This window comes from Oreochromis aureus, linkage group 3 (assembly GCF_013358895.1).
Source record: "Oreochromis aureus strain Israel breed Guangdong linkage group 3, ZZ_aureus, whole genome shotgun sequence".
In the NCBI taxonomy this organism is placed as follows: Eukaryota; Metazoa; Chordata; class Actinopteri; order Cichliformes; family Cichlidae; genus Oreochromis; species Oreochromis aureus.
The window spans coordinates 5881122-5952670 of NC_052944.1; the positions used below are offsets into that span (position 1 = coordinate 5881122).

At 42.1% G+C, this 71549-nt stretch overlaps 3 protein-coding genes across 12 annotated transcripts in view; 2 read left to right on the forward strand and 1 right to left on the reverse strand.

Annotated features, from left to right (window-relative positions):
* The first annotated feature begins 473 nt into the window (after positions 1-473).
* mtm1 (myotubularin 1) lies at positions 474-31664 on the forward strand. Of its 3 annotated transcripts, XM_039609233.1 has the most exons (17): positions 474-549; positions 3759-3847; positions 12114-12189; positions 12990-13062; positions 13149-13243; positions 17508-17618; positions 17853-17954; positions 19161-19244; positions 19484-19633; positions 20056-20241; positions 22872-23054; positions 23149-23304; positions 23440-23487; positions 23621-23713; positions 25650-25763; positions 26914-27090; positions 27538-31664. In XM_039609233.1, the coding sequence occupies exons 3-17, from the start codon at positions 12139-12141 to the stop codon at positions 27730-27732; spliced, it is 1818 nt and encodes a 605-aa protein (XP_039465167.1). In that variant the 5' UTR covers positions 474-549; positions 3759-3847; positions 12114-12138; the 3' UTR covers positions 27733-31664. The 3 variants fall into 3 exon arrangements, with proteins under 3 accessions (XP_039465167.1, XP_031596775.1, XP_031596777.1); XM_031740915.2 differs by lacking the exons at positions 474-549; positions 3759-3847 and adding an exon at positions 4401-4519; XM_031740917.2 differs by lacking the exons at positions 474-549; positions 3759-3847 and adding an exon at positions 4401-4519 and having other exon boundaries at positions 27541-31664.
* Positions 31665-40750: 9086 nt separating this feature from the next.
* mtmr1a (myotubularin related protein 1a) lies at positions 40751-56921 on the forward strand. 7 transcript variants are annotated; one of them, XM_039609234.1, is made up of 21 exons: positions 40751-40881; positions 41018-41180; positions 42751-42856; positions 43020-43043; positions 44143-44166; positions 47169-47234; positions 48924-49011; positions 49102-49196; positions 49278-49385; positions 49546-49644; positions 49929-50012; positions 50251-50400; positions 51172-51360; positions 51512-51697; positions 51839-51997; positions 52079-52126; positions 53901-53993; positions 54111-54224; positions 54297-54340; positions 54428-54560; positions 56033-56194. In XM_039609234.1, exons 2-21 carry the CDS (start codon positions 41074-41076, stop codon positions 56192-56194), a joined length of 2079 nt encoding a protein of 692 aa, XP_039465168.1. In that variant the 5' UTR covers positions 40751-40881; positions 41018-41073. The 7 variants fall into 7 exon arrangements, with proteins under 7 accessions (XP_039465168.1, XP_039465170.1, XP_039465171.1 ...); XM_039609235.1 differs by having other exon boundaries at positions 40771-41180; positions 56033-56921; XM_031740928.2 differs by lacking the exon at positions 47169-47234 and having other exon boundaries at positions 40771-41180.
* Positions 56922-61899: 4978 nt separating this feature from the next.
* The window catches only part of cd99l2 (CD99 molecule-like 2), an 18254-nt gene continuing 8604 nt past the window's right edge, over positions 61900-71549 (reverse strand). Inside the window, exons 5-9 of one of the 2 annotated variants that reach the window (XM_039609238.1) lie at positions 70643-70723; positions 69530-69610; positions 69202-69321; positions 67560-67625; positions 61900-67110 (exon numbers count right to left, since the gene is read on the reverse strand). In XM_039609238.1, coding sequence (XP_039465172.1) covers positions 67049-67110; positions 67560-67625; positions 69202-69321; positions 69530-69610; positions 70643-70723 — 410 coding nt within the window. In that variant the 3' untranslated portion in view covers positions 61900-67048. The remainder of the gene's footprint in view (positions 67111-67559; positions 67626-69201; positions 69322-69529; positions 69611-70642; positions 70724-71549) is intronic. The other variant, XM_039609239.1, reaches the window with a different exon arrangement.

Sequence of the window (71549 nt, forward strand, 5' to 3'; positions counted from 1 at the left end):
TCTTCTTCAGGTTTGGGAGGCTAGATGCAACAATGCCGTATTGCTGCCATCTACTGTTTGTTACTTCCCAAGTTTTCTTCTGAATAAACAAGCTACACACAGGCTAGCCACGCACGATCTGATATCGTGGTGTTGGTGTTGTTCCCAGATCATCATACTAAATGTTGTTCCAGGATCAACATTGCAAGTGACCAATCAGAATGCTGTGACGTCATAGTTTTGCGGAAAAACCGCCGTAAAACAAAAAACTGTACTTAAGCTGCGAGAAACCGCCTCTGTCCGCCGATCAACGGACCCTGACCCTAACCCTAACCCTTTAATAAACGCTAAGCAGAACTGATATTGTCCTTGCAACATTTGAATTTCATAATTGCATGAATGGCTTGGCGCGCCAAAGAATAACGTCACAACATTCTGATTGGTCACTTGCAATGTTGATCCTGGAACAACATTTTCATGATGATCTGGGAACAACACCAACACGACGACATCAGATCATCCGGCTAGGCACACACTGTCAGTCGCAGGCCTCTATGTTCTCTTATACAGGTTAGTACTGCGTGAGTAATGTAACAGTTTTTATTCCTTTAATCCAGCAATCCAGAGTCCAGTGTGTGCATATTGAAAGTAGCTTGTCCAGCTGATCTCCGATCTGTGATGATGACCGTGCTTGCACTCCATTAAGACGTGTCTGACTGTTTCGGTGTTCCCACAGTCACATTTACCACCTGCATGTTTTCCAGTCAGAGTCAGCCCACAGTGACCAAATCTCAGGTCACTGTGGGCTCAGGTCTGGTGACAACTACTGAGTCTCTTCTCTTTTCAATAACCAATTGGGTTTTTTTCTTACCATGTTCTTTATTGAAAAGTAAACTTTTACCTTTTTATCATTAAACACATTAATGATCTTTTCACACTTTATGCAGATATTTTCAATTTGGGTTTTCCGACTCATTCTCTCATCCAACCACATTCCAAAAAATTGAACTGCTTGCCTCTCAAGGTACTTTCCTGATACTTGCAGATATTTAGTTGGTACTTTCATTTTATGTCCAAATATCATATACTTAGTTTTATCAATAGATATTTTAAAGCCTGAATCATTAGCCAGTGTAACCACATTCTCCAAAGCTTTCTGAGTCTGAGAGAGAATAAACGGAAGGTTTCTTCCCTGTTTCCAGATGGCACCATCATCTGCAAGCAGAGAGACACCAAACTCTTTTCCCAGCCTATTAAACATGTCATTCAGCAGAATGTTGAACAGAGAAGGACTAATGATACTTCCTTGAGCAGTACCATTTTCCACCTCCAGCTCCTCACACAGTTCACTGCCAACTCTCATTTGTGTTGCCCGGTTACATAAGAAATTCTGGATCCCATTTAGCATTCTTTCTCCTGCTCCAGCATCATGACATGTTGTTAGTAAGTCCTCCTTCCACAGCAGGTCATTTGCTTTTTCAGTATCTAAGAAGACTGCTACTTGCACCCATAGCCGAGTGACCCCACCCCAAACCACTCTGGTGCAGCACAAATACCCACTTTTCCAAATTCTTTACTAATCTGTTATCATTCAGTCTATTGTCTTGCATATTAAAGAGGTGAGGGCCATAGGCCAGTACGAGCTAGACTTAGGTTTTACAACAGGAATAATCATTGCACGTTTTCATTCTTTTGGAAGACCTCCATTTTCCCACACATTATTAAATACAGCTAACAACTTTTTAAAGAGTAGCTTTCCTGACTCTTTAAATAGCTGGAATCCTATTCCATCCCTGCATTATGGCTCTTTTTTTCTAACATTAAGATCACATTGATAGCATCCGAGTTGTCATCATTAGTTAATAATGTTGTTCAGCACCTTTTCTCTGCACTTACCTTTCTTTACTGTGTACCTTGTGAAACTGCTAAACTAACATGTTTACATTGTCTTTATTACTCACTGCTTCCTCATTACTACAGTAATTGTTGTCTGCTTAAAAATTCCAGTCATTTTGTGCACCAGGTTCCATGTTTCGTGCTTTCACAGCGAGATTACATTTCAGATCCTACGGCGGGATCATAATAGTGCTTTGGATGGTTTCTTCTCTGGTATAGCCTGAGCTGCAGCTCACCATACTGACATTTTTTAATTGAATCTTGTACTTTGATGCAGTACATCCCATTTACCAACAGTTCTGCTGATGCAAATGTCCGTCGGTAGATGACGATACTGTTTGATTTGTCCAGAACCATGTGGGCACGGGTTACCCATCATTTAAAACAACCAAGTTGTGTTTGTCTCTAAATTCCTCTACAACTCTACCATTTCTGTCCTCCTCGCACTCAGCTGCTGCATTCATTTCTAGTCTCCTGTATTGAAATCCATTCCTTCTAAAAGCTGCACAGCCTCCACCTGAAATTTTCTTTCACAATTGTATCTTGGAATCACAAAATCTGTCTCCCAGTATTCCATTGCATAACAAACAGCATTATGCAAACAATGCTAGATGTCATCATTAGAGCCTCTGTAGAACAAGTCCTCTGTGTCTGTGTCGTCCCATTCTAAATGGTGACTTTCATTCAAACCTTTGTGATTAATCTCCTTCAATCCTCGCAGCCTTTTGCAGCAGAAGCGATTTCCTGCACCACACCTGAATTATTATTATTTTTTAATTGGCTGCCATTTTTGATTTCCACATTGCTTCACCATAAACACCAGTAGTGACTTTCCACTTACCACCACTGAATCATCACTAGCAGTTTATATGTTGATATGTTCAGCATAAACTTGTCTGGCTCCACTCACACTTTCCACGGGTTTGATAACTCTGATAAGTCCAGTGATGCATTATTTATTACTCCTTTACCCACTAACTGGTTTGGACACTTCCACACTCTTCCCCAACAAATTATTAATCTTCAGTGCTTTAAACAAACACGTTAAATCTCTCCTCTTTATTTTGGTCCTGTCTCATCACTTTGATTTGAAGCAAAAGGAAAGCTCATCCATGTCACCATCTCAGGACATGGATGAGCTTTCCTTTTGCTTTTACTTTTGCCGGCTGTACTCCACCCTCCCCCATCACACTCTCCACCTGCAGGGATGGGTCTGGCTCCAACAGTACTCCCAGAATTTTGTGATTAACTAGCCTAACATGATGCTGGCAGTGGTGGCTGCTCTGTAGGGGGTTTTCAATGCTTCAACGAAGCTCTTGTGCAATACAGAAGGCCAGAGGTAGCCTGCAAGTTTTCAACTTACTGGGCCTGTACAGGCTGAAACCTGCACACCACTCCTCTTATCCTCCTACACAGTTTATCAAATACAATATCTGTTATCCAGATCAAGTCCACTTGCTATAGTTAATCAAAAACTAAAGATACACACGAGAGAGGAGACTTTCAAAATAAAACAGGAAACAACACACGCTGAGACCCGAATTCCAAAAGACTGAACCACAAAACCACAATAAACTCAAAACCTGGGCCAAAGACACAGGACCAAGATGGTTTTCCATCATTTATATTCACTCACAGTGTGCAAGTTTGCCTCACATTTTTTAAAAACCAAGTAAAGAAAAGTAAATCAATATTATATGAAAACTTTAATTATAGTCAATAGAACTTTTAGCTCTTTTTAAGTCACAGCAAAAAATTCAGGGAATTTTATGGTTAACAAGCTTAAGATAAGATACCGTGTGACAGTTACCATGGACTGTGGAGTATTTTGAGTTTTTGAAAGTAAACAGGGGATCTTTTTGTTTCTTTTTCTCCATATACAGGACTAGCCGGCTAAGCTGGAGAAGCAGGTTGGAGGGGTGCCCAGCCCGACTGAAGCAGCAATGTGACAGTTGCTGCTCATCCAAGTCCAGTATGTGGCTTCTCTGAGACAGGACTAATTAATACATGTTTTACTATACTGGCATATAAAAGGATACTGCTAATCACATGCGTACTATTGCCAAAATTAATTAACACATCTAATAAATTGTATATACACTGTGATCAGATTACAAGAACTGAACCATTTTCTCAAAATCTTATTTAGCTCAACATTTAGAACCACTGCATCTCACACAAGATAAAACTGAAAGCCAGTCAAAATAAATTTCTATTAAAGGGAGGAGATGGGAGCTGAGATGGCTGATTAATACTGGAAAAGTAGGTAAAATAAATAAGCAATAATGTGAAATAGAGCTACTCTAGTAGAGTCCAAGAAAACAAAGCAAAGAATTAGAAATCAGCATAACAGGTTAGCTTATAACATTTTGAAACTAACTGTGAAAAATGTTTTCAGCTGGAGTAACCATGTCTACATTAGTATAAAACATGTATGTACATGCCAACCAGGCACACCTGCTCCAAATGAGGCGTGTAGGCCAAGCCGTCTGAAAACTACATTTCCCTCGAGCCTTTGCGAGCTGTAGTTTGACAACCAGCCAATCTGTGCCATGACAGGGCGGCACGTGACGTAGAGTGAGTTCCTGTTGTAGCTTGAGGGAAACAGGCCGACTTTCAGCCACGGGAGAATCGCAATTTGCGGGTAAGTTGAGACATCTGGCCGGAACGAGGTCACCTGAGTATATATGAAGTGTTATTCGGAGGGCATTGTCGCAGGTTTCTGCGCTCTGTTAATCAGAAAGAGTGTGAATCTCGGGTGGAACAAGCTGTCTTCCCGTGTAGGCCTGCTCTATTTCCTGGTGCAAGTCCACATCTGTGTCTATTGGAATGGCTGAGTTAAAAAAGTTCATTTAAGGCGTTTCGGCGTAGCTTTGCCTGTTTTTCACTCCGCTTCCTGCAGTGCTCACATTTTTCCATCAACGCTTCCCAGTTTTGACGCTGAATTGTAAAAAGACTGGAAGCCGCACTTTGCCTGTGCTTGAAATATTTGAGCTGGCTTCGGGCGCCGAAAGCGGCTCCTTATGTTTTGTTGTGTGTGCTCCACCAGCAGCTGACTAAGGCAGGAGTGAAAACAGCTTTATTAACTCGTTATTACGCGATAATGTCGTTTCATGTCGCCGTGCGCCCAAATAAAATAAAATACTTGCAGATGCAGAGTAAAAATTTACTAAGTAAAAATGTTTCTGTTGGTTATATTAATCATCATTAGTTGCCGAGTTTCTAAAAAGTCAGAAGTAGCTTCAGTGTTGAAGGTGTTCAGACACATCACGCGTGGAATTAACAGCTTTGTGCACAGAAATCATTAGAGGAGAAACATGGCTGTAGATCTAAACGAGGAGCCATATTTAGACATAGAAACTTTGCTGTTATGACTGTGGCTCGACCTACTGCGCCAGCCTCTGTTTAGAGACATCAGCGAATCGTTTTAGGTTATTAAAAATCTTAAAAACAACAATATCGTCATGTTTTGTATTATAAAGTGTTATTTCTTTTGTTCTTTAAAAGGGGATATGAAACACTAAATGTATAAATTTACACCATTGAGCTCTGCTCTCAAAAACTGACACAGATATAACACCGTCGGTGTAGCTGGATTTAAGAAATAAGTGCGTAAAGTTTTAAAAGCATATTTAGCGCCATCTTCTGTCTGTACGGATCCTTCAGTCACCGTTGGTTGGTTTCCATCGGCAGACCAAAAGGTTGATTCTGTTCTTCTGGACGTTTTCAGTGGGAGAAACGTTTCGTCACTCGTCCTTCTTAAGTCTCAGCTGACTGCAGGTTTCCAACCTTATAAACAGGACATTTGCACAATGACTGAAACCAGCAGCACTGAATGCTGGGAGGTCAGTTCATTGATCATTAATATGCAAATTGTCACAACCATTGATCAACAACCACTGATCAAACATTTCTCCCACTGGAAACGTCCAGATGAACAGATGGGGTTTACTTACCTTGGTGATTGAGCGTGCACCTAGACCTAGACTTACATTAGTTTATGTTAGCTAACTAGTAATAGAACCAATAACTCAGGGGAATATACGGAGACTCAGTTCAAGGAGATTGCTTTTGTTCTTCCCCAAAGCTGCAACAGTGAGTTTTATATTAAAACAAAGGATACACTGTCCACTTCTACTCTCTATCTCTTGACCAGGGGTTCCTCGTTGTTTGGCTAGCTGCACTGACACGCTGTTAGCCGTAATGTTCAGGTTTATAAATGAGGACAGTGTGGAGGAGAAGAGCCTGTCTGAGTCACCAGACCAACAAGCTGGAGTCTAAAACTCGAGTTTTTCCATGATAGGCCGGATGCAGCGGTCATCCACCGGTCACCTGAGTCAAACAGGCTCTCCTCCGATCTGTTCTCATTTATAAAACCAAACATTGCAACTAACAGGTGGATTTTCTCCTGTCAGTGCAGCTAGCCAAACAACGACGAGTGAATTACTGATAAAGAGACACAGAGTGAAAGTGGATAGCATATATGTGGTTTTAACATACCATCCCAGTGAAGATGGAGCTCCACATGTTTCTAAAACGAACTTTAAGCTCTTATTTGTTAAATCCAGCTACACAAACAGTGTTATACCTGCATCAGTTTGTGAGAGCAGGGCTCCATTGTGTAAATTAGCCTATGCGTTTAGTATTTTCATGTCTCCTTTAAAAATGTTTCAGTTACACAGGTGTTGATCCTAAATGACGCTGCAGAGTTTATTATTACACTGCAAAAACTCCCTCTCAATACACAGTGATTTAGGAACTAAAGAGATTGTGTTTGTGGTTACAACTTTAAATATTGTTCATTGTATTAATATTAGAATCAAACATAAATATGGTGCTGTTTTAGTGTGTGACTGAGAAGATGCACACCCAAAATACCGACTTAAATCAGGGGCTGTTGAATCAAAGACTGACTAGCCAAATATGAAATTAATGCCAGTGTAGTATTAATACTTTCAGTCCTATACAGAGTGTTTCAAATGTATTGCTATAAAACACTGGCAGCATATCGTACCACAGCAGCTATTCTCATTTTCTCAAACCTACTGATTACACGCACTATATTTTTTCACATAGGTTTTTACTTGTTACTCCACCCTGCTGTCCTAGTGTTTCACAAAATGAGGAAGCATTCACTGCAGCTAGTTTCATGTACATTTGAGTCAGAATGTTTTCGAGTCCACTTACTTTTTTGCTTTAAAATCTGGTTTAGAATGGTTTAAAGACTTACCACAAAGTGTAAGTGAAACATGACTTTATCTTTGCTTTTTTCAGTTGCTGCGTCTCTGAAATGTTCTAAAAGAGTCCTAAAAGTTTTAGTATGTCCAGGAGCGCTGTGGCAGAGATCAGAGAGACATTCCTGTATTGTTGCTGCACTTGGGCAGTGTGCAGTGAAGGACCTTGTTTAGCACTTTCATCAAACTCCATTTCAAAGTCTGAGAGCAAGAGGGAAATTGTTCATTGTTTTGATGAGCTGGGCTGTTTTTGGCAGAGCTCCGACCATCAGGGCCTGCTCACTGCTTGTTAATACCAGGCAAAGCTGGGCTTGGTGGTGGCATCATCACGCTGTGAGGCTGCACACAGCAGAAAGGAGGAAGAGCGTACACAAACACACAGAGGGCTGTGAGGAAAAATAGCTCAGCAGTGCTGAGACTTGAGTCCGCGGCACGATTTCATCTCACCAAATAAAACAGCAACACTGAGTGTCCTGAGCACAGGCCTCTGTCTGTGCTTAAGTGCCCCGGCATAAGTCAGACTTACACTGATAGTTTTACAAAACAAACAAATAAACAACCCTGGACACACAGATGATGTCATCTCAATCCCCCTTACAGGAGATAGAGATGACACTTAATTCAGCATTTTGTACAATCTCCTGATGACACCAAGACGCAAACTCAATCTTGTATATGTAACACTCTGCTCTAAAGTATTAGTTGGAGACATTCTTCATTTTTTCTATTTTCTCATGTAATATGTCAGATGTAATATAATGATTTTCAGTAGAGTTTAGATAACTTACATTCTGTCTCTCTAACACAGCTGTCACTGACTCAGTGTCATAGAGACAGGCGGCATGTCTCTAAGAATATTGGGGTTTAAGATTTTAACTTCAAATCTTGTTGTTTTGTTTGAATGCTTTTGTTGAAACTTATTCACATGATTGGATTAAAAAGGGAGAGTTTTTTTACGATCTTGATTCACAATCAGTGTTATTATATTTTTCATTTTGTCTTTTGGTTTTTAGTTGAATTTCGTCTCAGTTGGTTTCCTGAGTCGATTTTCAGTTCAGTTTTTATCTAAAAAAAGAAAAAGAAAGAAGTTTCAGTGCTAGTTTTAGTCTTTCGGGTATGATTGTATCTAGTTTGAGTTTTTTCTTTAGTTTCAGTTGTAGTAAGGATAATAACCCTGCTCACGACACAGCCTGTTCGTCACTCAGTTTAATTCAGTTCAGTTCAGTTGTAATTATCTAGCGCCAAATCACAACAACTGTGTCCTCAAGGCTCTTTATGTTGTAGAGTAAAGACAGTAATAGAGACAATTCCAACAATTAAATGACCCCCTGTGAGCAAGCACTTGGCGACAGTTGGAAGGAAAAACTCCCACAGGAAGAAACCTCCAGCAGGACCAGTCTGCGACCAGTCAGGGTTGAGGGGAAGGAGCTGGGACAAAAGAGACACTTATGGTCCCAGTATGCCCACTGCAACAGTCTCTTTGCTTGCCGATGCAGACTCGTCTCGCAGTCAGTTGTATTTATACTCGCTGTTAAGGTGCATGAAGTCGCTGCAGTATATAGCCAGGTGGCCTGAAAGTCCCATTACATCATTTGTATGTGACACAAACACATACAAACACATGTGTCAGACTCAAGATGAAGGAAAGAGCCAGAGGAGGCAGCACGTACAAGATGAAACACAGTTTGTGAGGTCGTAGAACAGAATCATGCTAAGACTAGAGGTCATCAACTAGGCGACGCCAGTTATTTATATCTTGTGCTAGTTTGCTGTAATCGTTATTTATATCATAAGTCTTGTGCACAAAGTTTTAATGGTTGAAGGTTGTACTGCAAATTGTCAGTCTGGGTGTTAAACTAAGCCTCACAGCGGTGTGATGTCACTGTTTCCACCTCCATTAATGCACGTTGTTGCATCCTTAGATGCAACATCCTTGACTCTTGCAGGTCTGACGCTTGAAACCGTTCGATGACGCCTGACAGCAAAAAGGTGGTTTTGCCTTCTGAAAAGAAGTAACTGTGATGTACTCAAGGTCAAGTTTATTTATGTAGCACATTTAAAACAACAAAGTTGACCAAAGTGCTGTACACTGAAATTATGTCGTTCTTAAAAAGTCTGCACAAAAACATTCAGAAACATGTAACACAATACTTAACATTAACATAAAATAAGATAAAAGAAAAATAAGTAGGAAAAAAACAATTTAAAAATTTAATTTGGACAAAATGCAACCGTCTATGATGATGTCACAGAGGTGCCAAGGAGAATAAATGTTTCAATAAAGATTTACATGTGTGCAGTGTCTGAGCTGTGCAGCTATGGCGTGGTATTGGCGTGTTATTCTGTAGATCTGGTGCTGTAGATGCAGAAGCTCGACCACCTCCCTGTTTTAATCTGGTTTCAGGATCGCTTAAGATCATCTGGTTAGATGACCTCAGGGCCGTGGTAATGTGTTCATGCTTTTTAACGCCTATTAAGAGGCGAGCTGCCACATTCTGGACTAAAGATAAAGATAACTGTTCAACACCAAAGTTAAAGTAGTCCAGGCGGCAAGTGATAAAAGCATGAAGAACTTTTTTTTCAGTTCCTTCTGTAAGAGGTAAGGCTTTACTTCTTCAGTGACTCTGAGTTGATAAAAACAAACTGGTGTGATGACTGTTTTTTGTTGGTCCATTTTAAGAAACCTGTTAAAAATCACGCCCACATTTTTTACAGCAACATGACTGTAAGGAGCCAAAAGACTTAAAGTGTCACAAGAATCATATTTACCAAAGCGTATGAAATTGGTCCTTCTTTCATTAAAATGTAGGAAATTTATCCTCATGAAAGACTTAAAGTCACTAAGACAATTTCAGCTGAATGGGCATAAACACCTGGATGTCACGGCAAAGCAGTGGAAAGAAATTCGATCTTTTCTAAAGATAGAAATTAGGGGCAACACGTACAGAGAAGTGAAAAGAGAAGTGGGCCCAGAATGGACCCTTGAGGTACTCCACAAGTGAGCAATGCTCCCACCTGTACAAAACAACTTCTGCTTGTCATGTAGGATTCAAACCAGGTCAGAACTGTGCCTTTAATCCAGATTCATGTTGTAGCTGAGGTAGAAGGACCCTGTGGTCCACAGTGTCAGAGGCAGCAGGCAGATGTAGAAGCAGAGATTTTAGAATAGACTTTCTTCGTTTCTGTGTTTGCAGACGATCAGTCTGATTTGACTCATTTAACAACTGAAGTTTTATTTTAGGGGAAATTTGAAATAGATTTCTTTAACAGAGGTGATAAATAATGCTTACATTTTAAATGCTACATGAGATGCATTTATATGATTATAGTTCTGATTTGGGCAACTGACAGATTTCAAACCTGTGAACCAGCCTATAAGTAATTTATACTTATTTAATTACAAGTATTTTACTTGTATTTAATTAATTTCACACTATTGTTACATTTCAAGTAAAATAATAAAATCTTCCCTTGTGGGTTGTCGTGCAGTCCAGTGGATAGATGGTATCTTTGGTCACGCTTTTGTTTGGCGTCCCATAAATGTGCAACTTGTGTGACGACCAGTCCAATGCGTCTGAACACAGCGCTGAGAGAAATGTTGGTAGAGAGGGTCAGTTACTTTAATCAGCTGCTTAAATCTGACATTTGTTACTGTGCTTTCTGGCGTCATGTCTTCCTGCCTTTGTGGAAGCATGCTTCTGACGCAGGCTGATTGTTTGTTGGATGTTAAGTGAAGTAGCTCTACAGTACAAAGAGTTTAACAAAATGTTTTTTCTAATTGGATCAGTGAGTGACCTGATAACAGTAACTACTGCTGAGTGTCAAGACCCAGCAATATAGCTAATGCACTTTAGCTTACTACTTTGTAAATGGCACATGGACTGGTTCTGATATAGTGCTTTCCCACTCTGAGCACTCGAAGCACTTTACACAACTTCTTTCTGTGCTCTCTATCTTTCTATCTAACGTTCACACATTCCTGCTCTGATGGATGCATCGGAGAGCACCTGGGGGTTAGAATCTTGCCCAAGGAAATTTGGCAGACTGGAGCAGACAGCGGTTGAAACACCAGCCTTCCAGTTCGTAGGTGACCTGCTCTCATCCTAAGCTACATGCCTGTCTCTTAAACAACATATTATACAGGATATCACCTGAACATTAACATTTTAGTAGTTAGGGTTTACCCAATACGTTCACTGTACAATCTAGAATGTTCTCTTCATACAGTTAGGCTAAGCTTTTGGATGATGTTAAGCAGGGCTGCAGCTATCGACTGTTTTAGTGAGTTATTTAAATTTTCCTTATTAATGAGCAATAATAAATACTCAAAGGAGAGTAAAGGCTGGACTTTTAAAACAAACTGTTCAACAGACTGTTGCAATGTTTTTTTCATCATCTGTTTCATAAAACATTTTATTTTTTCATAAATGCAAAAATATATAAATAATCTCAAGTAGATTCAAAGCCAAATAAAAGAAGTTAAATATGCATCTTATCTAAGGCAAAACATTCATCTTTGCTTTGTCTTCTTGGAAGGTCTGTTTCTAGTTGCTCGCGTTGGCGTTTCCATGGTAACAGTGGCGCCACAGAGCCTTGTGTGAAAGCAAAGAATCTGTGTTGAATCATCTCAGCCCTTCAGTGTTTGGTTTCTCCTTCACTTCACCTGCTGCCCAGTGGTGGCAGGTTGCTGCCCCTCGCTCAGCCTGGCTCTGCTGCACATGTCTTTGTGTTTGGAGGGTTCGTCCTTTCCACTGTCACCAAGTCTGGTCGAGTCGTTGCCGTCCAATTACAAGTCTTGAGGCGATCGTTGTTGTAAATTGGTGTTATAAAAACAACATTTAATTTTATTGAACAGTTATTAGGATATATCCATTTTACTGCAAGAGCAGTATTTGTGAAAGTCCTGTTCAGGTCCTGGAGCTGCGATCAAGGTCGCTGTCATCTCATATTTAGTCATCATGAACAGTCTGAGACCCCTCACAGTCCTGTGTCTCTCTTCCTCAGCCTGTGGAAACTCCCTCCCTCAGCAATGGCCTCACCTGTTTCAGTGTACAACATCTTAGAGTCACACACGCCCCCTGTAAGTATGCGTTTGTCTGTTTGTGTTGTGCATTTGATTGACGTGTGGAAGGCCCATCTTAAAGGATGTTCAGTGTGACAGAGAAGAAGCCAAATCTCTGTTCCTGTTTTCATGTTTTTTCTGAGCTTCTATTATTGTGATAATGGGCTGTCAGTTAGACGAATAACACATTTAACTGTACCTACACTACCGCTCAAAGCTTTTAGAACAATTATTCCAGTTATTTAGTACAGTTGAAGTCATTCAAGTCACAGTTTGAAATGGTACAAAAGTATGGGTTGAACTGTCAGAGGTTTAAAAAAGGTAAGTTTATACAAACAGATTCATACAAGAAGGTCTTTTTCAGGGACAACACAGGTTAACAGTTTAAAGCTGCTCTGCAGCAGTGGAGGCTGATCAGCCTTGAAAGCCGCTGCTACTAATTCCTACAGGTGTTACTTCCAGCCCCCTCTGTCTGCATAAAGCAGTGTTGGACACACTGTGGTCCCATACCCTCGTCAGCATCAGCTGAACAGTACTGTACTGCAGGAAGTAGAGTGATGGTACAAACATGGCGAGAAAATCTGTGAAAAATCTGAAATGATCAAAAACATTTCACAATATTGTCAAATAGTGTTTGTATATAAACAATGAGCAAACTTACAAATTCATCAGGTGATTAACTGAATGTTAATAAGTGAGGGCGGGGTTAAATTGCAATAAAAGCTAAAAATCTTTTGTTATTTTAAACATTGCTTTTGGCCGATTTTACATCATTGCAGGTTCAAAACAGTCAAATATGTTGATATTGGTGTTTGCAGACCCCCAAAGAGTCTCTGAAGATGGAATTGTTATCTGACGTGTCCCTGCTGCCTGGAGAGGAAAGGATTACTGGTGAGTGCAGTCCTGTGGAGCTGATGAATAAGACTACGTTTGCTCCACAAGTTTCTCATATTCAGATTCTTCTCCTTTCTTTCCAGATAAAGACATAATCTACATCTGTCCATTCAGTGGAGCCGTGAAAGGCAAAGTGTTGATCACCAACTACAGACTTTACTTCAGGAGCTCAGATGCTGTAAGTCCCTGTGTGTGTGTGTGTGTGTGTGTGTGTGTGTGTGTGTGTGTGTGTGTGTGTGTGTGTGTGTGTGTGTGAGTGAGAGAGTGAGAGTGAGACAGACAGATGGAATCTACCAACAACTCTGAACTAGATCAGACACCGTATCTGACACCATCGCTGTGAAGCATCGCTTAGTTTTTTTCTGAGTTTTCGTTTTATTGCACTTTTGCTTTGCTCAGTTGTTACAGACTAAGTATAGCATTTACCACCTTTATTTATAAAGCACCTTAAAAAAAACAGGGTTCACAAAGTGCTGCACATATACAAAGAGCTTAAACAGAAAAAGAGAAGCGGCAACTTTGGAGCAGCTACAGCGAAGCACGGTCACGGGCAGGCCATCAAGAGGTTTAAAAACAAATAAAAGAAGTTTACAAAGGATGCTAAAATGTAAAAGGTAGCAGGTGGAGTGAAATGAAAATGGGCTGATGTGCTCAGACTGTTTTGTTCCAGTCAAAAGATGCGCTGCAGCTTTTGGACACAACCTGCAGACGCCTCATGGACGTGCCACTAACTCCATAATAAAGTGCGTTACTGTAATCCAGCCTAGATGTAACAAAGCTGTGCATTACTGTCTGAAAACGCTGCCTTGATAAAAAGGCTTTATTTTGGCTGACCGCCTTTAATTGGAAAAAAAGAAGCAACAGCTGTGACGTTGCTTTCAAGTTTAACATCTGCACCCGTGTTAACTCCCAGATTAGTGATGACATACTGTGACAGGGAACCAACATCATAGTAGTGGACTCGGAAATGCACCAAACCCGTCACTTCTGTTTTTAAAAAGTTAAAAATATAAAGGGTGGATAAAACCACCACAGTGTGTCGACGGTGCGGCACGAGGAAGCCTTATGAGACTCGCAACACGCCGGGCGGCTCATTTAAAATGACATCACCCTGATGTGACAGGAGCTAAGATGAAGGCTGCACAACAACCGCTGATATCTGCAGCATTTAAGCAGCCTATGCTGCCCAGTCCGAGCGGGCTAAAGCTGCAGACATGAGGCCGTATTCTGATGCATATGCTTGAGCCACGATTGGATATCCTGTCGCGCGCACACTTCAGTGACAATATCGTTCCAAGCATGTACGAGCAGGAAAAGTCTAAAGTTATGGCTGAGCTGTCCCAGCCATCCTCTGTAGCCCTGACTACAGGTGGGTGGACCTCCAGGGCAACGGGAAGCTACGTGACCGCGACCACTCGTTACATCACAGCGTGAGATACGAAGCCCTGCCTGACATCGCACCTTAATTTCTTTTTATATAAATGCGTGGAATGAGTCTTGAGTTGAATGTTATTTAATGGGCAAAAAATACTTAAATAAATAAATGGTGAGTTAAATTTTGTCTTTTTTCGTTTTTTGCTGATCTGAAAATTGATCCAATCCGAACCCTGAATTTTTTGATCCGTTGCAGCGCTACTCTGCCCGGCGGCGTTAACGAGTTTTGATTTTGGGACCAGTGTGGATGCTTTTTGTGGACGCTGTGAGTAGTGAGTGAGTGCGTTTAGTAGTTGTTTATGTTTTTGCTGGTTTTAGATGGTGAATTTGAACGTATGACATGTTACCAGGTAAATGTAGGCATCATTGTGTGTTGTTATTAAGTATATATTTATAACACGAGTGTCCATTGCTAATATTGTAATTGTATCTTTACAGTAGATATTTATTTTCCAGTTATCGTTGTGTTTCTACTGCTGAGCCAGTTTAGGGTCACACTGGAGCCTCTCCCAGCTGTGGAATAAAACACCAAATTAAAACTGAGTGATAATAAATATGAAGGGTGGGGGAGAGAGAGTTAATAGCTTTACAGTAAGAGTCTGAGCTGTGTAGATGAGGAACAATACAAACACTGTCTTTAGATTGTGCTGCATGGGTTTGGTGTTTTATGGGCAGTTATCAGGTAAAGACTTTGGGCCTCACTGACTAAGAATGATTTAGTGCATCTGTCCCTGTGTATGAACAAAATCTCGATGAAATGTTTAAAATGAATGCTACTACTGAGGTGGCTGTGGCTCAGGAGGTGGAGCAGGTCATCTACTAATCGCAAGGTTGGGCATTCGATGCCTGGCTGCTCCAGTCTGCATGACAAATATTCATGGCATTGAATGTTAGATTGAAACCACGTATACCAGCACTTTTTTCTATGTTTGAATCAGTGAATGCAGCATGTTGTATAATGAACTTTCAGAATCACTTTTATTCCCAAGTTTTTACACAGATTTCGTCACATTGTCAAAATAACAGTGGTACAGAATAGAGTATATGCATCTCTATTTAAATATTTAAAATATAAATAAATACGCACAAAAGGAATATAGACTAACTAGCTACAGATTGAGTACTCGGGTAAATCAGTCCATCCTACCTGCCAGTCGTAGGCTCAGTACTGCTGGAATATCAAACAAAGAAATTGTTGAGAGTCACTAATCTGGGGTGGATCGTCTATCTAACTAGTGAGGCTTAAAAGATATGTCGGACTCTGTTTTATCGAACCCAAACCACACAGTGATAGATGTGCAGAGAACAGACTGCTTTACTGCAGAGTACAGTTGGATCAACAGCTCTTGAGGTCAAGGCACCTCCTGATTTGGTGCAGGAAGGGCGTCCTCTGTTGGCTCTTTTGGATCATCATGTCTTTAATGGATGGCCAGTTCAGATCTTGGGAGTTTGGGGATCCCAGAAAGCTGAATGCTTCCACAGCAAACACAGTGCTGTTGAATAAGGTGAGAGAGATTATGGGATAATGGACAGTCCACTGTCACCTCCAGTTTTGTGTATTCAGCTCTTGGTTGTTGGTTGTTCTGAACACATAACAGGGACAGCTGTTCAGCCCCACGTCTGCATACTCATCGCTGTCCTTGATGAGTCCAGTGACCGTTATGTCGTCTGCAAACTTTAAGTTTCAACAGACAGACCTTTGCATGTGAGGTTATTTGTGCACAGGGAGAAGGGCAGACGATCGAGGACTGAGGGGTGCTAGTGCTCCCATTTAGATGTGATTCTTCCCAGACTTCAACTTTCTGTCTGTCAAAAAGTTTGTGAGGATATAACAGATGGAAGCTGAAACAGGGAGTGGAGTACTTTAGGGATGATGGCAATCGAGCTTAAGAAGGATTTAGTGCAGTTCTATGTCGACAGCATTGTCCCCGACCTGTCTGCACACAACCTACAGGTGATGTCCTGCAGGTATCACAGAGGGGTTTTTGGTTACTGGAGTGATTGTTGAATGTTTGAAGCAGGAAGGCTCCAATGATATGTTGAAGATCAGTGTGAAGACGGGGCCCATGATCTGAGAGTGATGGGTGTCAGCAAGGAGGGGTGAGAGGTGGTGAGGTAGCAGTACTGTCTGCTAAATCATCAGCATGAATGTTAGTCTTTGACAATGTTGATTACTACTTTATCCTTGGAGAAGATAAAGTCTTGAAACCCCAATAAAAAAGGTGCAGGAGACCCAGGTGCATGATGTATTAACGAACCATACAGGAGCTGAGTTCTTCTAATTTTGGTCATAATCATCTAGAAGAGCTTACAGAGATCATATGAAACACACAGCATTAGTACCAGGTACCATTCTGTGGTGGACAGAGAACTGAACAATTCCTACGACACAGTTTTAAACGATGTATGACGTCATCCTCACGCCGTCACATCTCAGAGATCATTATAAAGTCCAGTTTTACAGAACAAGTCATTTATAATAAATTACCTGTTGGCACTGGAGCATGCATTATTCACCATTAATTTAGCAGAGCAGGTATCATGTTTGGTGACACGATCACTCAAATTTTCATTAACATTTTCTGTTGTCTTTTTGTCTTTTATGGTAAGACTGGGAAAAACTGTGAGGCATGAATAAGATAAAAGTACTTGATACAATAAATCAGCCAAGTGGGTGATGTGACAAATGGGATCGCTACATTTTGCATTGCCGTGGTCATACCTGAGGTGGAGTATTTTTTTACCTCTGCTGAATGCTCATACCTGGAGCTTGTTTTCAGTATCCTAAAATGTCCATCTGTTTGACTGGGTGCCAAATGTTTCACTGCGCCAGTGTTTCTCTGCCTGTCAGGTCACATGGGACGACCTGAAGTTTATTCCACTGCATGCTCTCATTTAAGAGCTGTGGGTGTCATGCATTGTTTTTAATACACGCTGGACCTCGCGTAACAGAACAGTTTCCTGTTGCTGAGGTCACACGACTGTATTTGTCATACTTTGTGTTGCAGGATGTGACGGTGACGCTGGACGTTCCATTGGGTGCCATCAGTCGAGTGGAGAAGATGGGTGGGGCGTCAAGCAGAGGAGAAAACTCCTATGGCCTGGATATTACTTGCAAGGTGTGTGTTTAATATTCAGAAGGCATTTGCTTTTTTTACAGTTACTGGATTTTTATTTTAAAAGAAAATAAAGTCTCATCTCTGCCATCGCATACATGTGTTGGTAGCTTAAAGTGTCCTGAATCTGAATATGCACAGCAACATTTTCATAACACTTTCTTTTAGTTGTGTCTTTTTTGCAGGTCTTACATGTTGTGTGTTGATAGTGAAGTGTCTGATCTGTTCTGTCACCAGGACATGAGGAATTTGAGGTTTGCCCTGAAGCAGGAAGGCCACAGCAGAAGAGATATTTTTGAGGTTCTATTCAGATATGCCTTTCCTCTGTCACACGGTCTGGTAAGAAACCTAACGTCTACTGCTGCTTTGTATTAATTACCTGCTCTGTGGAAAAAGAAGAACAGATTATTTTGACAGAGCCTAATAAACATTATGGATTTTAAATAGAACGTATGTCTTCTGCTTGCCAGAGAAGCCTGTGCTTGAACATTGACCGTATGGGAAGCAGTCAGTGTATCACCCAAACCAGTTGTGTCTGCAAATGGAAATCCTCCATTTAATTTATTTCCAAGCATTCGTGCAAATGCTGAAATTTCGATATGCAGCCCCCTCACAGGCCATGGCACACAGTCCACCCACACCACAGCTACTTCTGCTTGGACAGTACTTACACATGCTAAAATGTAGTTCAAGACTTCCTGTTCTTTCCATGTAAGTCCATCAGCACTCAGACTCAGCTGACCATCTCAGATTTACCTGAATAAATTCCAGGTCCTTCTCTCACCTCACAGATGGCCCCGCCCCTCCCTGAGCCTGGTTCTGCCGGAGGTTTCTTCCTGTTAAAAGGGAGTTTTTCCTTCCCACTGTCGCCAAAGTGCTTGCTCATAGGGGTTCATATGATTGTTGGGTTTTTCTCTGTATGTATTATTGTAGGGTCTACCTTACAATGTAAAGCGCCTTGAGGCGACTGTTGTTGTGATTTGTTGCTGTATGAAATTAGGTCTGTTTTTAAAAATGTTGTTCTAGCATTTCTGAGGCTCTATTTTCAAATTCCATCATCTAGTAAAACTACAGCAGGTTCTTCTTTGGCACAAACACTTGTCCATTAGAATGATGACAGCTTTAAATCTGAGCTGACAGCAGATTTGGAGGCTGTTGGAAACCACAGTTTGTTAGGCGTCTGATAGCTTTTATACAAGCTTGTAATGTTCTTTAAAATATTCCAGATTAGGTGAATGGTTTCACAGATATTAAAGCTTGAACGTGAAAAAAACTGAATTTTCAATGAACTTTGGACTGACCTTTTATGTTTCTGGTAAAAACTCATTTGAGGCCAATAAAGCCCCTTCATCCATTCTAACTGCGTGCTGTCGAATGACATCCAAACAGAGTATTATAATATTGATGGGGGCTTAATATTTAAAAATGCTCCCTGCTCGTGCGCTTTACTGTTACAATGGCTGCTCTAATGGCTGTGCTGCTGTTTCTATAAGACCACCGTATACAGTAATGTCTTACACGTTTCTCTCTTTTGCTTCTGTCCAGCCTCTTTTTGCGTATTTGGGTCAAGAGAAGTATGCTGAGAATGGCTGGACCATCTACAAACCCATAGAGGAGTTCAGACGGCAGGTAAGAAGGAGAACGTGTGCAGTATTGGGGTCCCACGGTCCCAGTACTGCTCAGGACAATAGGACGTGTTATCTATAAAGAAGCACAGTAGGTTAACGCACCCTGGATTTAAAACCTGATGACCTGTGAGGGCTGATGGCTTCTGAACAGTCAGCGATTTAAAGATTTACTGTTAAACTGAGTTTGTTTCAAAGTAACGTTTTTAGAAATGAGCCAATAATGATCATTATCTCTTCCAGGGTTTACCTAATAACAAGTGGCGTATATCGTTCATCAATAAGAGCTATGATCTGTGTGACACCTACCCCACTGTGCTGGCTGTACCCTACAAAAGTAAAGAGGAGGACCTCCGAAAAGTGGCAGCCTTCCGGTCAAGAGCACGAATACCGGTGAGGGCAAGGCTAAGCTATAAAATCAGTTTTATAGCCACTCGAGAGACACACACACACACACACACACACACACACACACACACACACACACACACACACACACACACACACACACACACACACACACAATGGGTCACAATCAGCCATGGTTTCAGGTGGAGACCCTGCCGCACCCTATCATGTGGTTTCCTGAGGTCAAAGGTCCCAGGATGTGAGTGGGCTTTAAGGCGTCTGGGAAGGATCTCAGAAGTGGATTATAGATGGCAGACAGTCCAGATGCTTTTCTTTCCAAGCTCCATAGACTTCAATGACCTGGATGACTGAGAACCTTCACAGACACATTCAGATGTTCTTAACATTGACGCTGTATCATAAAGTGTTGTGTAAATTCTGAAAATGTGACTGTTGTTCTGTCTTAGGTTCTGTCATGGATCCACAGAGAGAACCAAGCGGTGATCGTCCGTTGCAGTCAGCCTCTCGTTGGCATGTCTGGTAAAAGGAACAAGGACGATGAACGCTACCTGGACCTGATTAGGGAGGCAAATGATACCACCAAGCTCACCATATATGATGCTCGTCCCAATGTCAACGCAGTTGCCAACAAGGTCAGAAGGAAACGAAAACATTACCGCAATCTACGGGCATTAGTTGCAACATTTATCTGTTAGCTATGAAACAGAAAACACTCAAACAGTTAAAGACAGTATACAGTGCATCCTAAAAGTATTTATACACTACCAGTCAAAGGTTTGCACACACCTTCCAATTTAATGGTTTTTCTTTATTCTTACTATTTTCTACATTGTAGATACAAACTGAAGACCTCACATATATGAATCAAGATATATGGAATTATGTAGTGAAGACAAAATTGATAAATATGTTTCATATTTTAGATTCCACCCTTTGCTTTGTTGACAGTGCTGCAAACCCTCGGCCTTCTCTCAGTGAGCTTCATGATGTAGTCACCTGACATGTTTCCCCTCACAGGTGAGCCTGTCAGGGCCTGTGCCTGTGTTGTGCAGCAGTCAGGCTGGTGCACAGCTGACAGCCGTGTTTGACGACTGTTAGAATTTATATTACGGCAAGAACCAATCAGCTCAGTAAAGAGCAACAACAGCCCATCATTACTTTAAGAACTGAAGCTCAGTCAGTCTGGAAAACTGCTACAACTTTGAATGTGTCCAAGTGCAGACACAAAAATCATCAAGACTACGATGAAACTGTCTCACATGAGGACCAAGAGTCCCCTCTGCTGCTGAGGATACATTCATCCGAGTCACCAGCCTCAGAAATCACAAGTTAACAGCAGCTCAGATCAGAGCCCAGATAGATGCCACACAGAGCTCCAGTAGCATCTCTGCATGTTCAGAGGAGACTGTGTGAATCAGGCCTTTATGGTCACATAGCTGCTGAGAAACCACGACTAAGGAAAAGCAACAAGCAGAAGAGATTTGTTTGGGCCAAGAAACACAAGGATGGACATTAGACCATCTGTGCTTTGGTCTGATGAGTCCACAACTGAGATCTTTGGCTCTACCTGCTGAGTTTTTGTGTGACGGAGAAAATGTGAACGATGGTCTCTACATGGTTCCCACTGTGAAGCATGGCACACTGAACCAGCATGGCTACTACAGCATCCTGCAGCATCATCCCATCCAGTTTGTGTTTAGTTGGACCATCATTTATTTTCCAACAGCACAATGACCCCAAACACACCTCCAGGCTGTGTGAGGGCTGTTTGACCAAGAAGGAGAGTGATGGAGTGCTGACCTGATGGCCTGGCCTCCACAGTCACCTGACCTAAACCCAATGGAGATGGTTTGGGATGAGATGGAGCGCAGAGTGAAGGCAAAGGACCAACAAGTGCTCAGCATCTCTGGGAACTCCTTCAAGACTGTTGGAAACCATTTCAGGTGACGACCTCATGAAGCTCATGGAGAGAAGGCCAAGAGTGAGCAAAGCAGGAATCAAAGCAAAGGATCTGAAATATAAAACATGTTTTGAGTTATTTCACACTTTTTTGTTTACTACAGAATTCCACATGTGTTCATTCATAGTTTTGATGCCTTCAGTGAGAATCTAACATTCATGAAAATAAACAATCAACTCGACAGCGACTGTGATAACTCGAGCAGTGGTGGAGAAATAGAGAAAGGTGGGCTGGGGGCGATAAAAGTGGAGACATTCTTGATCTCCATCTGCTGCATCTGTAACAAAACACTCACAAGACAAACATCAGTTGAAAGATTAAACAGAGGTCTGTAGTCTGCAACAACAAACTGCCACAGGTGAACAGAAAGACCCAGGAGACCTGGGCCAGTGCAGAGCTGCAGGGAGGAGAACTCCCACACCACCACCTCACCTCTCCCCTCACCCTCTACAAGTGTAAATGAGCACTGCAGGTCAACAGTGCTCATCTACACCTCAACCCCAAAGCCCTCAATGTCTAAGGTAAAATGGAGAGGCAGACAGCATTGAAGAGCTCCACCCACCAATCTGTGGGTCTTGGGTCAATCTGTGGGTGTGTCTGTCTCCCAGTGTCCTAGGACTAAGGACCCCAACACCAGTAAGCCATTCAGTCAGCAAATCTCAATTACTCTTGAACCTGCACCTGGATCTGCACAGAGGAGGTTGTAGCAAAGGCCTACACTGCACTGCTGACACTTGTGCTCACTTTTATGCTATTATGGCACACCAGCTCTGCTCTGCTTGTATATCTGCGAGTCCCACCTGCTTTTTCAGGTATTGGAAGAGAGATGAGCCACTGTATGTATGATGGTGGGTGATCGGTGATATAGTGGGGCAAAAAAACCACTCAGCAAAAATGAAACTAATTTAAAAAAAAACACACAGCAAAATAACCAAACGTCCTATGAAATGCCATTTTTCTGCAGACTTCCATCACACTCTCTCTTAACCTTTGTCTACCTGAAGCTGCTGTGACACGGTGCTTTGACTTACTGTAATGAGTCTAATATGACTCTACAGCACACAGTTATGGTACTTTTCTGCTAAAAATGTTGTAAAAACATGTAACCAGCGACAGGTTATTGGGATAATAAATATTTATTATGTTGAAGGATGAGCCCTAAAAGAGTTAAAGAGCACTGTCACCATTAGTCCCAAACATTTCCTGCATTAACAAAGTTCTCTTACCCAGTGAATTCCAGTGATGCTGTTACCAACATCTGAGTGTGTAGAGATGCATGCCCACTGTTTTTGCAATCCTCAGGCCACCGGAGGAGGCTATGAGGGTGATGAGTACCAAAATGCAGAGCTCATCTTCTTGGACATTCAGAATATCCACGTCATGAGGGAATCCCAGAAGAAACTCAAAGATATCGTCTACCCCAATGTGGAGGAATCTCACTGGTTGTCCAGCCTAGAGTCTACACACTGGTTGGAACATGTCAAGGTGAGAGGTTTCTATGTGCATTTGAAAACCGGTCAGCTCACATTACCGTGTTATAATAATGTATTTATTGCATTGTACCACTCCTTGTACTTAGCTGGTGTTGTCAGGAGCCATCCAAGTTGCAGACAAAGTCTCCAGTGGGAACTCAGTAGTGGTTCACTGTAGTGACGGCTGGGACCGAACTGCACAGCTCACCTCTCTGGCTATGCTGATGCTGGACAGCCACTATCGCACTCTCAGAGGATTCCAGGTCAGTCATTTCACACACATGAACATGAGCTGTAGACATTCACAGAGGATATGAGGAGCACAACGGGCTTTAATTTCATCAGAATGCCTGTTTGATATTTAAAAGTTATGTTTTTATCATCTGTGTCTTTTTTAGGTTTTAATTGAAAAGGAATGGATCAGCTTCGGCCACAAATTTGCCTCAGTAAGTTTTTCACCAGCTAGTCTCTGAAATATATTCAATTACATGACTTCAGATGACTGATTAGGAGGAAACGTTTCTGATCAGTGTGTGTGTGTGTGTGTGTGTGTGTGTGTGTGTGTGTGTGTGTGTTCAGAGGATAGGACATGGTGACAAAAACCATGCCGATCAGGACAGATCACCCATCTTTGTTCAGTTCATCGACTGTGTGTGGCAGATGACCAAACAGGTACGTGCAACACTTCAGTCGTCTCACTGCGTGAATGTAGGAACGTAACAATGTTGCAACTTGTAGTTAAAAAGCAGCTAGCAGTCCGGGTGTACGTGTCAGTCGTTTGTAGATATATGGGCTGGTTTCCTGTGACGATCGTAGCACTAAGGTCCAACACTGAGTTTGTCAACACATGCACAGGAGTAGGCTCCTGAATCAACACAGACTAAAGTAGGTAGGTACAAATGGAAAAGCAGAAGGGCTTAAACAGAGATGCCACAGCTTCCTTCTCCCCACCCACCTCTTCCAGCTCTTCTTTTGGGATAGCAAGACTTCTCAAGCTGGTCAAGAATCAAGTGTGTCCTGGGTCTAACTTGGGGCCTCGTCCCAGCTGGACATGCCGAAAATACCTCGGTTAGGAGGAGCCAAGAGTCGGTCTAATCTTCTGCCTCGAATTACTCCTTTTTATTTAGAATACTGGCTCTACCCAGAGCCCGACTGAGCTCCTAAACATATCGCTAAGAGAGATCCCAGATGCCCTCTGAAGAAGGGCATTTCAGGCACTCTTATCTGCCTCATTCATCATTCTCCTTCTCATTTCAGCACCTATCCATCGTTTGTAGCCACTGACAAGAACTTGAATATAAAAGTGCCTTTAGGCGACTGTTGTCGTGATTTGGCACTATATAAATAAAACTGAATTGAACTGAAATTCACTAAACTGACCACTTCACTTTCATGCTCGGTTCTCTTTTCACCACTGCAGACTGGTGTAGAGTATCACCATTACTGCAGACCCAGCAGACACTTTGTTAAGCTACCACTCCCTACTTCTATCACTCATCTACTTTTATCACTAATGAACAAGACCCACAAATACTTTAATGCCTCCATTTAGGCCAGCATGCATTCCCTTCCTCGTGTGGGCACACCACTCATTTCCAACTGAGAACTATGTCCCCAGACTGGAAGTTGTTAGTTGTAATCCCAGTCTGCATACTGGAGCTGGATGAAGCTAGCAGAACCATATTTGCAAAAATATAGACGAGACCCCCAGACCCCTGAACCAGACACCCTCCATGAAGGGCCGATAACTTGAGAACAGAGCGTATCAGTTAACACGGTTCATGGTTAGTTTGAAACTAGAGCCACCAGGAGGCTCGTCTGCACCAACGGTAATAACGGAAAAGACGGCATTTCTTGAAGAAGTTAAGTAAGTTTGACAAAACAAATATTTCAGACAAATTTCATTACAGATTGTTGTAAAGTTAAAATATGAATGAGAATAAACTAATAAAGAGTGCAACAAACAACATAACAGCTCGTTACAGAAGAAGAAGATTGTAACAAGTTCAAAATGAATTTTGGCTTCGTTGTGCTAAAATCATCATCGATCATCACTGAGAGCTTCTTCCTGTTGTAAACTGAATGTTTGTCTAAAGCAGGCCTCTCATGTCTCAGTGGGACTCTCTGTAAAAATAAAGGTTAAATAAAATAAACAAAGGTGGTAAACAGCACTGTGAAACACAGCCAACAGCTGATTGTCTACATTTTAAAACTGACTACAAAAACATGAGAAACACATTTGAAAGGATTATTGCCGTCTCACCCACGTCCATCTCCTCGGCTCTCCTCCTCAGGCCTGAAACTCTTTGGCTCCAACACTCTGGATTTCACTTTGATTATTTCACCACACTGTGAACTCTTCTCAGTCCAGCTGCACAGACCAACCAGCCACCGCCTGGTTCAGGCAAACGCTCCAACACTCTGAGCTGCTCTGCTTAGGCCCAAAAATACTCAAAATGCTGTTTGACTGTTTGACAAAAGGGAGAAGGAAACATCCCAACAAAAAGACATGAACACTGCTAAATGTTTGTTGTATGTTCACGAACTTTAGGATGACAAAGTCTCAGATTACTGACTCAGTCTTTGGATTGTAACTCTCTTCTCTTAGTTTCCTACGGCCTTCGAGTTTAATGAGCATCTCCTGCTGACGATCCTGGATCACCTCTACAGCTGTCGCTTTGGGACCTTCCTGTACAACTGCGAGAGCGTACGAGACCAGCATGTAAGAATACCTGCACATACAACATTGTGAAGTTGTCACAACACATGTACATACACGCAAATATGAGAAAATCGTGTCCTCGTAATATAGAGTTGGGTCCAATGAGAGTTTTTATTACCTCTCAGACTTACATGGATGTTACCATCAGCAAGTTTATGTATGTGATAATTCGAGAACAAGTATGTGCCGTCAGTTTTGTCTGCAGCAACTGAATCACATGTTTTGTTGTGTTCGGATCAGCTGACTGACTTGGCTGTTGTCAAATAAAGAATTTCTTTGCCTTGTGAAACTCTTGGGTTTCCTTTGACGAATGCTTTGGCTCATTATCCATTTGCATTGTGAAGCATCACCAATCAGTTTTTCAGTATTTGGCTGAATCAATCGTCCTGCTTCTGTCAGCATTCATGTCAGTGATTAACAGTAGTGACTTAGTTCTGCTGGCAGCCGTACGTTCCCAGGCATTACCATGTTTGACATGTAAAATCAATAACTTTCCTTTTCCTACTTTCCTCTTTCATTCATCCTAGTACAACTTCATTTTGGTTTCATTTCATTCAAAGATGTTTTCCCACAACTGAGTCTTTTAGTTCTTCTTGTTACATTGTACTGAATTTATATTTATAAAGGTGCCTCTTAACTGTTGACACCGACAATGATACGCTGATCAGCTCATAAGTGTTCTTGACCTGGCTAGATGTTGTGAATGAGGTTTTCTTAAATGGAGAGAGTTCTGCAGTCTTTCACTGTCATCCATGGTCTTCCAGGATATATAGTCCATGTGCAGGTCATGGATTTGGCAACTCCTAGAGTTTTTGCTGTCTGTCTGGTAGGTTAAGTTGAAAATAAGGAACTACATATAAAAATGTCTGCAGTTCCTGCAGTTAATGTGATAAGAAATTCTTTATTTATCCTCAAAGTTGGGAAGTTAGTGTACTACAAAGAATGGAAATCAATGCAACAAAATAAATACAGTGTTACGAGACAAAATCCGTAAGAAAGTTTCAAATTACACAGACAAAATGATCAAAACTGTGTCACTGTCCAGATACTTATGGACTTTACCTCCAACCTACACAAACATGCTCTGACTTTCACACTGTCATGTGCTTCAGCTGCAAATGTTTGACACTGAAACTCTTCTGTGGTGCAGGAGGTGAGGTCCAAGACTGTGTCTCTGTGGTCTCTGGTCAACAGCAAGGTGGATATGTATTTAAACCCCTTCTACACCCCAGAATCTGGCAGGGTTCTCTACCCTGTGGCCAGCATGCGCCACCTAGAGCTCTGGGTAGCATACTACATCCGCTGGAACCCACGCATACGACAGCAGGTAGGACTGCTCTTGTGTTTGCTATAATATGCTGTAACCTTGAATAGATAAACATGTGGCCGGCTGCACTGGACTCCGAATACAGTATTACTCTTATCTGGATTCACTTACCAGATAACGGATATCTGGATATGTCAATCTCAGAATTATGGAGTTCCACAGGGTTCAGTGCTAGGACCAATTCAGTTTACATTATACATGCTTAGGCAGAATCATCAGAAGCCATAGCATACATTTTAAAGACATAAAGACCTGACGAATGATTCTTTTTTCAATGTGGTTCATTATACTAACTGTCCTGTGTGTGTGTGCGTGTGTGTGTGTGTGTGTGTGTGTGTGTGTGTGTGTGCCTGTGTGTGTGTGCGTGCGTTGTGTGTGTGTGTGTGTGTGTGTGTGTGTGCCTGTGTGTGTGTGCGTGCGTTGTGTGTGTGTGTGTGTGTGTTTCAGCAGCAGAGTCCAGTGGAGCAGCGCTACAAGGAGCTGCTGGCCCTCAGAGACGAATACTTGAAGAAGCTGGAGCAGCTGCAGCTGTCCGACTCGTCCACGTCCTCTCACCTGGCTAACAGCCCCACCCCCAACACCACCTCCTCCTCCACCTCCACCCCATCACAGCAATATACACACCTACAGACTCCTCTCTGAGGGCTGGTGACGCACTCGCGCATACACAGATATCGGAAATACTTGCTAACTTGCACTTACGCCTTCTTCAGTTTGATTTGTGTCTTGCACATGCAGGGAATTAATTAGTTTTGTGCAGCCCTAACTGTTGAACAACAGAAAATTGCGAATAGGTTTTAGGTTTGATGGCTCTAGTGTTGTCTAACTCTAATACCACGTGATGGTGATTTATGCAATATGTCACAGTACAGCCTTGTCTCAAGACTTTTCTAAACACACTTTTCAGACAGTGAAGCCTTAAACACACTGAGCAGCTTTCAGTCCAAGGGCTTGAACACACACACACACACACACGCAGGACACACACCGTTGTGTTCATTCAGGCAGATGAGCAGAGCTGAAGTTCAGTTTTATCCTGTCGTGATTACACATTAGTTGTAGTTTAAGCATCTGTTCGTTCTTCATCTTGTAACCATAAACTGACAAGAAATTTTACCTCAGGTCTTCTTAGGAGAGTTCAATGAGCTCCATCCACCCCCAGTTTACAGAGGTCGGCATGCAGGGCAAATTATTTGGTTAAATGAGTCAAAGTAAAGACAGGTTACAGGTTGCAGGCGTAGCCAAAGACTAAGCTGTCACGAGTCAAGGTCGGTTGAGCAAAGTCAAGACTTCCTGTTTGTTCGATTCTGATTTAGCGCCAGAAATAAAGTGATGTTCATTTCACAGTGAGATGTGAGAAAGCTGCTGTCTGTCAGCTGGCTCCTGCCTGCGTCACAGCCGTTTGTGTCCTGTACCAACAAACAACAAATGTTACAATTCTCACTTTTTACACTTCCTGCTGCTGAGTGCTCTATCCTAAAGGCGTACGGTGATCCGAAGTGCAGCAGACGTAGAGTTCTCAAGTGGACGACAGTTTAGTTTCCAGCTACATGTAAATATTGCGTCTCGTTTTGGGGAATTTGGGTTTTTTTAATAGCTAAGGAGGAAATCTGGAGCCACGTATGTTTGCCACTGCTATATGCTAAGCTACATCACTGAAAGCAAATGTAGTTCTAGCCAATGAGTTTGGTTGGAATTAATTAGCATTCAACACGAATGAATGCAACTTTGATACAGTTCAGGATATATTTCAGGTGCTCGAGAGAGTAAAGGAAAATCAGGTGGTGCTGGCCTCTGATGCCGGATCACTTCCTGTATTGAAATGTTTTCACTAAACACACACAGAGAGAAGTCCTGGCTCATCATGGTGTCAGCGTGCTAAGATGCTGGTCACCAGCTCGAGAGCAGGGTGAGTGAGCACTGAGTAAAACCTCCTCTGAAAGCACCTGTGCCTTTGGACGGCTGTTTCACGGTTTTCAAAAGTAATTCTTCTTTCTGGTTTCTTTTTTTCATCAAAGACCAACCCAATCTAATTAAAAGAAGTATGATTGATTTGATTTGATATACCTTTATTAGTCCCACAAGGGGAAATTTCATGTTTGCAAGTTAAAGGAAATAATTAATATCTAATATTTTAAAAAAGGTTACTTTGCTGATCATGATCGTTTTTCGTTGTTTCAGGTGGGCTTAAAATTTCTACCTGGATTATGAAAACTGTCCAAAAAGTATGTTTAGCTGCTGTCCGGGTCAAACTCGGACATCACATGGGAATAAAAAAGGAATGTTGGCAATGGACAATAGTTTTTCTTATTCGCACCAACTGATTATGACTATTTGATATGATGTCGTCATCGGCAGTTAACACAGACTGTGATAAATGGTAGTTTGGTACAATCACAGTGACTCCTACACTTTATTCCAACCACGGTGACGCGTCGACTCTGGAGCGCTGTCATTCTTGTTGCCAGGAAAATGTCACACGTCAATCACGGTTGTGTTACTGTGGCGGTGCCAGTTGTTTGGTTTAAAACCAGTCACTCCACTCAGTACTGGATGCAGTTCCAGATCTCATCCTGGCAGTGTTGCACTGTGGGAAGGGAAACTGATGGAAGTCTTTGAAAGTGATGCAGGAAACAGAAGTCTAGATGATGCCTCGGGACGACGACTATAGCAACATATTCCTATAAGTTCTTTCCTACAAGAACAGTTACATTTAACAATCACATAAATGTAAATGTTACTGTTATCAGGATTCTCACTACAATGCTCATCCATTAGCTTAATGAAATTATGGATTCATGAAAAAGTTCCAATAATTTGACCCACTGACTCTCTGTTTTAAGGAATTCTTCTTTTCTTACACATCACACAGACCCACAAACCCTGCGTACCCTGATTATGTTCTCCCTTTTTGTTTCTTTACACGCTAAAGTAGATTGGGCTGAAGACATCAGACATTCTGCAGGTTTATATTATGATCGTCATTTTTAACACGCGTCAATTCATGTCCAGATTTCTGCCTTGAATCACCTTCACCTCTACAGAGAGACTTTAGCTGCCCTGTATCTTATTGCTTTTAGAGGCAAACAGGCTCTCTGCTAGTTAACCCTAACCCTTCCTCGACTGACCAAGTTAACTTCCCTCATGCTTTACGACTCATGTTGCAGCGTGTAAATTGTTTTCCTTGTTTGATTTTAAGGACCCTTTCAGGCATGTTTGGTAAACGGTAAATGGGCCGGTGCTTATATAGCACTGTTTTACTCTACCTGAGCTTTATACAACATGTTTATCCCAGTTTACTACAAAACCAGCTGATCATCAGTCCAACAAAGACTCACCCAGTTTTATTCCAAATTCTAAAGTCTGCAAACCTCACAGACTCTCTTTATGTTCAGCTAACCCTGCTGCTTTGTGCTTTGATTTTATAGCCAGCCCTTAGCTTGTCACTCTAGTGCAAAACACTTTCCTGCATCAGCTTTATTTAGCCCCTCTGTTTCCCCAGTGTGTCCAAAATATGGCAAAAAAATCAGAGTTACTGAAAGTACCTGGAGCGAATCAGTGACCATACCTGTAAAGTGTCCTGATGTGTCAACTCCAGCCTGTAAATGCACGTTCTGTAACAGCTGTAGGACACAGCGAGTTCTCAGATGAGTTTCCTGTAATAAGCTTGGAGAACTTGTCTTGTGGTTGTACTGTTTATGTTTTGCTCAAGTTCACATCAACCAAGGTGTCGTCAGCGACCTGTCAGCCTCACTAAAAGTAGCTCTAACATAAGAAGGGAGAACATACAGCAACTGTCAGGATAAAAGAGAATAAACTACCTGCATGTGTGTCAAATTCCAAAGTTGAAGCTTTTCTGGAACATTGATGCAGAGTGAGGCAGTGCAAGCTGATCGCTGTGTGCAAAGAGAGGTGCAGTGTGAACCGAAGTATTTGGTCTGACCACAGAGGTTTGACGTTCACACAGCAAAGAGGGACAAAAGTGTGTGTGTTGGGCTCTTGGTTGTATTTTGGGAAAAACAAATGAGAATCTATTTTTTTTTTTTAACTTTGTATAAGCACCATGATGTAATGTAATTACCTCAATCAAAACCTATTTTACTGTCTAAAGTTCTATTGTTGTAAAATACAAATATTTTATGTAGTGTAAAACCTTACAGTTTTATAAAAAGGAAAGTAATATTGGTTCAGAAATTGTTGGTATAAATTTTGGATTTCTGCTCCATCGGTTCAAAGTGTTTGATTTTATCTCTGAGGGCATTTTTTGCTTTGTACGTGCTAACCCAGGAGGAGAAGAGGCTTCTGTTTCAGCCCGTCAGCTCTGTGTGGATCTGTGAGAAGTCCTCTGCCATTGTTCATTTCAGTTAGACGCTTTCATTTATGTAGGGGATTGTAGTTTGAGGGGCTTGTGTCATATTTAGCCGGCTTTGTAATGAATACACACAAAATGTGTTTCAGGATCTTTTTGTACTAAACAAAAAGATGAAATCTGAAAACATTTCACATGTTTCTTTTAATTGGTTTGTTGAAAGGCTCATTTTCTGTAAATACTGATTAAATTAATTTAAAGTGTTCTGGCTGAGTTCCATGTGTGTTCTTTCAGTGACTCCAGGTGTTTGTTTTGGTCACCTGGTTTGTGAAAATAGATCCTAAATTTCCCAAAGTTACTATTATTCAACCAGCAAGTTCTTTTATGACTGGAAATGACACAAATGTCTCCCAGAAAATAATAAGATTTGTACCATTTCTCAGCTTTTATTTACATTTGAGCAAAAAGTGTCTTGTGAAGAATTATTCATACCCTCCACAAACAAAAATCCAAACTTCTATACCATCCAAATAGTCCAATCTGTTCTAAAGCTTCCTAATTACCCTGATTAATTGGGAACAGCTGTTTTAATCAACAGGTGAAAAACAGCAGCTCTCTGCAGGTGGTTTGTGGACAGTCATGGCTAAGACAAAGGAGCTCAGTGAAGACCTGCGGCTGCTCACAAGTCAGGAAAGAGCTACAGGCCCATATATTTATTATTCTACCTTGTACAGTGTCCTTGAGTGTTCTGAAAGGCACTTTCAAATAAAATGTATTATTATTATTATTTATCTAAATGTTTTCAAGTTCCAGTGGCTACAGTGCAAAGTGTTATTAAAAAATACAAGATGTTTCGCACTGTGGAAAATCTCAGAGGACATGGTCAGAAGCCAAAAGTGACACCTGTGCTGGCCAGGAGGATAGTGAGAGAGGTGGATCACCACCAAGGCCATCCTGGTGAATCTGGGCTCTGCTGGTGGCAATGTCTCAAGGCAGACAGTCCAACGGACACTGCACGCTGCTGGGGTCCATGGATGCAGACCAAGGAGGACGCCACTTCTCCAGATGAGGCACACAAAAGCTCGCTTGGCCTTTACAAATGCTCAACTGGACAAAGAAGAAGACTTCTGGTCTTCTGTGTTTTGGTCAGATGAAACAAAAATTGAATTGTTTGGTCACAATGATGTTTCCTTCATTTGGGGTAAAAAAGGAGAAGCCATGAATTCAAAGAACACCATCCCTACTGTCAAACATGGTGGTGGGAACCTGATGCTGTGGGGGTGTTTCTCAGCCAGTGGAACCTAATCACAGTAAAGAGCACCATGAAAAAAGAGCGATACATGAAGATTCTCAACAACATCAGGCAGTCTGCAGAGGAACTTGGGCTTGGGCACCAGTGGACATTTCAACACAACAATGACCCAAAACACAGCAAAAGTGGTGAAGAAATGGTTAGCAGACAACAACATGAACGTTTTGGAGCGGCCCAGCCAGAGTCCTGACTGGAATCCAATTGAGAATCTGTGGAGGGAGCTAAAGATCAGGGTGATGGCAAGAAGACCCTCAAATCTGAAAGATTTGGAGCACATTGCTAAAGATGAATGGGCAAAAATACCTGTGCAGACAAACTGGTCTGAAGCGCTTGATTGCTATAATAGCCAATTAAAGCTTTTCTATTGATTATTGAGAAGGGTGTGAATTATTTTGGACATGATACTTTTTGCTCAAATTTAAATAAAAGCTGAGATATTTTTTTTTCCCCACAATGATGCCTCTTGTACATCAGTGTCTCCCAAAAGATAAGACTATGTCATTTCCAGTTAGGAAAAAAAAAAAACTTGGTGGTTGGAGAAAAGTAACTTTAAGTCAAAATTTGCCAGGGGTATAAATAATTATGGGCTTGACTGTACAAATTACTCTTCAGTGTCTCTGCAATGTGACATAAAGATCAAAAAGAAATAACAGTTCAGCAAAGCATTGCACAATGTTAATGTAACATGAATATTTCAAACAGAAAGTTGCATACTGGAGGAAACACTGCCCCCTACACGACTGTCAGTCAGAACAACAACACAGCAGGCTCTCTGACTAACTGTGCACCGAGGCAGCCCTGATGGGAAGGTCAGTGGTCTGTTTTATAGCGCTTTACACAACCTGCCTCATCTATCTGACGTTCACACTTTGATGGATGCAGCAGAGAGCAACGTGAGGTTAGTGTCTTGCTCAAGGATGGCATGCAGATTACACCTTCCAGAGATTGAACCACCAACCTTCTAGTTAGTAGGTGACCTGCTCTACAGCCACTCCAAATATAATGTATTTAGCAGCTTGATGATGGCTGATGGATAAAAATTAGAGTGAGTGGAGGAAGTCTTTGTAGGAGTCTACAAAGACTCTACATTTTCTACAGATACTCTGTAAAACATTGGAGTGTCACCTCTCTGGTGAGAAAGGAGCCTGAGTTAGTGCGTGAGGTTGAGAGGTACTGATTACATATGTCGGGCTCACCTCAACGTATAGCTTGGGCTCCAGAACCAGTCTCTTGGAGAGGGGCTGGACTTGCTGTTGGTGAGAGGTGGCGGGCTCGGGTGGACAGTTGAGTATCCCCTCAGCTTGCTGCCTGTACGTAGGAGTTTTTCCTGGTGGACAAAATGGTTTGTTCCCTGTGCCTCTGGGTCGGGGAACAGGTCCTAACTGTTGTCTGGGCCTATGTGCCGAACAACAGTTCAGAGTACCCGGCCTTCTTGGAGTCACTGAGTGGGGTGCCGGGGAGTGCTCCGCATGGGAACTCTGTCATCTTAATGGAAGACTTCAACACTCATGTGGGCAACAACAATGAGACCCGGAGGGAGGTGATTGGAACGGTCTACCAGATCTGAACCAGAGCAGTGTTCTGTTGAGCGCACTTCTGTGTAAACCACAGTTTGTCCATAGCAAACAGCATGTTCAAACATATTCAATTCAATTCAATTTTATTTATATAGCGCCAAATCACAACAAAAATCACCTCAAGGCGCTTTATATTGTACAGTATACCCTATAATAATAGAAAGGGAGAAAAACCCAACAATCATATGACCCCCTATGAGCAAGCACTTTGGCGACAGTGGGAAGGAAAAACTCCCTTTTAAGAGGAAGAAACCTCCGGCAGAACCAGGCTCAGGGAGGGGCGGGGCCATCTGCTGCGGGAAAGTTTTAAGCCTAATCTTAAAAGTAGAGATAGTGTCTGTCTCCTGAATCCAAACTGGAAGCTGGTTCCACAGAAGAGGGGCCTGAAAACTGAAGGCTCTGCCTCCCATTCTACTTTTAAATACTCTAGGAACATCAAGTAGGCCTGCAGTGCGAGAGTGAAGTGCTCTAATAGGGTGATATGGTACTACAAGGTCATTAAGATAAGATGGGGCCTGATTATTTAAGACTGTAGAAATGTTTAGCTTATTTTAGAGTTTAGACATGTAGGAATGTTTAGTTTGCTTTAGAGTTTAGAAATGTGTTAAGATAGAATCTAGAATTACTGCAGAGACACTGACACTGCCCTCAATGTAATAAAGGCCTGATTGTGTCGTGAGCTTAGAAGTAGATTTGTAACTGGATAACTGTGGTCTGGAGGGGAGATGGTATTTATGGCCCCTAGGAAGAGACACACACCCACAGTGTTTTAACTGATATACTCCCACACCTATATGCACACTCACTCACGTGCACGCACATACCAGGTATGCACACACAGTCACTCACGTGCACTCACATAGACACGCGGGTACGCGCACACACAGGCACTCACGTGCTCATGTACATAGACACAGACACAGAGTTTGCAGCACACTGTGGGGGATTTATGATGGGGTCGCCTCTATAAAGCTGCCTGGAACTAACAAAGGGGTGAAGATTGTTTCAGAGGGACACCGGCCTCGTCTTCCCTTCCAAAAGTGCATGCTTAAATGAAGATGAATAAAGATGAATAAAGATTTTGTAAAAATAAATACTGAGTTCCGGTGCCATTTCTGGATCCCTCGACGAATAAAAGAACCGGGGTAAAAACTGATTTTGTAACAAGACCTTGTATGTGAGGAGCAGGATTTTGAATTCTGGATTTAACAGGAAGCCAATGAAGGGAAGCCAAAACAGGAGAAATCTGCTCTCTCTTTCTAGTCCCTGTCAGGACCCTTGCTGCAGCCTTTTGGATTAACTGAAGGCTTTTCAGTGAGTTTTTAGGACATCCTGATAATAGTGAATTACAGTAGTCCAGCCTGGAAGTAATGAATGCATGAACTAGTTTTTCAGTGTCACTCTGAGACAGGATATTTCTAATTTTAGAGATGTTGCGCAAATGGAAGAAAGCAGTCTTACATATTTGTTTAATATGTGCGTTGAAGGACATGTCCTGGTCAAAAATGACTCCAAGGTTCCTCACAGCATTACTGGAGGCCAAGGTAATGCCATCCAGAGTAAGAATCTGCTTAGATACCATATTTCTAAGATTTTCAGGGCCGAGTACAATAACCTCAGTTTGATCTGAATTAAGAAGCAGAAAGTTAGCGGCCATCCAGGTCTTTATGTCTTTAAGACATTCCTGCAGTTTAACTAATTGGTGTGTGTTACCTGGCTTCATCGACAGATAGAGCTGCGTGTCATCTGCATAGCAGTGAAAATTTATGCTATGTCTTCTAATGATGCTGCCTAGGGGAAGCATGTATAATGTAAACAGAATTGGTCCTAGCACCGAACCCTGTGGAACACCATAATTGACCTTAGTGTGTGAAGAGGACTCTCCATTTACATGCACAAATTGGAGTCTATTAGATAGATATGATACAAACCACTGCAGTGCAGTACCTGTAATACCTACAGCATGTTCTAATCGCTCTAATAGGATATTAAGATAACCTTTATTAGTCCCACACGTGGGAAATTTGTTTTGTCACAGCAGGAAGTGGACAGTGCAAAAGTTATGAATCAAAAATTAGAATAAAATACAATAAGAATAAATACAGTACACAACTGTACAGAATAGAATAAAATAAAATACTATATACAGTAGAATAAAATAGAATAAAATATACAATAAGATAAAAATAGAGTACAAATGCTATATACAACTGAGTAAAAATACAACGATGCCAGAAAGATTATTGCACATTAGTCTTATTGCACATGTGTGGGTTTGTGTGTTTGATCAGCTGCAAAAGTCTTTATTGTAGAGTCTGACAGCAGTGGGGAGGAAAGACCTGCGAAATCTCTCCGTCCCACACCGTGGGTGCCGCAGTCTCCCACTGAAGGAGCTGCTCAGTGCTGTCACAGTCTCTTGCATGGGGTGGGAGATGTTGTCCAACAGGGATGACAGCTTAGCCACCATTCTCCTGTCACTCACCACCTCCACTGGGTCCAGAGGGCATCCTAGAACAGAGCTGGCCCTGCGGATCAGCCTGTTCAGTCTCTTCCTGTCCCCAGCAGAGATGTTGCCGCCCCAGCAGACCACACCATAAAAGATGGCTGAGGCCACCACAGAGTCATAGAAGGTCTTCAGGAGTGGGCTCTCCACTCCAAACGACCTGAGTGTCCGCAGCAGGTACAGCCTGCTTTGCCCTTTCCTGTAGAGGGCGTCTGAATTATGAGTCCAGTCCAGTTTGCTGTTCAGATGAACACCAAGGTACCTGTAGCTGTCCACAGTCTCAATGTCCATACCTTGGATGTTCAGTGGTTGCAGTGGAGGATGTTTGTGCCTGCGGAAGTCTACCACCAGCTCCTTGGTTTTACTGGCATTGATCTGGAGGTAGTTCAGCTGGCACCAGTCCACAAAGTCTTGAGTCAGTCCTCTGTACTCCTTGTCGTCCCCATCAGTGATGAGGCCGACTATTGCAGAGTCATCAGAGAACTTCTGCAGGAAGCACTGGGTGGAGTTGTGGGAGAAGTCTGCAGTGTAGATGGTGAAGAGGAACGGAGCCAGAACCGCTCCCTGTGGGGCCCCCGTGCTGCAGACGACACCCTGTCCGACACACAGCCCTGAGTCCTCACATACTGTGGTCGGTCGGTGAGGTAGTCCAGAATCCAGGTAGTGAGGTGATGGTCCACTCCAGAGTTCTCCAGCTTGTCCTTCAGAACCGAGGGAAGAATAGTGTTGAAGGCACTGGAGAAATCAAAGAACATGATTCTCACAGTGCTCCCAGCGGTCTCCAGGTGCGCGAGGGAACGATGTAGGAGGTGAATGACGGCATCATCCGCTCCAATGCCAGGCTGGTAGGCAAACTGAAGTGGGTCCAGTGATGAGCTCACAAGGCGCGAAAGCTGAGCCAGGACCAACCGCCCAGGGTCTTCATCAGGTGGGATGTCAGAGCCACCGGCCTGTAGCTGTTGAGGTCCTTGGGGCGTGAAGTCTTTGGCACTGGTACAACACAGGAGGTTTTCCAGAGCTGTGGGACTCTTCCCAGCCTCAGGCTCAGGTTGAAGAGGTGCTCCATCACCCCATTATGATCAACAGTATCAAACGCAGCACTGAGGTCTAGCAGGACAAGCACAGAGATGAGTCCACTGTCAGAGGCCATAAGAAGATCATTTGTAACCTTCACTAAAGCTGTTTCTGTGCTGTGATGAGCTCTGAAACCTGACTGAAACTCTTCAAATAAGCCATTCCTCTGCAGATGATCTGTTAGCTGTTTGACAACTACTCTTTCAAGGATGTTTGATATGAAAGGAAGGTTGGAGATTGGCCTGTAATTAGCTAAGACAGCTGGGTCTAGAGATGCTTTTTAAGTAAAGGTTTAACTACAGCCAGCTTGAAGGCCTGTGGTACATAGCCGATTATTAGAGATAGGTTGGTCATATTTAAGATTGAAGAATTAATTAATGGCAGGACTTCTTTGAGCAGTTTTGTAGGAATGGGGTCTAAAAGACACGTTGATGGTTTGGAGGAATTCATTATTGAAGTTAACTCAGAAAGATCAATTGGAGAAAAGAGTCTAACTTAACATCAATGGTACTAAAAGTAGCTGTAGATAATATTACATCTGTGGGATGATTATTGGTAATTTTTTCTCTAATGATAAAAATTTTATTTGTGAAGAAGTTCATGAAGTCATTACTAGTTAACGTTAAAGGGATTGTTGGCTCAGTAGAGCTCTGACTGTTTGTCAGCCTGGCTACAGTGCTGAAGAGAAACCTGGGGTTGTTCTTATTTTCTTCAATCAGTGACGAATAGTAAGATGTTCTGGCTTTGCGGAGGGCTTTCTTATAAAGCAGCAAACTATTTCTCCAGGCTAAATGATGATCCTCTAAATTTGTGACACGCCATTTCCTCTCCAGCTTACGAGTTATCTGCTTTAGGCTACGTGTTTGAGAATTATACCACGGAGTCAGGTACTTCTGATTTGAGACCTTAGTTTTCACAGGAGCTACAGTATCCAGAGTCGCATGCGTAGTGAGGAGGTAAAATTATTAACAAGATAATCAACCTCTGTTGGAGTAGCGTTCAGATAGCTGCTCTGCTCTGTGTTGGTACAGGGCATTGAAGATGATAACAGTGGGTGGATTATATTCTTAAACTTAGTTACAGCACTTTCAGAAAGACATCTACTGTGATAAAGTCTACTCTCCACTGCTGTGTAATCAATTATTGTAAATGTAAATGTTATCAGGAAATGATCAGACAGCAGAGGGTTTTCAGGAAACACTGTTAAATGTTCAGTTTCTATGCCATATGTTAAAACAAGATCTAGAGTGTGATTAAAGTGGTGGGTGGGTTCTTTTACATTTTGAGAGAAGCCAATTGAGTCTAATAACAGATTAAATGCCATGTTGAGGCTGTCATTTTTAGCATCTACATGGATGTTAAAATCACCCACAATAATTATTTTATCTGAGCTGAGCACTAAATCAGATAAAAAGTCTGAGAAATCAGAGAGAAACTCTGTGTAAGGCCCAGGTGGACGATAGATGATAACAAGTAAGACTGGTTTCTGAGTTTTACAGCTGGGGTGGACGAGGCTAAGCATCAGGCTTTCAAATGAATTAAAAGTCTGTCTTGGTCTTTTGTTGATTAATAGGCTGGTTTGAAAAGTTGCTGCCACACCGCCCCCTCGGCCTGTGCTTCGAGGTTTCTGGTAGTTAGAATGACTCGGGGGTGTTGATTCATTTAAACTAACATAATCATCCTGCTGCAACCAGGTTTCTGTAAGGCAGAGTAAATCGATTTGTTGATCAATTATTAAGTCATGTACTAACAGAGACTTGGAGGAGAGAGACCTAATATTTAATAATCCACATTTCACATTTCACTTACTCTTTGGTTCAGATGTGGATACTGTATTGTTCTTTCTTTGTGATTTTTTATGTTTAAGTTGTTTATTGCTGGTTTTTAGTTTGTTTTTTGTCTGTTTGGGAGCGGACACAGTCTCAATGGAGATGGGTTTTTGGGGGGGTAGCAGGAGCAGAGAAGCTGCAGAGAGGCATGAAAGACTGCAACTCTGCTTCCTGCTTCATAGAGGTGTCCATAAGTGCATATGGCACCAGGACAGCTCAGGCCGCAGGCTGATGATTGATTTTGATTTATGATTGCAGCCATTGTTGCTGTTCCTCTGCTATTTTCTCCTATCTTTCACCAACAAATAATCAAATAAAATACATATATAAAATAAAAAGATTAACTAGAAGAGCCTGCAGAGTCTCCTTATGGAAAGCAAATGTGTTTGGCACAATAAAGCATCCAGACCATGATTGTGCCTGCTAAACCTGCCAGACAGCACAGGTGTTTAAAAAAAATCCAGAGATTACTAGTTACAAAAGCATGTTTTCCTCTTCCTGTAAAAAAAAGAAAAAAAATATCACTTGATAGATTTTTCAAGTGTGGAGAAAAAGTTAAAACCAATTAATTGTCATTTCATTTATTACCCCAAAAGAAAGTAGTTCGTTTTAAGACAATTACTGATATTTATCAGGGTGATGAATTTTTCAGGTTGATGTTTAAGCTGGTTAGTAAAGCTCAGAGCTTTTGTAAAACAGATATTGAAAGTCAAGAACAAATTTTCTTTACATATACGCTGTATGCTCTATCCTATGTTTATTATCAGTTGGCCTTGAAGAATGTAATACCTGTGTTAGAATCTTGTTGTAATATCTTTATTAAGCAGTTACCCGCGTTTCTGCCAGCAGTATGTGGAGTAAGTCCTGGTAAATTCAGACAGGTTCATTTAAGATAAAATATTTGGTTATTTGTTTATTCGTGTGTTTTTTGTATTCTGTTATTATTTGATGAACATGTTTGATAACTACACCCTTTCGTGGCATTTTTCTTCTTTCCGTGTTGACTTCTTCTTCCTCCGCTGATGTGGCAGTTTGGTCTAAATGGCGACGCCTATCGGTCAGGACCGTGCTACAGCATCCTTAGCACTGGTAGAAGCTGTGGCGACGTCACTGCGAACAACAATGCTGCGGCTATAGATGCGACTAAGAGGAAGTGCAAACAACCAAACCAGAAGAAACCACTGCATGTGAGATCCGCTCTCGAGCCTCTGATTAGTTTCTTTACACAGTTCGGAGTCTTTAAAGAACCATTACAGCCCGCTGGGAGCGGACACTGGGATTACACCGAGCTTTAATTTCATCCGCATCCCTTGTCTGTATCAGAGGAAACCATCCATCTCCGCCCCCGGTGACCCAGAAACGAAGCAGTTGTGTGACAGATGGAGAAACAGGCCGGAGGTGCCGGCGCTGGGGACGGTGCAGGGGCGAACAGAAAGCCGTGGGGCTCGCCGACTTGCGGCGCGGCAGCCGGTGATACCCTGGACAGGTAAGCAGGCTCGCTAACGAGAAAACGTGACGCCGATGCCCAGCTTGTTACTTATGGTTGTCTCGCTTTCCCACTGTACACCAGTAACATGAAATATTAGTAGTATTTCTTCACACCTTCATCTCGGCATCGATCCACAGACCAGTGCTTGGGACAAACTTTCCAACGTGACAAAACACTCATCATGGAATGATGTAGTGTGTTACCAGTTCATTTCAGATTTGGAATGACAACATACAACACAGTAGCGATACACTAGCTGACAAAAAATAATAGGATCACGTGATTAACACAGCATATAGGAAATGCACAGGAATGGCCACGCAGCCTGCAGACACCGAGTTAAACATCCGTATCTGCCGCTCAGAGGAAGCCGCCACCTGAGGGAGATATGACATGATGTTTTTGTAGTTTGATAAAAATGTTACAATGTTGCTCCTGTTAAAACAATACCGACACTGAAACGTGGAGTTGTGTTGCGCTGGGTAGGAGCCATATTCTTTATGTATTATTTATGGTTATCATCGCCCCCCCATTGTACTAAAACTGGAGGAAGCGTCACACAGTCGTAACTCCTCCCCCTTAACATTCCATGACATTCACACCACAAAGCTGCTCCAATCCAGACTGAGTCTGTCAGAGACACTGGTTTATCTGCTATCACTGACAAGCTTCATATGAGCTGCTTTTCCTGATATATTGTTCTTGGCTTAATATTCAGGACTGTCCAGGAGACGGGACCGTCTGTCTCCACCACTCAGACAACCGCTGTCAAAGCCCAAAGACAGGACGTTGTACTGTCTGGCTTAGGATTGGGAGAAAAATCAATACAGCATAGTATCATCAAATTTTGCATGGAGATATTGCATCCAAAAAACAACATTTTATTAAATAAATGAAAATACTCTGTGAATACTACAAAAAAGTCTGACTTCGACTGACTGAAATCACTCGCAGAGAAATGCAGTTTATATCAGAGACAGATTGCATATAACTGGCAGCTTTACCCAGTATAGTTGCAGACTGGTACCAGTCTGATTGCAGACTCAGTCCATCAACATTTGTGGCAGCTTTTAGTGGCAGTGTTGGTTTTCTTAACAATCTCATTTGCTGTAAAAACAAACAACTGAAGTGAAGTAACTCTATTTTATTAAATAAAACAGACCTTGACAAACTTTGACTTTGAGGACATCATTTGCAGTTGAAAAAATATTAGAAAAATATTAGTTAATAATATTGTTGTTAATTACTACACAGGGTGGAACGTTCTCATATGTAACATGTAGTCAGCAGAACATCGTTGTTGCTGTCAGATGATGTTTATCTGTTCAACACATTCATTTTACAGTGATGATGTTAAAAGTGGTGTGATAAAGAACTCAAAGAACTTTCTAACACAATTTATTTATTTAAAATAATGTATTTGTTTATTTGTTTCTGTGCAACAAAAGGGAGAAAACTGAGCAAAAGTAAAATAAAGAACAATATCAGCCAAACTGTCATTCTGAGTATTAGTGTCAGCCTGAAATCTGGAGTTCAGCTTCAGTTCATTGTTTCACTCTGTGTTCAGTCCAACAGGTTCTCACGTAGAATGGTGTAAACAGCTAATAGCAGCCACAATCTCCAGTCAGATCTCAGGATCAGTCCAACCAGACATTGGGAGCAGGGACATCAAGGTAGACAACACACAGCACACACACACACACACACACACACAGCACACACACACACACACACACACACACACACACACACACACACACAACAAACACAAACACACACACACACAGACACACTGCTGGCAGTGATTCTCATCAGTGTGTATTTTGTAACTAATAGGCTGGGAGAAGACCAGAGTTCATGGTAAGTCTCGGAGACTTCTCCTTGTGAGCTGCTTTGAGTGTGGGCGCCTAGTTTTGTCTGTTAAGTCAGTATGAATGATTAAGTCTGTCGTCATTGTTTAGAGAAGCTACTGAGCAAGTTATCGACTGCTTCTGTCTGTCAGCGGCCTGCTCTCTGCAACCACCTCTCTGTAGCGAGGCGCATATTGGCTCATTCATATTGGTTTTTGTCTTTTAGAGGTGTAATGTTCTATGTATTGCACATTATATGCAATGTGCTTTGTTAACTAAACAATGCTGCTCATATAGATCTCTGGTAGTTTAGACAACCCACAGCAGGGTTTAGCTGTATTGTTTGCAAGTGTAATATATTACACTAGACCTGTAGAGAGAGACCAAACTGTGGCCCCCGGTTGTTTAACATTAGATCTTTGCAAACGCTGACAATAAAATATGATAAAGCAATTGTAAAAGTGGCACCCAACACCTTACTACATCTTCTACAGCTATTACGTTCCACCTGAGCAATAAGGCTGACAAATATTCAAAGAACTGGAGTTTTCCATCCCAAAATCCAGATTGGAACCAAACTCTGTGCTTAAAGCTGCTGAAAACTGAGCTGAACAGTCTTAGTTGTGTTATTTCTTTGATAAGTTACATTTCCAGCAACTTATCACAGTTTTGATAAATGTTACCAGAGTAGCACAGACTTCACTGTCACCACTGTGGTATGTACACTGTCTGTGAGATGACAAATAGCTGCTGAATTTAAAAAGACACCCCTCTGTGCACATCTAATGAAATGTGTGTAATGAATTCACCTCCACTGTGTCAGATCAAACCCTCCACCTCTGATTTAAGGCTCACTTCATTAGAACAAAGTTAGAAGCGCAGCTTTCCTGCAGCTTGTCTAAACTTGTATCGGCTGTTTGTCACTTGTTGTCTTTGCTTGAATTTGAACCTCATTGTTTGGAGGTTGCTTTTGTGCGCTTGTCTATTTGCATCCTTCTGTTATAAACACAGACTGATGTGCCACACATTAAAGATAACCTTTGGGTTGAAACCAGAGTGTCACCTTAGTGCTTTCCATTTCATGTCCATGTGGTGTGTTTAACCTCCAGGTGTCCAAGAGGCTGAATCGCAGGGTAAGAGTTGTTGTCCTTTCAACACATTTACAACACAAGCGCACTGCACACACACAGGAGTTTTGTAGCGTGGGATAAAACAACAGCTGCCTCTTGACTGTGATTCTTCAGCAGCAGCATTGTGATACAGCAAGTGTTCAAATTAGACGAATAACTGTAACGGTGTTAGGACGTGCGCTGAATAAATATTGTATGTGATGCAAATTTGAGCAGTTTGCTACTGTGTGACAGTTGTAACCAAATCAGCCTCCTGCTGCAGACGGACCAGAGCTGCTACTCCTCCCTGCTCAGTGTACTTCCTCCTTCCTGTTTTATCCCTCTGTGCCTTTCTTCAGCTTTCTTTTTTCTTTCTTAATTAAGTATGAAACTGACTCCATTATAATAGAGCAAAAACCAACCAGACAAACTGTAGTGCCTCAACAAGAAAATCAAATTAAAGTGGGGATTTTTTTTTTTTTTTTTTTTTTGAGTGGACTCGCTGCAAATCAATTTCCCATTGGAGACATTAAAGTTACCAAACAGTGTTTGCATGTGAAGGCCATCGCGGTGGTGGGAGCATCAAGCTGTGGGAATAATTCACTGTTTCTGGAACTGGGAATCATGCCAATGGGTGGAAGGAATCATGACTGGATCTGTGAAGCTCCTGAGCAAACCTAGGTCTGGATTGTTATAATAATAATAATAATACATTTTATTTATAGGCGCCTTTAAGAGCCTCAAGGTCACCTTACAATAGCACAAGAACAATAGCAACAATACAATATAAAAACATGTCAAAATGACATTTAGACATAAGGTGAATAAGAAAAAAAAACAAGCATAAAAGTATAAAAACAAGTATGAAAGCTGAGCAAGGAAAAAAATGGACTAAGACAGATCAGGTCTATGCAATGCTGAATAGATGGGTTTGAGACGTGATTTAAAAGTGGTGAGAGAGTTTGTGGTCTGGAGATCTGGTGGAAGTGCATCCAAAGTCTCGGAGCAGAACAACTAAAGGCTGTGAGTCCCATGGTAGTCAGGCGAGCAGGTGGAACAGACAGAAGGGAAGCTGAAGAAGAGCGGAGCGTACGAGGGGGGGTGAGTATGTGTGGAGAAGATCAGATAAATATGGAGGAGCGAGGTCATGAAGCTCTTTGAAAGTAAGAAGCAGGATGTTGAAATTGACACGGAGATGAACTGGAAGCCAATGGAGCTGTTTAAGAACAGCTGTTATATGTTCAGTGGATCTAGTTCTGGAAATAATACGAGCAGCTGTATTTTGAACTAACTGAGAGAGATTTACGAGGTAGACCATAGAGAAGAGAATTACAGTAATCTAAACAAGATGTGACAAGAGCATTGACGAGTATGGCGGTACTGTGTGGAGTGAGCCGTGGGTTTGGAGGATAGCAGAGCTGTGTGTCATCTGCGTAGCAGTGAAATTGGATGTTATGCTTCCTGAAAATATTACCTAGGGGTAGGAGATAAATGATAAAAAGTAAAGGACCCAGGACAGAGCCTTGGGGTACACCGGAATTAACTGGAGTAGATCGTGATCTGTGAGTGAGTAACTGAACAAACTGTGAGCAGCCAGAGAGATAAGTGGTAAATCAGGCGAGTACTGTACCATTGATGCCAACAGATGCTAATCTATGAAGAAGGACGTGGTGGGAGATAGTGTGAAAAGCTGCTGTAAGGTCAAGAAGAATGGAGATGAGTCCAGAGTCAGCTGCAAGCTGAAGATCATTGGTGATTTTTACTAGAGCTGTTTCTGTACTATGCCAGACTGAAACTTTTCGTAAGTTATTTCCAGTGAGATGTCTATGAACCTGTGCAGCCACTATCTCTTCTAGAATTTTGGCTGAAAAAGGCAGATTTGAAATTGTCTGAAGTTATTTAGATTGTGTGAACCATTCTTTTTCAGTATAGGAGTTATTGTTCCGGGTCAGGAACTCATCCCTGACCCGGAGTGGGCTCTCTACCCTTTTCCAGCTGAGCTGCTTTTGTCATGTTTTTTAAAATTATTTTATTTTTGCGGTATTTTTAGCGTTTTATGTCATTTTTTTTATTCCATATAGGACTTATCACCCATCAGCAAACATACACTGCCCGCCCTCTTTAAACACCTGGAAAAGCAGGAATTTGAGGCTTGTAGAACACACAGAGTGGGTTTATTATCCACTCAGGAAAATGTTGTATAAAAGTGAGCACAGTGTCAGCAGTGCAGTGTAGGCCTGGGGTTCAAGCTTGAGAGGAAGTGCTTCTTGGAGCGCTACCAGGGCCCAAAACGCCTGGAATTATTTAGAAAAAAAGATGCCCCCAAAAACACCACAGGGTCAAAGGTCACATACTTGTTGTTATTTAGCGTTTTACAGTTCATACTTCAGACTGGCTATTCTAAATCTTTTATTCATGTACATTCTGAGTGCCTCATTCAGTAAAAACTGTCAAATTTTAGTGTTTTTCTCTTATTAATCCCTGATAACACTCTTATAGTATACAGTAGAGCAACACAACCACCAGATGTTGAAAGTAGTCCTCCTGACAAAGGGGACAATTGGAGAATGATTGGGTGAACAAGGGATGCTTTGAGTACTCACGTAGACTAGAAAAGCACTAAAGAACGAGTCCACATTAGCATCAGGGGAGCTAATATTTTGGACTCTGGAAGGTTTTGTGAAATCATTTCGTTTCATGTGAAAAGCGACATAGTGTAGACATCCAACATATAAACCTCTGTTAAAAACTCCCTGCTGTTTAACAACACTTGGGAAACTTTACAAACTTTAAACATTTTTCATAGAGGACCCAATAAATCTGTCCTCAGCTGTAAATCATCTATTTCACACGAGCTACACGTTGTGTTGTACTGCCCTCTCAAAGGGCAGTACAACACTTGTGTCCTCACATCTAACAGCACAATAACAACTACATCTATCAGTATATAAGCATGTCCTTTTACTATATAATCTCTCTCTGTCTCTTTGTCTCACTGTCTTCATGCTGGCTTTTCCCTGCAGCAGGATTCACAGGATGAAGGGCTTTGTTACCATGGAGACATTGACTCTGAGCATCCTCCCAGTGCTTTGGCAAGTCTGTCTCTTACTTTTCATCAGTTTTCTTGCTCCTCGCTCTGTTGGTCTGCCTACTTCATCCAACTGCTTATTTTCTTTCCTTTCACTCTTGTTTCCCTCAGAGCTGCTGTGCTATCCTGGCAAAGGGAAAAATGATATGTACAACAGTCAGGGAGGGTCTTATAAAAGACCTTACTGATTTGTATTCTTGGAAATGTAGAATGTGTGTGGTAGCCAGGTCCTGAAAAACCAGACAAAACATTAAAACCAGTATTATTGCACAAACTATGACCTCCTATGAACAAGCACTTTGGCGACAGTGGGAAGGAAAAACTCCCTTTAACAGGAAGAAACCTTCAGCAGAACCAGGCTCAGGGAGGGGCGGGGCCATCTGCTGTGATTGGTTGGGGTGAGAGAAGGAAGACAGGATAAAGACATGCTGTGGAAGAGAGACAGAGGTTAATGAGTGTGATTCAGTGCAGAGAGGCCTATTAACACATAAGCTGTGTCCCAAACTCTAGGCTGCATCCTCCTGAGGATCCGGCCTTCGCGGTCTACGTGGGCCGGGTCCTTCGAAGACCGAGAAGACCGAGAAGACCGAGAAGGCCGCAAAGTGCGAGGCTATGAAATGGGACGGTCTAGCCTTCAGTTTTGCATCACCACTGTCTCTGTAGAGTTTAATAAACTCAGCTGCCTTCTCCTCGCTATCTAAAATATAACAGGACACTGGAATAAACTCTCGACCGTCTCACACTTATGTTTAATCAGTTTTCTGTTTGACGTTTATTCAGCTGTGTGAAAACTATAACTTTAATCTCAGCCAAACCGATTTACTCAGGAACAAATAAAACACTGAAAAAAGCCAAACAATAACATTTTTAAGTTTTCTAAGTGACTTGTATATCATGTTTAACCTGAGTAGCCAAAGACCGCGGGAGGTCTGAAAACAATGTGCCGGGAGTTCGCTGTTATCGCCGGCTCTAGTGAGGCTTGAACCCCGGCTAGCTATTGAGCTGGTGGGTAACAGACGTCTCCGAAAATGTTGGAGCACTTTTACAAATATGTGATGTCTTGATAAACCGAGCAGATATTTGAAGTTTACACAGCTACATTCTCGCCTGAAAATATGTTAAAAGTTTATTTTGTGACCCAGAAAGATTAATAAGAGTAATATTAAAACTAAGTAGCTGCCGCCATTGTTGGAAACTGGAATTGGCTGGGCCACACTATGAATTCTGGGATATGGTGGGCCACGAAGGACACACCCGACCCATCCTTCAAATTCAGGGAAATGAAGGACGCATTTGGACCAGCCTTCGTCGCCTGACTGTGATGTAATTTGTCTACAAATGTGGCCTCTGAAGGATGCGGCCCAGGTTTTGGGACACAGCTTGAAGAAGAAACACCCAGTGCATCATGGGAATCCCCCGGCAGCCTACACCTATTGCAGCATAACTAAGGGAGGATTCAGGGTCACCTGATCCAGCCCTAACTATATGCTTTAGCAAAAGGAAATTATTGTTCAAACACATTGTATGATGATCTTTTGCCAGCGAACAGTGTCCAATAAACCAGAATACAGTTTATTTTGCAGCAGTAGCAAAATACCTCTTCATTACAGGCTTGATAATGATTGTCTGCAAGTACCAGCTAACATAAAACAGGTGTGTTGTGGTCCCACTGAGTGATCTGTGATCTTTGCAGACCCTCCCAGGTCTGAGATATGGAGCACAGGTCAAAATGTTCCAGAACCAGGTTCCTCTGCTCCCTGGAGAGACCATCCAAACTACAGGTACCTTCATTCTCTGTTGTCTGTATCTGTATTGTCCAGCCATACAAATACACCCGTGTAATCAACACTTTTCCTTTGCTTTTCCTACAGTCAAGGATGTGATGTACATTTGTCCATTCAGCGGTCTGGTTACCGGGACTTTGACCATCACAGACTACAAGCTGTACTTCATCAGTGTGGAGAAGGTCTGCTAGATTATGTATTTAGAAGTGCTGTAACACTCTCCATCTGTACCAGTGTGTTCATGTTAGTGTGTGTACATTCAGGACTCTCCCTTCATTCTGGATGTGAACCTGGGAGTCATCAGCAGGATTGAATCTATCAGTGTTCCCAACCAAGGAGAGAACAACAAGGGACTGGAGCTGGTCTGCAAGGTACCGCTTTAACAAATGTACATGCCTGATTAAATGTGTTAAAACACATTATTTAACATCTTATAGTCATTTTTAGTTAACAGCAATAAAAAAACAAACAGAAAATGTGCAAATGTCTTATTTTGCCGAGTCTGCTTCATTGACCGCTTTCATGCTTCAGGACATGAGGAGTCCCAGGTTTGCATATAAGATGGAGGAAAGCCAGCCAGACGTGGTGGAGGTGCTGACCAAACATGCCTTTCCTCTGTCACACAGTCTGGTCAGTTTAATTCTCTTGTCCTGTATATACTGCTTTTAACTGACATGTCATTCAGATCTGCCTCACAACATAAAGTGCTGTGACAGAGAGCAGACACACACACCAACATACATGATAAAGAGGAACAAAGGTTGATGGCATAGTGAGGAATTAGCCAGTTAGCTGCAGAAGGCTTTTGGTTAGTCCCATAAGGCAAACTGGTCGCGAGTGAGGGCGATTATAGTAAAAACTACAGTTTGTTACATCTACATGACTAACACTGTAACTGTGACTTCCTCTGGCAGCCCTTGTTTGCCTTCCTGTACAAAGAGCAGTTTCCTGTGGACGGCTGGAAGGTGTATGACCCAGCAGCAGAATACAGACGTCAGGTAACTCCACGGGTGCTGTTACTCCTCTCTGCCTGTTTAATATGCAGTCGTGTTACTGACATGTTGCCAGTTAACCTCATTTGTTGCAAAATGTTCTTTTTTAATAGCACTTACTTTTCCAGCTTTTTGTTCCCACATCCTGAACATTTTATGTGCTAACAAGTTATGGGTGTATTAGATTCTGTATCATCCAGACTTTTCCAATGTGTCTTTCCTCTGCTTGCATGTCTTTTGTCAGGGGCTTCCTAATGAGAGCTGGACCATCAGTAAGATAAACAGCACCTATGAGCTATGTGACACGTACCCTTCCATCCTGGTCATCCCCACCAACATCACAGATGAAGACATCAAACGAGTGGCTGTGTTCAGAGCCAAGCACCGTATACCGGTCAGTCTGAGCACATATCCACCGGCTGAGGCTTTGCTCTTTATCTCAAAGTAGAATGGGAGGCAGAGCCTTCAGTTTTCAGGCTCCCAGTTTGGATTCGAGGGACAGACGCCGTCTCTACTTTTAAGATTAAACATATAGTTAGGGCTGGATTAGCTGACCCTAAACCTTCCTATAGTTATGCTGCATTAGGCTGCTGCAAGCTTCCCACGATGCACTGTTCATTTCTTCTTTGCTCACCTGTGGTGAAGAGAAAACTGAGTGTGAAAAGCAAAGCTGGCGACTGACCTGTCGATCTACGTCCCTACCCTTTCTATGGTCACAAACACTGGGTAGTAACTGAAAATATTAGATCACAGAGCGGCAAATAAGTGTCCTCTGAAGGGTGGCTGGTCTCGCCCTTACTGATAGGAGGTCATTCATGAGTGACTCGGAGCAGAGCCTGTTCTCCTCCACAATGACAGGAGACAGTTAAAGTGGTTCAAGCGTCTGACAAGGATGCCTCCTAGGTAAGATTTCCTGCTAGGAGGATGCAGACCCAGGACACACTGGAGGTTATGTTTCTTGACTGGCGGTGACTGGGGGAAGGGTAGAGTAGACTGCATGTTCATTGGCTAATGACTTGTCAATTAGCCATACATCTTGCTTTCGAACTTTAGTATTTATGGGAACACATAAAAATGAATTTTATTTTCCATCCCGAGCGCCGTCCACATGCTGTGCTCGGTGTGTTTGGCTCGCTTGAACTGGTCTTGCTCTTCCTGCATGCAGGTCTTGTCCTGGATCCACCCAGAGTCTCAGGCCACCATTGTACGCTGTAGCCAGCCGCTAGTCGGGCCGTCAGACCGTCGCTGTAAAGAAGACGAACGCTTTCTCCAAATCATCATGGACGCCAACGCTCAGTCCCACAAGCTCACCATCTTTGATGCCCGACAGAGCAGCGTGGCCATCACCAACAAGGTGCAACACAGAACGTTTAAACCACACTGTTACAGAGACATGCTTCTCATGGTTTATCACTGCTCACCCTTACATCACTCACTAACACAGAAATCTCTCTTTTTCTTTTGGACTCCTCCGCCCTGGCCTCTGCTGCCTCCATCACATGCAGGGAAAGGATGGAGGGTATGAAAGTGAGAGTTTCTACTCCAATGTAGAACTAAACTTCCTGGAAATTCCAAACATTCATGTGATGAGGGAGTCTCTTAGGAAGATGAAGGATGTCGTTTATCCTACCATAGACGAAGCCCACTGGCACTCCTTTATCGACCAGACGCACTGGCTGGAGTACATACGGGTAAACTACACAAACGCACGCCAGCCACATAAAAGAAGGAACAAGCTGCTTCCTTATTGCTGTTGCAAGATCTTTTACTTCTAAAAGTGTCAGATTACATGCAGAGAACATCTCCTAACCGCACGGCCCTGTTGTGTTTAGCTGTTATTAGCAGGAGCAGCAAAGGTAGCTGATAAGCTGGAGTCTGGGAAGACTTCGGTGGTGGTTCACTGCAGCGACGGCTGGGACAGGACAGCCCAGCTTACCTCTCTGGCCATGCTGATGCTGGACAGTTACTACCGCACACTGAGAGGCTTCCAGGTTACACAAACCAAGTACACACTCCAGTCCTCATCTTTGCATGTAGTAACGTACTAAACGTGTTTATGCTTGTGTTTGCAGGTTTTAGTGGAGAAGGAGTGGATTAGTTTTGGACACAAGTTTGCTGCTGTAAGAGCCTGCTACATATAATATTTGTTGGTTTACTTTATATCCCTATTTTTTACATAACAACATAACAATCTGGCATCAACATGCAGTCATTTTCAGTTACCTGGAATAAAGTACATTCACGGGCCTTTGCACGTCATTGACATGCTCCAGTGTAGCTGCATATGTAAACAAGTTAGTGGTGCTGTAATGCAGTGATGCATGTGCTTCACATGCAGAGATTCCAAGTACAAGTCCAGGAGGAGAAATACCTGAGGGAAGATCTGTCAGAAAAATCTGCAAATATGCATGCTGTGTTATTAAGGAAGCAGCCAAAAGAAGCTTTTAGTTGTATATGAGAAAGCAAATGATACGACTCAACATTAGGCATTCTTTACCTCGCCAGCTCCACAGTTAGAAGTCTGTCAGATAATTTGCAAAATTAATTAATAATAATGATGATTAATAATTTAAAAATAGGGCAGGTAATTGAACGGCAAATGCAGAGCAAAGAAAAAATTGATATATAAATATGTTTCATATTTTAGATTCCACCCTTTGCTTTGTTGACAGTGCTGCAAACCCTCGGCCTTCTCTCAGTGAGCTTCATGATGTCGTCACCTGACATGTTTCCCCTCACAGGTGAGCCTGTCAGGGCTCATCTGTGGAGTTTCTTGCCTTCTTAGTGGTGTTGGGACCATCAGTTGTGTTGTGCTTTGAATGTGTCCAAGTGCAGACACAAAAACCATCAAGACTACGATGAAACTGTCTCACATGAGGACCAAGAGTCCCCTCTGCTGCTGAGGACACATTCATCCGAGTCACCAGCCTCAGAAATCACAAGTTAACAGCAGCTCAGATCAGAGCGCAGATAGATGCCACACAGAGCTCCAATAGCATCTCTGCATGTTCAGAGGAGACTGTGTGAATCAGGCCTTTATGGTCACATAGCTGCTGAGAAACCACGACTAAGGAAAAGCAACAAGCAGAAGAGATTTGTTTGGGCCAAGAAACACAAGGATGGACATTAGACCATCTGTGCTTTGGTCTGATGAGTCCACATCTGAGATCTTTGGTGCCACCTGCTTTGCTGGTGACGCTGTTGGGGATTTGTTCAAAATTGAAGGTGCGCTGAACCATCATGGCTGCCACAGCATCCTGCAGCATCATCCCATCCAGTTTGTGTTTAGTTGGACCATCATTTATTTTCCAACAGCACAATGACCCCAAACACACCTCCAGGCTGTGTGAGGGCTGTTTGACCAAGAAGGAGAGTGATGGAGTGCTGACCAGATGGCCTGGCCTCCACAGTCACCTGACCCAAACCCAATGGAGATGGTTTGGGATGAGATGGAGCGCAGAGTGAAGGCAAAGGACCAACAAGCGCTCAGCATCTCTGGGAACTCCTTCAAGACTGTTGGAAACCATTTGAGGTGACGACCTCATGAAGCTCATGGAGAGAAGGCCAAGAGTGAGCAAAGCAGGAATCAAAGCAAAGGATCTGAAATATGAAACATGTTTTGAGTTATTTCACACTTTTTTGTTTACTACAGAATTCCACATGTGTTCATTCATAGTTTTGATGCCTTCAGTGAGAATCTACAATGTAAACATTCATGAAAATAAAGGAACAATATCCACATGTTTGACTGTTTGTAGATTTCTGTGTAAAAGCTCAGAAATGATGCAGGATTCTGGTTTCATATTAAACATATCAGATGTAAAAAATATCAAGAGGTGAAACGACGTCAGACAGGCTGAACAAATGCTTATTACTCTTTATCCTGTGTTAAAGCGCGTGGGCCACGGTGATGAGAACCATGCTAACTCAGAGCGTTCGCCTCTCTTCATCCAGTTTATCGACTGCGTCTGGCAGATGACTCGACAGGTCGGTCCTTAACTCCAGCTGCAACAGCACATATCGTGTTCATTCGTATGTCTTTGTGTGTACGTATTTACATCGGTTCAGTCTGGGACTCATTTCTCTGACTGGTTCTGAACGCAGTTCCCAGCAGCCTTTGAGTTCAATGAGCTCTTCCTGATCACCGTGCTGGACCATCTCTACAGCTGTCTGTTTGGTACATTCCTCTACAACAGTGAACAGGAGCGGGCCAACCAGGTATGTTCATGTCCTGATGTAACAGGGTCATAGAAGCCGTTTCAGCTGAAAGTCTTTCTTTGTTTTGTGCAGGAGGTTCCAGCCAAGACTGTGTCTCTTTGGTCGTACATCAACAGGTACGTTAACGACCTCGCTGGTAAAGTTAAGTGTGAGTGGATAAAATTACTGAAAGGTTTTGACTGGTTGATGCTGTTGCCTAACAGCCAGCCTGAGGACTTCACCAACCCCTTCTACGTGGACTATGAGAACCACGTTCTCTACCCGTTGGTTTCGCCCAGACACCTGGAGCTTTGGACCAGTTACTATGCCCGCTGGAACCCACGCATGAGACCACAGGTACACTGCATGCGCACTAGCTAGTGCAGGAGTCTGGTTGAGGCTGTGATGTTCACCACAAACAAATGCTGAGCTGTAGCGTTACCAGTAAAACAACAGGTAATAAAAACAAGATCTACAAGAAAGCTCTAATAATGGATTTAGTCATCCATCCATTCGCTTCTGCTTCTCCTTGTCAGGGTTGCGGGTTGATCAATTATTAATTCAAGTACTAACAGGAACCGAGCACCAGAGACCGTACGGTTACATTGTAACCTTGGTTCTCTGAGTGAGAAACTATCTCTGGAGAGTGAAGAGATAGTCTCGATATGATAGAGAACTAATGTGTAATCATCTATATTTCACTGTTTTACTCTTTGGTGCATTGTGGATGTTATTTTTGTGGCTCAGCTGCAGGGGACGGGTGGAGCAGTGGGTTCAGGGGGTGGTGTCAGGGGAAGCTGAGCCACACAGCTGCTCTCAGTCACCTGGTCACGCCGGGACACGGGACCTGATGAGAGTTTAAATCATTTTTTTCTGATTTTGGCATTTTTCATTGTTGGTTTTATTTTTTGGTGGTCTGGGAGCTGACACAGTCTCTAAGGGGCTGGGGTTCTGGGGGGATAAATGGGAGGAGAGAAGCTGCAGAGAGGCTTCCTGGTCCAGACTCTGGATAGTCACATTTTGGGGGATTTGATACTTTTGCCCAGATTTCTAGAAATGAGAGCTGCTCCAGTAGGATCTCTCCTAACAGGACGAGGTTTCCTCCAGAAAGTTTCCCAATTATCTCTAAAGTCCACGTTGTTTTTTTGACAAACTCTACATACATCAGATTTCAGCGTTATGATTATAAACACAGAATGAATGAATACGCCTCCACATGGCTCCTAGATCACAGCTTAACTACAGAATTTAGAGATAGAAATTTAAAGACTGGCTCTTATGTAGCACTCAATGCACTTTATATAACTTACCTCATTCACCCATCCATACAAGCACTTTTCCTTTGTAAGTGCTTTCTATCTAACATTTATACCTCAGTGGATGCATCAGCGGGAACCTTGAGGTTAGTATCTTGGCATGCAGCAGCCTTCTGATTAGTACATGAAGTGCTCTGTGCCCTGAGCTACAGTGACCACAAAAGAAGGTAAAACAATCACAGTGTGGACAATAATAAGTTTATAGGTCAGAGCGCTATATTTGCAGAACTGTTACTCGCCCATGCTACAGTCTGCTTTGATCTGCTCGTGTGAACTGATATATTTTATCAAACAATCCCAGATCAAAGAGCATAGTTTATATAAATACAGAGAAGAAAATCTTCTTTTCTATTCAGTTCTGGCTGCTTATCCTGCGATGGTGTAGGAGTTCACTGACAAACAGCAGACACTCAGGCAGAGATTACAGTAAGAGTCTCAGCTGTGCCGAGCTGGGTCTACTGAGGACTGCTGGAGAAAGACTGTAGCTCCTGACACTGTGATTGTGCGTTTCAGGTACCAGTGCACCAGACTCTGAAGGATCTGCTGATCCTGAGAGCAGAGCTCCAGAGGAGGGTGGAGGAGCTGCAAAGAGAGGCTTCATCCCACTCCCTGTCGTCCTCCTCGGACCACTCCCCGACACACACCGCAGGAACCCCACTGCCCACGGCCGTCTGACATGGAGCAGAAGGCCACACGTGACAGCTTTTATGTGTTTTAACAAAGTTACACCAAAATACTAATTGACTGTTATTTTTCTCAACATTTCCATTTGAGAAAAATAAAATAACATAAACTCCTCGAGATATTTGTAAAATTAAAAAAGCACTTAGAAAATGTTTTAAACTAGACCTAACTGAAGTGTCCTGTTAACTATATTTATATTATTTTTATTGCACTTCACAAGATCATGGATTTTTTCTACTGTTCAACCAAAGCATGTTGGAAAACATGCTTCAGTTAATGTGAAGTGATTTGGGTTTATTTTCTTGTTGCACCAATTCAACCTTAAAACTAATTCTGTGTGAATGCAAAGCATGACAATTAAAAAATGGCCGTTATTCTTATTCAGAGTTTGTTTGTGGTTAAAGGCCGGGGTCTTTTTTGTATGATGTGTTATTGGTCTTAGGCTCTGCTACTCTGACGAGTCACATACACTGCAAAGCACGCTCCAGCTGGTAATGAAGACAGTCATGAACGGAAACTGTAAAATGATTAAAGTCTAAAGAAGATAACAGCTACAGCTGTTTTATTTTCCAGCTCTAACATGCAGTTCATGGCGCAACCAGATCTATTCTCTGCTTACAGGGACCAGCGTGGGTCTGCATTCAGAGACTGCTGTGTTTTTCCTTTTTTACACCTACCCACTTCTGTTTTGTCTTAAATAAACTATTTTTGTCTTCTATTTTTCTGTTGCCTCTCTGTGAAACAACACGTCCCTGGTCACATCCGTCAACACTGGTTTTTTCTTTTTACTGTATAAAATTGCACTAACTGTTTGCAATGCATGCCCCTTATGTGTGACTATATGCAGATTCATGCAGATCGCACTTTGCTTCAGTGTTAGAACATGGCAATTAAGAATTTTTATTCTTATTTTATTCTTATATGGTACACAATGTGTGTCATTATGAAGTCCTTAGATGTGTAATAGTGTGCAGTGAGTCTGCCACCCTGTGTAGCTTCACACTCTCCTGACAAACACTGATGTTGCAGAAACATTACGCACAGCAGCTTAAGAATAAAAAGGAAACAAAGCACGATAGCGAGCGGCTGTTAATTTGATCATAAGTGATTGCTTTTGCCTGAGTTTGCACATCGTTATCTTTCTTATTTATATAGCACATTTAATTACAACAGCAACGCTGACCAAAGTGCCGCACAGAAATACAAAATAGTATCAAATAACTCTCATACTGTATGAAAAGCCAGTGAATACAAACGTGTTTTTAGATGAGATTTGAAAAGACTGACAGTAGGAGCCTGTCTGATGTGTAGGGGTAGATTAGTCCACAGTTTAGGGGCTACATCCCCAAACCCTCAACCGCCTCTGTGAACCAGCCTCGACCTTGGTGCAGCTAAAAGGAAAAGATCCTTTGATCCAAGAGATCTAGAGGGCGCATGAGGCTGCAAGAGGTCAGACAAATACCCGGGAGCCTGTCTGTTCAGCGCTTTGTAAGTCAACAATAACATTTTAAAATTAATTCTGAAGTGAACGGTGAGCCAGCGAAGAGGCGAGCATCGGGAAAATATGTTCACGTCTTTTAGTTCGTGTCAGAAGACGAGCTGCAGTCTTGCAAGGCAGGTCCGACTAACTCCAACATATAAGGAGTTACAATAGTCCAGCTGGGATGCAATAAAAGCTTGGATTGCCCGTTAAAAGACTTTAAAAGATAAAAATTAACTCACCTTAGATAAAAGCCTCAGTTTGAAAAAAAACCCACTGTACAACTGAGCTAATCTGTTTTTCAATTATTGTCAACTATAACTCCCAAATATTTAATATTTAATACCATTCACAGAGAGTTGGGGAAACGTTTCTCCCACAAAACGCTACGTCCAGATGAACAGAATCAACTTCTGGAGATTTACTTACCCGGATGATTGAGAATGCATCAAGACATCCAGGTGTTAACTTCACTGAGACACTGAAGTAAGGGTTCGAGTGGAGCAGGACAGCTTCTCTTCAGTTGACGGTAGATCTGAGTGTCATCGGCATATGAATGTAAACAAATGTTATATTTCCTAAAAATTAGACCTAGACACAGCATATAAATAGAATAAAATTGCCCCCAGTATAGATGCCTGAGGAACACCACAAGTAAGGGGAGCTGCAGAAGAGATCAATCTCCAAAGCTCACAGAGAAAGTCCTGTCAGGTATGACCTGAAGCAATCTAATGGACGCCCTTTATGCCGCAACGCTCCAATCGCGAGGTCAAGATGTTGTGGCCAACAGATTAAAGGCAGCGGTCAGATCCAAAAGCAAAAGCACAGCCGAGTCTTCTGAGTCAGTGGCTTATAAACGATCATTAAAAACTTTTAAAAGTGCCTTAAAACTAGGGATGGGTATCGTTTAGGTTTTATCTGATACCGGTGCCAAACCGGTACTTTTGAAACGGTGCCGGTGCTTAAACGGTGCTCAAACTGGTGCTTAAAGAATGGAGAACACAAACTTTGTCCAAAAACCTCTCATGTTCAGCTGTTATTTTTGTAAAAAGATAACAATGTTAGCCTTTTCTGCAGCTATAGGGCATATATGGTATCACTCTTGGCTGGAAGCAGTGCTTAAACAATGGAAAAAACACAAACTTTGTCCAAAAACCTCTCATGTTTAGCTGTTTTCCACTTTTTCTTTGGTCATTTTAGCCTTTTTGACCAGGGTGAAGGGAGTATCTGCCATCAAACAAGAAGACAGCCGCATGTAACTACAACAGTGTTTGCTAGTTCACCTTACATGCATTAATGTAATAATGTGGTTAGCCTACTCAACGTTAATTACACATGAACAACATTAAACTACTCACGCAGAGAAGAACGGCTGCTGCTGCCATCATCATCCTCATCATTTCTGCTACACTGGCAGGGCTAGGGGCCAGGACTCTCCTCTTCGGGTTTTTGGGGGATGTTGCTAACTCCGGGTCCAATAACAGGCACCACACCCGCAGTAGATGTGCTCGGTGTGATGTCTTGCAGCAAGCTATCAAACACGGCGCATTTCTCGGCTTTAAAAAAGAACGCTATGCGTCGCCAGGTGTTTCATCAGATTTGAGGTGTTACCTCCTTTGACAGTATCACAGTATCAGCTTAAAGCACTTGTTGCAGGCTGCTGAGTTTGCATCTTTTGCTGTGAAGTACAGCCAGACTTTTGACCGCTTCGCCTTGGGCATTTTTAATCTGTAGCTCTGCTCTAAAAGAACGTACGTACCTGGACCCGCCTACTATCCTCGGAAACGTAAAATGATTGGCTAGAATTGGCTCAGGAAAAAAAAGCACCGAAATAAAGCACCGAAATGTGCGCTGCTTTTCGGTCTGGTTACTACCGTTTATGTCAGAACCGGTGCCATCATGGTACCGGACACCGGTACCCATCCCTACTTAAAACCAAACTGAAACCTCTCAAGAACATTGTGTCCATTTACAAAAGATTGCAGCTGAACAAATACGATCTCTTCCAAGAGATTTGACAGAAAGGAAGCTTTAAAATAGGCCTGACCTTTGAGAGGACAGAGGAACCAAGATTAGGTTTTTTAAGCAGAGGCTGTGTGACACCTGAACTGAAACTGCTGTTAAAAATCCATAAGATGTCGGAGCCGACAACCTTAAAATTATCTTTTTAGGAAATGTGCTGGAACATCATTTGGACAAGATGATGTCTTCATGCCATTACATAGTTCCTCCACCTGATCAAAACACACAGGCTCAAACTGATCAAAGAGCAGGTGAATGTTTTAGAAAGATCATGTGACGGCGGGCTGATCATCGATCAAAGCTGTTTTATCTTACTGATAAAAAACTGCAAGAACCTTTCACAAGTTCTGAGGAACTATTAATACAAGAAGCTGGAGAAATATTCAGAGAAGAGTCAGTAACTGAAAAGAGGAACCCGGGGATTGTTTGAACTCAACAACATTAGAAAAAAACTTTGATTTTTCTGCTTTTACAACATCCTGATACCCGTACAGACTGTCTCTCAGCAATTTCAGCCTTCCCACTTGCTCGTCTGGCTGAACGAGTGCTCTCATTTATCTGTGAGTCCGGTGTCTGCATTCATAGACTGCTGTGTTTTTCTCTTTTTTGGTACTAAAGAAAATCCTTTTATTTAATCTTAAACCTGTGCAAGTACAACTTAATTCCAGCTGGGTCATCACCATAAGTGCGTTAACATGTTTTAGATTAATTTGCGTTTGTAATTAAAAAAAACAAACAAACCACATTTTGATTTTTTTTCATCACTACAGTCCCGATAAAAAGTTAAAACCACTTGAAAAATGGCAAAAAATGGTTGGATGGTTGGATCTTAACAAGGTTCCAAGTAGAACTTCAACATGCAACAAGAAGAAATGGGAGTGAGACAAAACATTTTTTTGAGCGTGTAGTTTATTTTGAAGCTCGACTTGGGGACTTGTTAACACAAATTATCTAAATTAATGTGTTTATGATTAAGGGGGAAAATCCAAACCTACATTGCCTCCACCTAAAGTTGAGTTCAATTTCTCTAGCCACAACCAGGCCTGATTACTGCCACAACTGTTCTCAAAAAGAAATCACTTAAATAGGACCTCCCTCACAAAGGTTATAAAGCCATTTCTAAAGCTGTGGGATTCCAGTGAATCAAAGTGAAGGCCATTATCCACAGTAGTTAACCTTCCCAGGAGTAACCGGTCAACCAAAATTACCCCAAGAGCAGCTCGACGACTCATCCAAGAGGTCACAAAATAACCCAGAACAACATCCAAAGAACTGAAGGCCTCATTTGTGTGTCCTTGACTATAAGAAAGAGGCTGGGCAACAATGGCCTGCATGGAAGAGTTCCGAGACGAAAACCAATTCTGAGCAAAAGGAACATAAAGGCTCATCTTGGGAAATTACTCTGTGGACTGACAGGACAGAAGTTTTTGGAAGGCGTGTGTCCCATTAAGTCTGACATAAAAGTAACAGTATTTCAGAAAAGGAATGTCAAACCAACAGTAAGATATGGGGGTGGTAGCGTGATGGTCTGGGGCTGTTTTGCTGCCTCAGGACCTGTGGTTAATGCTGTGGTTAATGGAACCATGAATTCAGCCGTCTACCAAAAACATCCTGAGAGAGGATGTCCAGCCATCGGTTCGTGACCTCAAACTGAAGCACACTTGGGTTCTGCAGCAGAACATTGATCCAAAACACACCAGCAAATCCTCCACTGAATGGCATAAGAAAAACCAAATGAAGACTTGTGAGTGGCCTGGTCTGACCTGAATCCGATTGAGACGCTGTGGCGTGACCTTAAAAAGGTGGTTCATGCTCAAACCCTCCAATATGGCTGAATTACAGCAATTCTGCAATAATTCCTCCACAGTGACCTAAAAGACTCATTAGCAGTAATCAAATGCTTGATTGAAGCTTTAGATGCTACGGGTGACCCACGCAGAGTCATGTAGGTTTGGATTTTAAACACCAGCATTTAGAAACTGCATTTTATGTTTAACTATGTGTGTCTAACATTTAAATTAGTTGATCTTAAACATTTCAGTGTGACAATCATACAAAAAAATAGGAAATCAGGAAGGAGGCAAACATGGATGGCAAGAGTGAGTTTTGTTTTATTTTAAATTAAACAAAAGATCCTCAAAGAGCCAAACTCACCTCTGACATGCCGTTTAAAAATAAAGAAACAATTCAGATGTTTGTCTTTTCCTTGTTCTTTTGAAAAAGCTTTTATTGGTTAATAATAGTAACAATAGCTGTAACAAACTGCAAGAAAGCTACAGAAGAATAAGTGAGAAAGCAGTTCACTATTACACTTCAAGCTGTGTTCAACATTCAACTGTCAAAAGACAGCGCAACACTCGAAAGTCAAGAGTAAAACAGTGTGTAGAGAAAAACATGCATCAAAGTTTGTATGTGTGTTAGTGTAGTATGATGACGAAGTGCGTCCTGTATGTGGCAGTCAGGGTTAAACACCCTCACGCAGCAGATCAGCTGTAGCTTTGCTGTAACAGAACCCAGATAGCTCGCGTTGTTCTCCTGAATAAAAATGTAAGGCTGCAGGATTTTGGTTGGCATTGCGTGACACCATCATCATCTGCAAGGACAGATGGCAGGCATCGCAGGTGCTGGCTAAAGCTCTTTTATAGACAGTGCAGATCTTATACAGCGAAAACTAGTCTACTACCAACCAACATCACTGATGTTCAACAGGCCAGGAGGGCTGATCGCCACATCTTCTGCTTAATATCGATGACAAACATTCTACTGGTTTTATTCCATCTGTGCTGGAATCGTTACACAGTCACATTTAATCAAACATTGTACTGTTTGCTGCTGGGCTGTAGCAGTTCTACTGGTACTGGTGGTCATCACATGGGGCCCAGACTGCAGCGTGCCATATATTCCACACTAAGCCCCCAAAGCAGAACAGTGCCAATAATAATGCACTGTGGCTGAATGCAAGCATTGCACAGGTTACGTTACTTTTAAGACATCAGACGTATCTTTTTCTTTTCATTGATATAAAACAGTCATTATGTTCTCATACACACTCAGACTAATTCAAATGCTTCACATTAGGCGAGGACATCTGTGTTACATTCAGATTCAAGCATATAATCAACAGTTTGTTCATTATTATTTTCTAATAACAGATTATCCAGTAACTCTGCACAGAGGCCATGGCAGACTCAATCAGCACTTTGTCTTTGGTAAATACATATTTTTGCTACAGACCAAATATTTGTGCATTCAAACATGAATATTTAAATACATTCAGCCAACTGAAAGGTTTGTTATTTTATGTTTGATTTGAGTGGAGCTTCCAGCAGCCCGAGCCTGATGAAACAGCCCCCACCTGTCGCCAACAGGGGGCGACTGTGGTGTCGCTCGGGTGCAGCTGTGCTGTGTTACATGAATATTGCAGTGCGCTCCTGTGGGACTTTGCAGGGTATAAGGCTAAAAGAGAAGCGCCATTTGGATTACAGCATACAGGGCATGCAGAGTCTTAAACAGCACCGCCAACTACACAGAGACCACACCTGCAAACACAACACACGGCCTAAAAAACACAACCCAGCGCAGGAATCAATCAGACCATTTTAAGAAAATAAGACAAAGCTAAGGATGCTAATGGCTACTGTGGCCACAAACTGGATTGTTTTTCTCTTTTTAGCATTAACAGTTCATCTCTCACACACACACACACACACACACACAAAGATTTGTCTAGTCATAGAATATCGGTTATACACATAAATCCTACTTTAATGACCAACCTCAAAGACATGTACACAAAGTGAAATCATCATGAAACTCTCAAATACACAAAAAAGATCCTTTCCAGACATGAATCTGTTAATCTGATCCCATCTTCCTGTTGCAGCACTTTTCCTTCCTGCCATTCCAGTCGAACTGCTTTCGAAGTAAAACACACAGTGAACACAGTAAAGCTGTGAGAAGCAGCTGACAGACAGTGTGTGTTGTCTCGTTACCAGAGTAACACCAGGGAACAGGCAGACTGCATCCTGTCTGTAACACTTCCTTTCTTTAGGCTGCGAGCACAGCTGGATGACTGGACTCTTACACTATTACAGCTCACAGGACACACACTTCTGTCACACACCGTTCTCTGTGTGTCTTCTTTAAATATGGTACACAATGGTAGTTCTTACTGCATGTTGTTCATGTCTTGTATGGTTACTTGTGCATTTTCTGTACTTGATCCTTTGCTCACACATTCTAACCTCCCAACAACAACAACAACATCAACAACAACAAAAGATGGCAACCACCAAAGTGACAAACTGAAGACAGCAAAACAATTGTACTATATATACAATGTAACTAATTGACTTTCTTATTACAGCAATTTGTTCCACACATGACATGAACATGACCTGATTTACTAGATCTATGCTGTGTGTGGAATAAATTAAATCCCCTTTGTGAGTCATTACAGGTTTGTGCTACAAAAAGGTTAATATATCAGACATTAAAGGAAACGGCTTCAGTCACAGCGCAGGAACGTTAATGAAAGCTTTCTTGTTTTGGAACATCAACGACTCAATGGAAAGCTGGAAAAACCCTCACTCACCAGGAAGCATCAACTATCCTCAAGTTAAGATAAGTTATTAGGAAAAGTCCAGTCAAGTACAAAGTATAAAAAAGCAAGCTAACAGTGCAAACACACACGAGTCTATAGTCTAAATGGAGCAGGAATATATGCTACCACACTAGAACAAACAGAACTGCTCACAGTTTCAGAAAGCATTCCTCAGGGCACTATCTAAACCCTTAAACTAACTATAGCTGCTAACATCATCGACACGGCTAAACCTTTTCAAACGCAGACCAACTCAACCCGAAGGTTCTGTGCAGCAGTGCCAACATCAAACTCCTTCCACTGGGTCCCTAATTTTCCTATTGCACCCATTTTAGTCCAGCAGAACCTGAAATGTCTTTTTTAATAGAGTAATGACGGAGTTGGCCCGTGGTTTGTTTTTGTTATTCCTGGATCAACAGTTTAACTAGTTTGTTTGGGACACAGTGAGATTCGGAATATCAGTAAAACCCCAAATCAGCCCAAACAGCAGCTGCCAGGTCTGAGACAGACGCTGTCAGAGACGATGTCCTCTGGACTGATTATGTCCTCGGGATCTGGAATCTGTCTACTTGGATGCTGTAGGTTATTTATTTATACACAATCTTCATGTCTTCATGTCCAAGTTCTGTTACTGATGTAAGGTAAACACTTACTGGTTTCACTGGTTGCTCATTGGTTCCTTGTAAGCAACTGGTTACTTTGATGTACAACAGATAATTGATTATTCTTCAAAGAGAGACGCTGAATTTCATTTCCACATCCCTCAGATTGATATGATCTTTGCTCAGTAACTAATAATGTGTTTTATTAGGCTACCATGAATGAAGGTTACACGTCTACTAAAAGTTCCAACGTGCTGTGGCTGAAAAATCTGAAAAGCAGGCAAACTCCTCGTGTAGCTACAGCTGGGCTGTGGAACTAAATGCAAATAAATATTACACTGAATCTTTCCGAGTAGGAGAGCAGAGATACCTGACATGGATTAGCCTCCAAGCTTATGGCTAAACAGCCCTGTTTAAATATGTATGTTTGTTATGGGATAACTCTCTGCGAAATGTTAACAATCTTAACTAATATAACTACTCACTTTACAGTTGTTTTGAATGAATTCACCTGTTTTCATGTGACGTTGTTTCTTCTACAAATATTCACAAACATAAAGTCAAAGTCACGTCAGAGCTCCACAAACCCAACACAAGAAATCAGGTGCCCAGTATTACTAACTCCTAATGTTAGCACTGTTAACATTTCAACTTTGTTTCCCAGGAACAAAGTGCTGGAGTTTCATCTGAAGAAGGTCCCGTTAGGATTCACAGAGAAGCAGCAGCTCACGGGACGCATTTTTAAACTGAAGCTGATGTGGAGCATCACCATCCTCACATCAAGTGCACTGACTGCTTATCTGACTTTTCATATTTGGCACAATACTCAGTCCTCTTACTCTCACAAGCTTTACACGTGGGAAACAACGTCCAGTTCTTTATATTGCAAGGTAAAGACCCTCCAATCAATAATCCCCTTTCCCCCTTAAAGAAGACAACATGGCAGAGTGGGGACACAGAGTGGGGACACAGAGTGGGGACACAGAGTGGGCACTGCCTCCCATCTGAGGAGTTCCCATTCTAGGCTTGAACTTGGCATCGACCGTAAGGTGTTTTATTAACCGCTCAGATGTTTCAGCATCATTTACGTTACTGGTTGAAACAAACTAGAAACTAGTTTTTCCTATAAGGCTATTTACACTTTAATACTTACAGGTGTTGGGATTTCATTTTTTCGACCCCCTTAGTCACTCACTAATGGTTAAGAAACATTAAAGCCAAAGCTGTGTTAATAGTAACAGGAACATGACTACAGTAGTCCAACGAGCTGAATGTCCTCCACAGGCGTGTGGACAGCAGAGACCAAATCAACATTTCAGGTCAGATTTGTGCATCAACAAAAACAATAGCTTTGATTTACAAGACATAATTAGTTAGGCTTCAACGAGGGACACTGAATTTCATTATCTGTTATCCCTAAATACAAGTCACAATAAAAAGAATAAAAACAAAATATAAACAATATAAAAGTCACTGGTTGAGTTTCACAGCAATCTGGTTAACTTTGGAGTTCAGCTTCCTAAAATGCTTCTTTAGGCTGCTTTAAAAACAAGCAGCAGGTTACTGACTCATCAGTTTACCAAAATGTCATCAATAAAGTCAAATGTGCCCAAAACCAGCTCAGTGGGTACTGACCGAGTCTGTGAGCTAGCTTCTCTTACCGGCACACAATCATTTCAGGTATTCTTCCATCTGTGCCAGCAAAGCACCACAGAGTACATGCTGACAAAATAAATAACTGTAAAAAAACATTGAGTTGTTAGTGGTGTGAAACCCACACGATGTGAGCGATGAGCATTACAGAGAATTAAAAACATGTGATCTGACAAACCAGGATTACAGATCCAGGTTCTGCAGCAATGATGCTACACAGAGACAACCTGTGACCTCTGCCTGTTCAGCGTGTGTGTGTGTGTGCGTGTGTGTATGTGTGTGCGTGTGTGTGCGTGTATGTGTGTGCGTGTGTGTGCGTGTATGTGTGTGTGTGTGCGTGTGTGTGTGTGTGTGTGCGTGTGTGTGTGTGTGCGTGTATGTGTGTGTGTGTGCGTGTGTGTGTGCGTGTGTGTGCGTGTGTGTGCGTGTGTGTGCGTATTGGGGGGGTTATGTGAAGGGTTTGTTGTTCGGTGATTGCCTTGTTTTTACACAGCGTTCTCTTCAGTCTGAGGTTCAGCATTGGGAGGCTCCAGGAGAGTCTGCTGCGCTGCAGAGATACAAAAACATTCCTGTCAGACATTATTCTAACAGATCTGTGACAACATGTTCTGAAAACGATGAAACAATGAAACAACTTCAGTGGTCCCTCGTTTGTCGCAGGAATTACGTTCTAAAAATAACCCGCGAAGTAGCTAGCTTTATATTTTACAGTACCATAGATGTTTTAAGGCTGTAAAACTCCTCACTACACACTTTATACACTTTTCTCTGACAGGCATGAACACGGCAAGAGATTGATTGACAATGGTCTACAGCCAATCAGGAAGCAGAACACAATGCGCTGTAAAAAAAAACCAAACAAACAACAAAAAAGAAAGCATGCAAAATTGCACAAAATAAAAAAAAATCAGCGAAACAGCGAGACTGTAAAAGGTGAACTGCATCATAGCGAGGGACCACTGTACATTTATATGTATTTATATAACTGGGGGGTACCTTGTGGTTCGGTGGCCACTACCGCTTCAGGGTTCTCGGCTTTAAGCATGTCAGTGTTCAGACTCTCTGCCAACACATAACAAACAGTTAAGTATAAATACTTCGTTACTGTACTTCAGTAAAAATGTTCAGGTATTTGTATCTTTCTGACCACTTTTTGATTTTTACTTCCTACATTTTGAAACAAAAATCTCTTTTCTACTCTTTACATTTTCTAAACAGGCTTGTTATTAAAGCATCAGCTGTACCATCTATAGCGTTTATACTCGGGGTTAAAGTGTCCGTCTGTTTAGTCAGCATGTAGCCAGCACAACGAGCATGAAGGGAAAAATGTTTCTACCTTTCTATCAGCAAACACACAAACTGTCACACAGTGTGTTGCTGCATCTCACAGGGAGAGAACACACAGAGCTAAAGAAAGAGTATTTTTTAACACCAGTATTTGTACTTTTACTTAAGTACAGAGTGTCTGTACCGTAGTTTTCGGGTCATAAGACGCTACTTTTTTACCACACTGTGAACACTGCGGCTTATACTGACGTGCGGCTAATGCATATTTTCTTTTTCATGCGGCCAAAATACTTAAAGGTAGCCGTGTTACAGGCGCTGTTCGAGGAAAAAAAGCATTTGCAGTATGTATTTTTGTATGTTACCATAACGTTTATGTTACCATGTTTATGTTACCTTACGGATTAAATTTAACGTTAAAAATCCTCACGTGTAATATTTCTGTGTAAATATCTCATATTACAAGTGAAACGCATACGGCTTAAAATCCGGTGCGGCCTGTACAAGTACAGAACTGACTTTCTTTCTACAATTAGAGCATGCGGCTTTTAATCAGGTGCGCTCTGTAGTCCGGGATTTACGGTACTTGTGCACCTCTATTCATGACCAGCCAATTAGACTAGAAATGTAACTACAAGGAGAACAATCTGTTAGAGGTGATGATCTGTTATCTCTTAGAGACTGAAGTAACCTGATGGTCCAGCTGCTTTCGGGGTCTTGTAGAGGCTTTTACTGGATCCATCAGGATCTGGTCTTAAATTTCTATTTTACATTGCAGAAATAAACATAAAAACATTTCCACCACATCGTCCAAAGTTGTCTTTACCAAACCGACATGTTGCACCACATTTTCCCTTTTACGATGACATTTTTGCCACTTGATTTCTCAAAAGTGTTTACCACCATTCGACCACTGCTCAGTTAATTCAGTCAACTCCGAGTGTGTTCGTTCCGAGCGTGTTCGTTCCGAGCGTGTTTGTTCCGAGCGTGTTTGTTCCGAGTGTGTTCACAATATGTGGTAGAAAAGCATCGTCGGTGGAGCTTCAATATCGGCATTTGATTTTCGTACTTGGTGTGATGTAGCTGAATAGTTACTCCATCAAGAAAAATAAATAAATAAATAAATAAATAATTAAACAGTGACTGTTTTGATAATCAATTACTGATTTTTCTAAGGAAATAGAAATGATGCCTCCATCGTATCTCCTGTTTTTGCTGAAAACTCTTGAAATATTGTCAAAGTAACCTGGTTCAGATGTAATGATAATGAAATATAGTTCATGGCTGCTTGTGTTTGTTATTTGTCCAGAGGGCCCGCCCCCTCTGAATCACCTGTGCAGTGTAAAGAGCTTACGCTGTATACTGAAGCACAGCTTCTTCTTCTGGTAGGAAATGTAGCTGCTGACCGCACCCACCAGCGCCATGGCAACTACGCTTGCAAACCCTGCGATGGTGCCCACTTCTGCTGTGTTCTCTGGAAACACACACACACACACACACACACACACACACACACACACACACACACACACACACACACACTCTATGCTCAGTTATAGGAGCACAGCCGCCGCTGCCATTACACTGGTTGATCGGATCATTCGGAGCGTTCCTTCGGGTGGAACGAGTGTTTACAGATCTTTGGTGTAATGAAATGTTAAATATGTAACATGAAGTCTTACCTTTGCTTTTGCCGTTGTTGTTGTCAGGCTTGTAGGTGTCATCTTTGCTCACGTCACTCAGATCGTCGTCAGAGAACAGACCTGGGAGGAAACAGTGAAGACGCAGCTGGATGTGAACTGAATCATGAAATTTACACATAAAAAGTGAGGAGTGCATTTGATCTGTCAAACTCTATTTTGGTGTTCGGCGTTTAACCACTGCAGCAGAGAGCAGTGTGTCAGTGGGAGCAGAGGAGGACAACAATGAGCGCTCTGTGTCAGAGAGTGGCTATCAGTGGCTTGGAAGAGTCCATTAATTCAGTTCAAACACATAAGAACTGAATGAATCACAAACACAGAGTGATGAGATCGTCGGACATTGGGCAGGTTTTTAATGATGGCTTTGAAAGTTTTTATAGAAACTTTACAGACGCTAACAAATTGTTGAAATGCACTTTTGACCCATTTCCTCTGTTCTCTCATTCAAAACCAAAATCATTTCATTTGGCAAACGATGCAGTGTCATTATGCACCTCGGCTGGGACATTAGGCTGGGTGTAACTAAATCCTGGAGCTTGTAAGAGTTTTCAGTCCAGTGACAAAAACACCAAACAAGAGGCTGATTAGCATTAAATAATTACATGCAATAAATTCAAAGTTGCCCCTCTTCGTCTACGTTTGGAACAGATTTAATGGAAACACAGCTAAGCAGTAAGAAATTAAGAAATGAGATGGCAGAAAGAAAAAGAGAAGTCAGATGGAGATGAGTGGACGGACAGATAACTCCTTTAGACTGACATGGTGCCAAGGACGAGCACTGAGGCGGCTCTCCCTCGGTGCATTTTGAAAATCAGGCCGCATTTTGGTGCCACTCATGGCTCCAGCTTTAATAACAGCAATTCTGACACCATGCACCAAACTGACTTTGGTCAGTCAAAAGGGAACCTAAGGAACCTTAGGCTAACACAACACCGCATAAACCCAGACAAACAGGACATCACAGATATATGACGTGTTCTCATTTAGCAAAGCCCTTCTGTGCATATTTTAACTCTCCGGTGTGAAATCAGTCCATTTAATGAAGACAGATGATTTAGGAGTTATTTTGATCTTATGCAGGACACCATCACCCACCTCCCTTCCCCACGTTCTTATCCTTGCCATGAATGTCATTGCTGGGGTCTAATGCATCAGCCAGGTTAAAGTCATCACTGGCTGCAGGGGTAAAAAGATCAATCGTCAGTGTTAGAGCAAAAGACAGGAAGAAGGGATCAAATAAACAATACTGTTAAAAGAAAGAAAAAAAACAACTAATTACACTCTAATTAAACTAATTAAATACATTTCCCTTATGCTTCGGTCACTGTGTGTCGTTGGCCTGTTTATTGCACTGGACTGTGGATGTGTGTGTCCACATCATGGATCTTTATGATCTGAATGCTCAAGTAGAGCAGAACAGCACTGTATAAGAACCAGCCCATTTACCATCATGGTGCATCAACAGCTGAGCGCGAGTATGGCTGCATGTTGAACCGGAAAGTGCTGCAACATTTTTACCTGTGCTGGATTATGGAGATATTCTATATGTGAATGCTTCTGCTCAGTGTCTTTGAATGGTTCATACTGTGTATCGTGCTTCTCTGAGGTTCATCACTAACTGTAAATCTCACACTCACCACTGTGAGTTACACTCCGAGGCAGGATGGGCTGCTTTGGCCAGTCAGAGCAACTCTCATCTATACAGTTTTATATGTAAGGCAATAGTCGGATTGCTGCCTTCCTGTATATGTGCCCGTGTTGCAGTGAAACATCATTATTCTCTTTGTCTGCAAGGTTATTTGTTGCTTTCTGTTCCATTTGCCTGAACTGAACTTGGCAAAAGAGTTTTTGTCCATTTAGCACCTTCAGCTTGGAACGAACTGCAGAACGACTGGAAAAGGACTGACTTCATTTCATTAAGTGCTTTTAAATCTAAACTAAGAATCCTTGAGGCCAGTTCCATAACATGCAACTGTTTCATTTCAGTGATTGTCATTTTAAC

Coding starts and splice junctions, on each gene's coding strand:
- mtm1 (XM_039609233.1), top strand. CDS start 12,139: ATGGCCTCACCTGTTTCAGTGTACAACATCTTAGAGTCACACACGCCC. Junction 20,242..22,871: donor TCAACGCAGTTGCCAACAAG/GTCAGAAGGAAA, acceptor TGCAATCCTCAG/GCCACCGGAGGAGGCTATGA. Junction 23,055..23,148: donor ACTGGTTGGAACATGTCAAG/GTGAGAGGTTTC, acceptor CCTTGTACTTAG/CTGGTGTTGTCAGGAGCCAT.
- mtmr1a (XM_039609234.1), top strand. CDS start 41,074: ATGGAGAAACAGGCCGGAGGTGCCGGCGCTGGGGACGGTGCAGGGGCG. Junction 44,167..47,168: donor CCAAGAGGCTGAATCGCAGG/GTAAGAGTTGTT, acceptor TCCCTGCAGCAG/GATTCACAGGATGAAGGGCT. Junction 54,561..56,032: donor ACCCACGCATGAGACCACAG/GTACACTGCATG, acceptor TGTGCGTTTCAG/GTACCAGTGCACCAGACTCT.